General features: G+C 38.4%; 2 protein-coding genes and 2 pseudogenes across 2 annotated transcripts; 1 reads left to right on the top strand and 3 right to left on the bottom strand.

The window, feature by feature from the left end:
* Positions 1-10,818: 10,818 nt before the first annotated feature.
* On the bottom strand, positions 10,819-19,561 carry LOC116891957 (annotated as a pseudogene).
* Positions 19,562-19,772: 211 nt separating this feature from the next.
* On the top strand, positions 19,773-20,717 carry LOC116893725 (olfactory receptor 9Q2). Its single transcript, XM_032895438.1, has one exon. It carries the CDS (start codon positions 19,773-19,775, stop codon positions 20,715-20,717), a length of 945 nt encoding a protein of 314 aa, XP_032751329.1.
* Positions 20,718-22,490: 1,773 nt separating this feature from the next.
* LOC116891932 lies at positions 22,491-23,264 on the bottom strand (annotated as a pseudogene).
* Positions 23,265-47,618: 24,354 nt separating this feature from the next.
* LOC116893723 (olfactory receptor 1S1-like) lies at positions 47,619-48,608 on the bottom strand. Its single transcript, XM_032895437.1, is given in 1 exon segment — positions 47,619-48,608. A coding segment is annotated over 1 exon segment (990 nt).
* Between the last annotated feature and the right edge of the window lie 17,969 nt (positions 48,609-66,577).

The raw sequence follows: 66,577 nt of genomic DNA, 5'->3' as shown, positions 1-66,577 counted from the left end.
CTGACTTTTAGATTAATTCATAAACAACTTGACATTAAGCAAAGCCTCTTGTGATGAAGGAAACTATCTCAGAGATTTTGTCTACTTTGGGTTATGATAGATACCAAACACTTTGAAGAGTGAATAATTGGGTATGAGAATGGAAGTGAAAGTCAGAAAATGATTTGGTAAGGCAAAATTTTGTGTCTTATATAAGTCCTAGGATGTCAAACATGATGTGTAAGGAGTCAAAAAACATCCTCAATCCTCTATCATTCTATGAAATTCACATATACGGATACTCTGATGAAGTTGGGAAACCTTGTAAAAAAGCAGCAAATGACTGTTTCCATAAATATATCTCTGTGAGAATGTTGGGATTAAAGGGACAGACATTCAAGATTTTAATGAAAAATAAGCTGAATGCCTAGTCATTTTCATATGGAGCATCTTCTGAATCTGTGATCAATAAGAAATTTGTAGATAAAGTTAATAAAATTGTTCCTAAATAGTCATAGCATGAAAATCAACCAGAACAAATCACCTATTCCAATCATTAACAATCTTCTTATTTTGGGGCCTTAGATTGCATGTCTGGAAATAGGAAAGCTTGAAGGATTAGACCTATTATACTCCCTTTAGTTTTAATATTTTATGAGAACCCACAAAAATATAGCAGATCCAAAACATAAAAAGTGAGGGCAGGAAAAGCAATGATGAGATGAGAAGAACTCTTAATCAGTTTAAGTATTGTCAAAATAGTTCTTAAGTACATTTTAGAAGCACAGGTTATTTTAAGGCTTTGAAGTGGCATGTGACCAACTGAAAACTATTGAGCAACAAGAAGTACAATCCAGACATAAAAGCTGAAACTAGGGCCACTTCTAGTCATAGGCCATGAAATTTTTAAAGGACCATATATCCTGTTACAACTTTTGGAAAAAGGGCTTATTTGGAAGAGAAAGTATTTCCTTTTATCAATTCACACAGGGCCATATTCATGTCGTCAGCTGTAGCTAGGAAAGTGGTAGGTGTTCATGAGTCAGGTGAGCCTTACTCGTTATCAGGGACTCTGCTTATAATATTATGTAAAGTCACAAAACAACCTGGATAGGATGGTAAAAATTTTCTGCAAAGATGCCATCTATAAGCATAATACATCTTCTTCCATTTGAGCAACTGTAAGGGAAAAAAAATGCAGACAGAAGCAAATTTCTCAAAATTCCCAGATACAGGTTCAAATTAGCCTCGTGAAAAATATCAATGTGAAGAGAAGTCAGGAGTTTGTGTTCTGGAGCCAGACTTATGGATTCAAATATTGATATATTTCTATTTTTGAGACTATTAAGGAGACACTTTCACACTTCATGCATAACATCATTTTTCTCCATGAAATAATGGATGGCAATGTATTTACAGTGTAGTTGCATGGATTATATAAGCTAATGGAGTTAATTCAACAATCTACCTATCAGTTGTCTTCTTATTGATGTCTATTCAGAAGATTGAATGTGTGCATGTGTGTGCACACATACATATAAACATTTAAAAATGTTGAAATATCTCTTCTGAAATTGGTTATTTCATTTAACATACTGATCACTAGTTCTGCCAATTTCCATTTTAAAAATTTGTTCTCATGGGACATATTCTTAGGAATTTATCTAAAGTTCTTTTAGTTTTGTACAACCTAATATGATCAACACTTTTTGAGGTTTCCTTGGTCCTTCTTTTTGATTAGTTCTTTGAAGTTTTTTTTACTTTTTCATATTTTTATATTTTGTATATTTATATTTTATATATTTTTTAAAATTTTATTCCTCTTCCATCTACCCCATACCTAGGTTCATGGAATCTTTTATGTGGTGACTTGATTTTTACTATAAAGTCAAAAAAGTCAATATAATTTTTTAAAAAAATTATTTTCTGTCAGTAAGTGTTAGGTTGCATGTGTATATCTGCCATATCTGTGCTTGGTGCCTTTTGAGGTCAGAAAGGAGAGAATGAACTCTCTGGAACTGAGTTATAGATGGTTGTGAGCCTCTATAAGGATACTGGAAATTTAATTTGTGCTCTGTGGAGGTACAATCAGTGCTCTTAATAGATGAACCATCTCTGTAACTCTATTTTTATTACTAATGTAACTTGTTGGGAGGAATTATGTGATACAGTATTCATGTAGAAATAAGGGACAGCTAGATAGACAAAAAAAAATTTATCCCACCTATATATGGGTTCTGTAAATTGACTCATATTACTAGGATTGCATGAGAATGAGAAGCATCTCATTGGCCTTTATGTGCATATTTTGAGGTATGATGTTTTATATGCAATATATTGTAGCATTCTGTAGAATTTATATGTAATATATTGTAAAAATTCAGTGTCCCTAAATAAATAGATAAAGTTTGTTCAACTTATTAAACTCTTCTGAAACTAGGGCTCAATCCCTTAAACAGTGGATGTTAACTAGAGATTGAGGCATTAAGGAGTGTATCAATATTGCTTATGAAGTAGAGTTTTAGGGACCCAGCTATGGTATGGTCTTTTATAGAGGGGCAGTTGTATGATTTATAATTCGTAGGGAACCATCTGGAAAGAAACTATTTCTACAGATAACATCTCAAGACCTTTCTCAGTAGAAGCTATTACTAATGAGGAGACAGTCTCAATGAAACTAAGGAGCCAAATCTAGAGTTGAATCAAATATAATCATAATCATATATAAAAATCATAATAATTTATAATAACCATATGTAAAATAGTGAAAAACATGAGGGCTGTATTTTTATTACATTAATTACTGTTTTGCTGTTTGGCATTTGAACAATTTCGAGCCTCTTTTAATCTAAGGAATACTAGTTCTGTAATCTATTAATGAAAGGAAGGACTATGCTTAAATAATTTGGCAGATGCTGGGTTAAAGTTAGTTGCTTTCTAATTATATGACTTTATAATGCAGCAATAGGGTATGCTTTTCTATCTGAAGAATAAATAAAATGAAGTTGCCTCTAAGCACATGGAACTAGTAGACATATGTTTTGAAACATCTACCTGGATAACTAAGAACACTCTGGAGTTCTCTGTCAGTGCTTCTTAAGCTTTCCTTCCTAATCTAGTCATTGGGGTAGTTAAAATTGTGCTGGTGCCTGGCTCCTACACTTGGACATTCAAGTTAGTTATTACACACTAAAACTTTTCTCTTAAAAATTTAACAGTTGGCTTGTAGATTCCTTTTTATTTTATTTTCTTTTTATTTTTTTTTGAGATGTTTCCTTTGCCATTTTAATTGAAGCTCTGCTAATCACACTTTTTAAACCCTTAAGAGCACCAAATTTTTAGTAATAGCAATTTGCAGGTGAGAGGGAAAGCAATATCGGAACTTTTTTCTCCAGGTGGTATTTGGCTTCTTTGGTTCTATGTATTATACCTTAGGTAAATTCTACTTTATGGCTAATGTCCACTTATAAGTGTACATACCATACATGTCCTTCATGCTCTTTGGGGTTTAGGGTTTCCTCATTTAGAATGATATTTTCTAGTTCCATCAATTTTACCTAAAAGTTCATATAAGCCCTTGTTTTTAATGGCTGAGTAATATTCTATTGTATAAATGAGCCACATTTTCTTTATATACTTTAAATTGAGGGAAATCTATGTATGTTTCCAGTTTCTGGCTATACAAATAAAGCTGCTATGAACATAGTTGTGTAGTTTCCCTTTAGGATGGTGGAGCATCTTTTGAGTATATGCCCAGGAGTTGTATAACTGGGTCTTGAGGTAGAACTATTCCCAGTTTTCTGAGAAACCATAGAATTGATTTTGAGATTAGTTACAAAAGTTTGCCGTGGGGTTGGGATTTAGCTCAGTGGTGGAGCAAAGAGCACAAGGTCCTGGGTTGGTCCCCAATCCGAAAAAAAAGAAAAAAAAACAAAACAAAAAAAAAAAAAAAAAAAAGTTTGCCGTGCCAACAACAATCAGATGTAGCACATCCTTGCCAGCATATACTGCCCCTTGAGGTTTGCTCTTAGCCATTCTGTTGGGTTGAAAGTACAAACTCATTTTGTCATTTTGATTTGCACTACTTCACTAAGGACTAAATATGTTGAACATTTTAGGTGTTTCTCAGCTATTATAGAATACTCTGTTGAGAATTCTCTGTTTGGTTCTATATCCCATGTTACAATTGTGTTATGTGGGTTGTAGGTCTCTAACTACTTGAAGTCTTCTCCTTTTTTCTCCATCTGTATTAAATTGGGTATTTCTTGTTTATATTTCAATTGTTATTCCTTTCCTGGTTTCAGGCCAACATCCCCCTAACCCTCCCTCTTCCCTTCTATATGGGTGTTCCTCCCCATTCTCTCCCATTACTGCCTTCCCCTAACAATCCCGTTCACTGGGGTTCAGTCTTGCAGGACCAAGGGCTTCCCCTTCCACTGGTGCTCTTACTAGGCTATTCATTGTTACCTATGCGGTTGGAGCCCAGGGCCAGTCAATGTATGGTCTTTGGGTAGTGGCTTAGTCCCTGGAAGCTCTGGATGGTTGGCATTGTTGTTCATATGGTGTCTCAAGCCCCCTCAAGCTCTTCTTGAGAGCTTCTTGAGAACTTCTTGAGAAGTTCTCTTTCTATGTTGGATCTTTGTGTGGTTTAGGTATAAGAGTAATTGTTGCTTCATAGAAGGAATTTGGTAATATTCTATCTGTTTCAATTTTGTGGAATAGTTTGCACAGTATTGGTATGAGGACTTCCATGAAGGTTTGATAGAATTCTGCAGTGAACCCCATCTGGATCTGGGCTCTTTATGCTTGTGAGGCTTTTAATGACTGCTTCTATTTCTTTAGGAGTTATGGGGTTGTTTAAATGGTTTATCTGTTCCTGATTTATCTTCTGTACCTGGTATCTGTCTAGGAAATTGTCCATTTCCTACAGATTTTTCAAGTTTTGTTGAGTATAGGCTTTTGTAGTAGGATCTGATGATATTTTGAATTTCCTCTGATTCTGTCCTCTGGCTATTCTGGCTAAGGGTTTATCTATCTTGTTGATTTTCTCAAAGAACCAGCTTTTGGTTCTGTTGATTCTTTGTATAGTCCTTTTTGTTTCTACTAGGTTGATTTCAGCTCTGGATTTGGTTATTTCCTCCCTTTTACTCCTCCTCAGTGTATTTGCTTCTTTTTGTTCTAGAGCTTTTAGGTGTGCTTTCAAGCTGCTGATATATGCTTTCTCCTGTTTCTTTCTGCAGGCACTCAGAGCTATGAGTTTCCCTCTTAGCACAGCTTTCATTGTGTCCCATAAGTTTGGGTATGTTGTACCTTCATTTTCATTAAATTCTAAGAAGTCTTTAATTTCTTTCTTTATTTCTTCCTTGACCATGTTATCATTCATTAGAGCATTGTTCAACTTCCATGTATATGTGGGCATTCTTTCCTTATTATTATTGAAAACCAGTTTTAGCCCGTGATGGTCTAATAGGACGCATGCGATTGTTTCTATCTTTCTGTATCTGTTGAGGCTTGTTTTATGACCGACTATATGATCAATTTTGGAGAAAGTACCATGAGGTGGTGAGAAGAAGGTATATCCTTTTGTTTTAGGATAGAATGTTCTATAAATATCTGTTAAGTCCATTTGGTTCATGACTTCTCTTAGTCTGTCTATGTCTCTGTTTAATTTCTGTTTCCATGATCTGTCCATTGATGTGAGTGAGGTGTTGAAATCCCCTACTATTATTGTGTGAGGTGCAATGTCTGCTTTGAGCTTTAGTAAGGTTTCTTTTATATATGCAGGTGCCCTTGTATTTGGAGCATAGATATTTTGGATTGAGAGTTTATCTTGATGGATTTTTTTCTTTGATGAATATGAAGTGTCTTTCCTTATCTTTTTTGATGAGTTTTGGTTGAAAAATCTATTTTGTTCGATATTAGAATGGCTATTGCAGCTTGCTTCTTTAGACCATTTGCTTGGAAAGTTGTTCTCCAGCCTTTCACTCTGAGGCAGTGTCTGTCTTTTTCTCAGACGTGTGGTTTCCTGTAGGCATCAAAATGTTGCTTCCTCATTGCGTATCCAGTTTGTTAATCTGTGTCTTTTCATTGGGGAATTGAGTACATTGATGTTGAGAGATATTAAGGAATAGTGATTGTTGCTTCCTGTTATATTTGTGTTTGGATGTGATATTATGTTTGTGTGCTTGTCTTCTCTTTGTTTTTTTTTTCAAAACTATTAGTTTCTTGCTGTTCCTAGGGTGTAGCTTCCTCCTTGTATTGGGCTTTACCATTTATTATCCTTTGTAGTACTGGATTTGTAGAAAGATATTGTGTAAATTTGGTTTTGTCATGCAATATCTTGGTTTCTCCATCTATGTTAATTGAGAGTTTTGCTGGATACAGTAACCTGGGCTGGCATTTGTGTTCTCTTAGAGTCTGTATGACATCTGTCCAGGATCTTCTGGCTTTCATAGTCTCTGGTGAGAAGTCTAGTGTTATTCTGTTAGGTCTGCCTTTATATGTTACTTGACCTTTTTCCCTTACTGCTTTTAATATTCTTTGTTTGTTTTGTGCATGTGGTGTTTGACTATTATGTGACAGGAGGAGTTTTTTTTCTGTTCCAATCTGTTTGGAGTTCTGGATGTTGCTTGTATGTTTATGGGCATCTCTTTCTTTAGGTTAGGGTAATTTTCTTCTGTGATTATTTTGAAGATGTTTACTGGTCCTTTGAGTTGGGAGTCTTCAATGTCTTCTATTTCTATTATCCTTAGGTTTGATCTTCTCATTGTGTCCTGGATTTCCTGTATGTTTTGGGCCAGTAGCTTTTCCCATTTTACATTATCTTTAACAGTTGTGTCAATGATTTATATGGAATCTTCTACTCCTGAGATTCTCTCTTCTATCTCTTGTATGCTTTTGGTGATACTTGTATATGCGGCTCTTGTCTCTTCCTTTGGTTTTGTATATCCAGGGTTGTCTCCCTTTGTGCTTTCTTTATTGCTTCTATTTCCATTTTCAATTCCTTTATCTGTTTGATTGTGTTTTCCTGTAATTCTTTCAGGGATTTTTGTGTTTTCTCTCTATAGGTCTCTATTTGTTTATTTGTGTTTTCCTGCATTTCTCTAAGGGATTTCTTTAAGTCTTTCTTGAAGTCCTCCATCATCATGATCAAATGTGATTTTAAATCTTCATCTTGCTTTTCAGGTGTGTTTGGAAATTCAGTCTTTGCTTTGGTGGGAGAATTGGGTTCTGAAGTTGCCATGTAGTCATAGTTTCTATTGCTTGGTTTCCTGTGCTTGCCTCTTGCCATCAGGTTGTCTCTGGTATTACCTTTTTCTGCTATTTCTGACAGTGGCTAGACCGTCCTTTAGTCTTGTGTGTCAGGAGTGCCTTAGACCTGTTTTCCTGTTTTCTTTCAGCCAGTTATGGCAACAGAGTGTTCTACTTTCAGGTGTGTAGTTATTCCTGTCTACTGGTCTTCAGGTGTTCCTGTGGGCATTTGTCCCGAGTCCACTAGGCAGGTCACTTGGAGCAGAAAAGTTGGTCTTACCTCTGGTCTCGGGCCTGGAGTCGCTCCTCAGAGCTGGGTTTCAGCTCTCTGTGAGGGCAGCAACCAGAAGGGCCTGCCCTGCCTTCTCTCGGGTCCCTGTGCACAGGGGGCCCATATGGCACTAGGTGTTTTCCTCTAGAGTCAGGAATGTGGGCAGAGAGTAGTCTCTTCTGGTTTCCCAGGTGTGTCTGCCCCTCTGAAGGTCTAGCTCTCCCTCCCACGGGATTTAGGTGCAGGGAGCTATTTGACCAGGTCCCTTCACATGCAGGAGCAGTCTGTACTGTTGCTTGGACTGCAGAGTTCCTGCAGCTTGAGTGTACCTATCTTCCTTTTCCCAGAGGCCTTATACAGTTTCCTCTTGGACCAGGGATGTGGGCAATGGTGGTCAGTACTGGCAGTCTCTCCTGCCCTGCAGTCTCAGGATTGCCCACCTGTCTGGGCAATGAGCTCTCTCACCCACGGGGTTTGGGAGCAGGAAGCTGTGGGCCAGGATCAACTAGGTTCCAGCCCCAGCTAGAAACTGGAAGTGTCCAGTCTCAGAGGAATTTTGCCTTTGTGTGTCCTTAGTCCACCAGGCAGGTCATTTGGAGCAAAAAAGTTGGTCTTACCTCAGGTCTTGGACCTGAATTTGCTCCTCAGAGCTGGGTTTTAGCTCTCCGTGAGGGCAGCAACCAGATGGCCTGCTCTGCCTTCTCTCAGGACCTTATTAGATGTTTTTTTTTTTTTAATTAGCTCTCTGTCAGATGTAGGATTGGTGAAGATCTAATATTCTGTTTGTTATAGTTTTATCCTGTTGATAGTGTTCTTTGCCTAACAGAAGCTCATGGGGTCATGGGGTCCCATTCTTCAATTGTTGATCTTAGTGAATGAGTTAGGTGTATTCTGTTCAGCAATTTATCTACTGTACCAATGAGTTCAAGGCTATTCCCATTTTCTGTTCTATTAGTTTTAGTGTATCTAATTATACACTGAGGTCTTTGATCCATTAGGACTTGAGTTTTGTGTAGGGTGAATAATATGTATTTATGTGCATTCTTCTACATGCAGGCACCCAGTTAGACAAACACCATTTATTAAAATGCTCTTTGCTCTTTGTATGATTTTTGGATTATCTGTCAAATAAATTATCCATAGGTATGTACATTTATTTCTATGTCTTCACTTTGGTTCTATTGACCAATATTCTGTTTCTACAATACCATTCATTTTTATTACTGTTGCTCCATATTAATCTTGAAGCCAGTGATGGTGATACCTCCAGAAGTTCTTTTATTGTATTCAATTATTTTAGCACTCCTGGGTTGCTTGTTTTGACATGTGAATTTGAGAATTGTTCTTTCAAGGTCTGCAAAGAATTGTTTTAGGATTGTGATGGAAATTGCATTGAATCTGTATATTGCTTTTAATACAATGACCATGTGTTAATCTACTGATCCATGTGCACAAGAGATATTTCCATCTTCTGATATCTTCTTCAATGTCTTTCTTCAGAGACTTGAAGTTCTTGTCATACAAGACTTTCACTTGCTTGGTTATGTTTAGACCAAGGTATTTTATATTATTTTTGGGTATTGTGAAGGGTTTTGTCTCCACAACTTCTTTTCCAGTCTATCATTTGTATGAAGGAGAACCATTGAATATTTTGAGTTAATTTTGCAATTAACCACTTTTCTGAATGTATTTATCTTCTCTAAGAGTTCTGAAATAAATTATTTTGGGTCACTTTAGTATATTTTCTTATAATTTGTAAATAGCAATGTCTTGGCTTATCCTTTTCCAATTTGTATCCCTTAATCATCTTTAGTTTTCCAATTGCTCTAGCTTGAACTTCAAGTATGACATTGTAGAGATAGGGAGAGAGTGGACAGCCTTATCTTATCCCTGCTCTCATTGGCATGACTTTAAAATTCTCTCCATTTAATTTGATTTTGGCTACTGGCTTGCTGTATACTGCCTTCATTGTTCCTTATACGCCTTGTAGCTCTGTCTTCAAGACTTTTAAAATGAAGGGGTGTTGGATTGTTCAAAGAATTTTACATTATCTAATAAAATGATCATGTCAATGTCATATTTTCTTTCATTCTTTTTATACAGTAGAATTCATTGATAGCTTTTTGAATATTGAACCACCCCTGTATCCCTGTGATGAAGCTTACTTGACCATATTGGATTATGTTTTTGACGTGTTCTTGGTTTGGATAGCGAATATTTTATTGAATTTTTTGCATCAATATTCATAATGGAGATTGGCCTGAAAATTTCTTTCTTTGTTGAGTCTTTGGGTGATATAGATATCAGGGTGATTGTGGCCTCATAGAAGGAGTTAAGCAATGTTTTTTTCTGTTTATATTTTGTGAAATAGTTTGAGGAGTATTGGAATTACCTCTCCTTTGAATGTCTGGTAGGATTCTGCACTACAACCATCTGGCCCTGTTTTGTGGGGGAGGGGACTTTTATTGACTGATTTTTATTTCCTTAAGGTTTATAGGAATATTTATTTCACTTGATCTTGATTAAACTTTGGTAAGCAGTATCTGTGTTGAAAACATCCATTTCATTTAGATTTTCCAATTTTGTAGAAAACAGGATTTTGACAAAAAACCTAGTGAATCTTTTCAATTTCCTCCATGTCCATTTTTATTCCTTCTTTTTTCATTCCTGATTTTGTGTGTAGGTACCATGTCCATGCCTACAATTTAGTTTGGCTAAGGGACTGTGTGTCTTCTTGATTATTTTCAAAGAACTAGCTCTTGGTTTTGTAGAATTTTGTATTGTTCTATTTATTTGTAATTGATTCATTTCAGCCTTGTGTTTGATTATGTCATACTCTTGCATATTTTTGCCTCTTTTTTCTAAAGATTTTATGATGACTTTTAAATTGGTAGTTTGTGAACCCTTCAATTTCTTCATGTAGGGACTTAGTGTTATAAACTTTCTTCTTAGCATTGCATTTATTGTGTCCCATAATTTGTGTATTGTATCTCCAATTTCTTTCTTTATTTATTTTTATTTTATTTTGGCTTTTGAGGCTTTTATTTTTGCATGTAAACCACTGGGGGAGTCTTGATGGTGTGGGCACCCTAGAGATTATGCTGTAGTTTTGAGGACTTCAGACACTGGCTGGGAAGTCAGGTGACAGAAATCACATGATTACAAAGCTGGGGGCTCCAGCAGGGCTCCAGGTTGTCAGGGATGTACATCTAAGTAAGCCGTGACATGGAAGGGGCAAGCACTGGACCAGCCCTGAGCTGCCTGGATGACATCAGAGACAGAGGATCTCATAGCTCCAGGGATCTCCAATCCATGCCTTACTTGGCCAGAGGGTTCCTGAAGGACCTGCCAGCAAACTTGGCTTTGCTGCCCAGCTCCTCCTCAATTCTAAGGATCTGATTGTAGTTGGCCAGGCGCTCAGATTTAGAGGCAGCACCAGTCTTGATCTGCCCAGTGCAGAGCCCCACCACCAAGTCAGCAATGAAAGTGTCCTCAGTTTCCAGACAGATGGGACACCATGACACCCCAGCCATTGGACTGGGCCAGCTTACACGCCTGCAGAGACTTGGTCACAGAGCTAACCTGGTTCACTTTGATTAGGAGACAGTTGCAGGACTTCTTATCTGCAGACTTGGCGATCCTCTTAGGGTTGATCACTGTGAGGTCATCCCCCACCACCTGGATGCCTGCAGTAGCTGTGAACTTCTGCCAAGTATCCCAGTCGTCCTGGTCAAAGGGATCTTCAATGGACACCACTGGGTAGTCCTTGATGAAGGACTTGTAAAGGTCAGCCAGCTGGTCGGGTGTGATGTTCCGGCTGGAGTCATCTGGAGACTTGAAGTCCAGGTCATACTTGCCAACCCTATAGAACTCGGAAGCAGCCACATCCTTGTTGATGACAACCTGGTCAGTGGAGCCGGCCTTTGCAATGGGAGACTTGAGCAGCTCCAGTGCTTCTTTGTTCTCCAGGATGTTAGGTGTGAATCCACCCTCATCACCCACATTGGTGGCTTCTTTCCCGTACTTCTCCTTGATGATGTTCTTCAGATTGTGGTAAACCTCTGCTCCAATGCGCATGGCTTCCCAGAAAGAGGATGCCACCACAGGCAGGATCATGAATGCTTTCATGGACAGCTTGTAGCCAGCGTGAGAACCGCCGTTGATCACATTGAAAGCTGGGTCTGGCCGGATGACTTCAGGGTTGCCGGCCAAGTCTGCAAAATGACGGTAAAGGGGCACCCCCTTCTCCACAGCACCAGCCTTGCAGACATCCAGGGACACTCCCAGGATGGTGTTTGCACCAAATTAATACTTATTCTCTATGCCATCCATCTTGAACATCAGCTGGTCAATCTTCTCCTGCTCTACAACATTCAGTTTCTTGCTAACCAGAGTAGGTGCAATAGTATGGATGTGCTTAACAGCCTTTGAGACACCCTTCCCCTTGAAGTGGGTCTTATCATTGTCTTGGAGTTCTAAGGCCTCGTAGATGACAGTGGATACACCGCTGGGCACCGCAGCATGGAAGAGATCTTTTGCAGTGTAGAGATCCACTTCAGTGGTGGGATTCCCACAGGAGTCAAAGATCTCTCTGGCATGGACCTTGAGAATGGATATGGTGAAGTTCTGGCAGTAGGATCGCTGTGGAGAAGGAAAGAGGGTCCTGTAGACATCAAAGGGAGTCTTAAGGACAGATGTGAGCGGAATTCTAGAAAGTATTTTCTTTCTTATCTTTTCCCCTGACCCAGTTATCATTGAGTAACAATTTGTTCAGTTTGCATGAATTTGTAGACTGTCTGTTGTTTCTGTTTGGTTAAAGTCCAGCTTTAATCTGTGGTGGCCTGATACAACACAAGGAGGAATTGTTTCCAATTTTTTATACCTTTGGAGTATAAAGTGCTTTGTGACCAAGTATATGGTCCATTTTGGAGAGGTTCCATGGGTTGCTGAGAAGATTTTGTATTTGGGTGGAAAGTTCTACAGATATCTGTTCAGTCTATTTGATTAATAACCTCTATTATTTTAATAATTTCTATATTTTGTTTCTGTTTCAATGATTTATCAATTGGTGAGAGTCGGCTATTGAAGTCTCCCACTATTAATGTGTGGGATTCAATATGTGATTTAAGTTTTAGTAAAGTTTCTTTTATGAATGTGAATACCCTTGCATTTGAGATATAAACGTTCAAAATTGAGATCCCATCGTGGTGGATATTTTTCTTGGATGAGTATAAAGTGTCCTTCTTCATTTCTTTTGATTACTTTTAGCTGAAAGTTTATTTTGTTAGTTATTAGAATGGTGACTCCTGCTTGTTTCTTGGTCCATTTGTTTGGAAAATCTTTTCCATCTCTTTATTCTGACAGTATCTATTTTTTGTTGCTGTGGTGTTTCTTGTATGCAGCAAAATGAAGGACCCTGTTTACACATCCACTCTATGTCTATTTTTTTAATTGAGGAATTAAAATCGTTGACATTGACAGACATTAATGAGAGATGATTGTTATTTCCTGTTATCTTGATGTTGGTAGTGACATGGTCTGTATGTGTTTCTTTTCTTTTTCTGGTATGGAATCATCTATTTGTGTGTATGTGTGTGTGTGTGTGTGTGTGTGTGTGTGTGTGTGTTTTCTTGGGTATTCTTATCAACCTTGTGGATTATTTCTTCTAGTATCATCTGTAGTGCTGGATAAGTGGAAAGATATTGTTGAAAATTATTTTTGTAATGGAATATCTTGTTTTCTCCATCTATGGTGAATAAAAGTTTTGCTGAGTATGGTAGTCTGGGCTGGCATTTTTGAAATCTTGTGTAATTCTACTATCTCTACCTTTATATGTTACTTGGTCTTTATCCCTTGTGGCTTTTGATATTCTTTCTTTGTTCTGTATATTTAGTATTTTGATTATTATGTGGCAGGAAGTTTTCCTTTTCTGGCCCATGCTATTTGGAGTTTTGTAAGCTTCTTGTATGTTTATAGGCATCACTTTCTTCAAGTTAGGGAAATTTCATCGATATTTTGTTGAGGAAATTTTCTGGTCCTTTGAGTTGTGAACCTTCTTTTTGTCATGTTCCTACTATCCTTTCATTTGGTCTTTCAATAATATCCCAATTTCCTTGATGTTTTGTGTTAAAATCTTTTCATCTTTAGCATTTTCTTTTAGAGATGTATCAATATCTTCTATGCCTGAGATTCTCTCTTTTATCCCTGTGTTCCATTGGTGATACTTATTTTTGTAGCTCCAGCTCTGTTTTCTAAGTTTTCCATTTCCAGGTTGGCCTCCATTTGTGTTTTCTTTATTGCTTCCATTTATATTTTCAGGTTCATTTTTTTCACCTTTTTGATTCTATTTTCTTGTATTTCTTTATATTTATTCATTTCCTCTTTAAGAGACTCTACCTGTTTGATTGTGCTTTCCTAATTTCTTTAAGTGATTTACTGATTTCTTTCTTGAAGTCTAGATCATCTTCATAATATTAGTTTTAAGGTCATTTTCTTGTTATTTATCTATGTAAGCATACTGAGGAACTGCTCTAGTAGGGTAGATGGTTTCTGATGGTGTCATATTGCCCTGGCTTTTGTTGATTGTCTTCTTACGATGTCCTTTAGCATTTGGTTGTCCCTGGTGTCACAAGCATGGTATTCTCTGATGGTTTTAGGTTTCTGGGGCTGCAGGTAGAACTGGTAGTTCTTGTGCCAGCAGGCTTCTGGGTTTATGGATAGACTTAGTTGTCTCTGCTAGGCGTAGGATGGAATGGAGGATGCAGATAGAACAGGAGGTCCCCCCATGGTTTCAGAGCTCTGTTTGACATTGCTATACTGTGCTCCCATATGGTTTGATCTGACACCAAGAAGTTCTTGCTGACAGAAGCCTGATATGGATGTCTCCTGAGAGGCTCTTCCAGAGCCTTACCAATACATATGAGGATAGTTGCAGCTAACCATTGGACTGAGCATGTGAGCCCTATTGAGATATTAAAGAAATGACTAAAGGATCTGAATGGGTTTGCAACACCATAGGAAGAACAACAATATCAACCAACCAGATACTCCAGAGTTCCCAGTGACTAAACCACCCACCAAAGAGTACACCCAGAGGGACCCATGGCTTCAGCTGCATATGTAGCAGAGGATGTCATTGTCTGTCATCAGTAGGAGGAGAAGCCCTTGGTCCTGTGAAAACTTGATTCCCCAGTGTAGGGGAATGCCAGAGTGGGGAGGTGGGAGTGGATGGGTGGGAAGGGGAACATACTCAGAGAAGCAGGGGGATGGGGAATGGGAGAGGGGGAAACCAGAACAGGGGATAACATTTGAAATATAAATACATAAAATATTCAATAAAAAAGAATGATGGAAAATATTGTAATGATGAACCTGTTTGATCCTGTTTGGAAGATTGACAATAAAAGGATACTCCATGGCAGCTCTGCATAAACTACATGGTCCTTAAGAATCCCAAAGAGTTTGCCAGGGCCAACCAGATAAGATCACCAAGCCCTAAACTTCTACTGGCTGGGTCCCTGAAAAGCCCAGCAGCCATGAGGTCTGTTCTGTTACCTCTATACTCCATCTTCTGCTCCACACCTATAACCAAAATTCCAGACACCTGAAACAATTAGTACCCACCAGATGAGAACTCTTCTTAAATTCCCTGCCTGTAGGCACCTCTGGGCAAAGCAAGAAGTAGCAAGCTCTGCAATATCCCATCTCCATTCCACTCCATCATTCACAGACCTCTGCCTGTATCCCTTGATGCCTGCTGCAGTTTCTGGATGGCTTATTCTCCAGTCTCTGGTCCACTCTTTCTCCCTATATTTCTTTTAGACAGGAACAATCTTGGGTTAAAATTTTGAGAAAGGTGGGTGGCCCCTTCCTCCAACTGGGGGCCTTGTTTAACATCTGGATATGGTCTCTATGGGTTCTCCCTTCCCTTTTCTGGGAGCCTCTGTCTTCAGATTAAAAAGTGTATTTATAAAACAGAGAGGAGAGGTGAGGGTGATATGTTCTGTGAAATTCATTAATTTATAAAACTGAATTATTTTTATTTGTTAAAAGCAAAAAACTAAGCAAGTGAGGAGTCAAAAGAAGTATTATGGAGCTCAAAAGTTAGGGGGCAGTGAACTAACTAATTTCTATCTAAAAAATATAGGAAAGTCCTAACATAAAACATCCTAACCTCTGTTCTTTATGAAAAAGGATGGCATCTCTGGAACTTGAAACTTTTAGTTTCTGGCACTATGCACAGACAGTCAAATATGGGTAGACAGCCAATAAAACCTTTTGAGGCTTTGTCTTCAGATATATTTTTGGAGGTTACTTGCATAAGAATAACTTGAGATAATTGCAAGAATATATATATATATATATATATATATATATATCATAGGAATCACACTCACATACAAACACACACACACACACACACACACACACACACACACACAGTTAGAATCTATGGAATTTGCAAAGTTAGTACTCACCCCTTCAGATAGTTCCCAAAGAAATGCATGGTATGTACTCACTAATGAGTTGGTATTAGCCAAAATGTATAGAGTACCCATAATTTACCTCACAGATCCAAAGAGGGTAAAAGAGAAGAAAGGCTCAATTGAGGATGCTTAAATTCCACTTAGAATTGGGAACAAAATAATCATGGGAGATAGAGGGAGGGAGTGACCTTGGTGGGAGAGCAGAGGTAATGTGGAAGGTGGGTAGGATCAGGCACAGACAGGGACAGGAGTAAGTACCAGAGTGCCAGGAGAATGAATGGAAATAGGGAAATGCCAAGGTTCAGGGCTGAGGCCTGGGATTCTCTAAGAGGGACCAGAGAGCTGGGATGAGGGAGGTCCATAGGAGTTAATGCATGTTACCTTATCAGAAGATATGGCTATGGAACCGGAAGAGACCACCTCCAGTAGCCAGAGACAGGATTCCCAATTGAGGGATGAGGACAATAATCCATCTACAAAACTTTTGATCTAAAATTTCTCCTATCATAAAGAAATGTGGGGACAAAGATTGAGAAAAGAGTGAAGGAATGGCCAACCAGTGACTCACCCAGTTTGAGACCAATCCCATTGGAGGCACTAATCTCTCACAGTATTAATGATGCTATGTTGTGCTTGCAGATAGGAGTCTAACATAGCAGACCTCTGAGAGGCTCTATACAATTACTGACTAAGACAGAAGGAGATACCCACAGACAAACATTGAACGAAGGTCGAGAACCTTTGTGGAAGAATTAAGGTAAACACTGAAGGCCCTAAAGGCGATGATAAATCCATAGGGAGATCAACATGTCTTCTAACTTTAACAGGGATCAACTAACCTGGACCCTGGGAACTCCCAGAGACTAAGCCACCAACCAAATCACATACACACATTGATCTGAGGCCCTAGACACACATGTAGTAGAGGGCTGCCATGTCTAGTCTCAATGGGACAGGATAAGTCTAATCCAGAAGAGACTTGATACACCAGGGTATGGGGGGGGGTACCTGTGGAGGCATCTTCTCAGAGGCAAAGGGGAGGGGAGCAAGAAGTCTGTGAGAGGGGAGCAGAAAGGGGGCAGCATTTTGTATGTATGTATGTAGATAGATAGATAGATAGATAGATAGATAGATAGATAGATAGATAGATAGATAGATTGATTGATAGATAGACAAATAAATAGCAGTGTTTCTCATTTTATAGAACCAGAGATGTGCTGAAGTTACCCTTAGGATTTTCTTTTTTTATGGTAGAAAGTTAATTCACTGCCTTCTGACCTCTGAGCTGTAAAATATTTCTTGGGACTTCTAATGTGCTCCATTCTCTTTGGTACAAAGTAGTTAGAAGACAAGTCTATTAACTAGCTCCGGTACACTCCACTGAGAGATAGCATGACATATTGTAGGGATTTGAGAGTTTGAAATTAGAGAGCAAATTTTGAAAATGCTAGAGACCTCATTAGGAAGACTCCAAATCATCTTCCCTGGAGAGTCACCCCAGGAGCTAATTAGACTGTAGCTCTTTGATAGTGATCATAAGATGCATATTATGCATCTTATATTCAGAATGGTTCAAATCAGAAACTTAGGGACACATGCTATGACAAGGCCTAAGACTTGCTATCGAGGCTGGTGTCTGAGGCAATTGCAGGAACCTAGGGTCAATGATAGATTATTTGAACATGCTGAGAGGAAAGAGTGATGTTCCTTGCAGTAAGATTAAGACATAAAAGAACTGACTGCATCCCATCTCAACCACAGTGCAATTAATATTAGAAAATGCTGCACCTTAGAAAAGGGAAACAAAGGCAAGGGAACTAAAGTTGAAAAGAAAGCATGTCTTGCTCAAGGCTCTGCTTTTGAACTGGATATCGAAATTACCTGTAGGCCACAGGTTGAAACACCACAACAAGAAGAAAGGTACTAGCAGAATCAGGTAAAAGCAGTTCACAATTTGTACATCTAATTTATTCTTTGTTTTACATGGTGGGGGATCAACTCAGCTCAACACTGGCCTGGCTTTAGTAGAATTTGTCGTTTTAATCACCAAAGTTATTCCTTATAGCACTGTTGTAGATCTTTTTCAAGGACTCCCTAATGCATTCATTCAGACTTCCCCATTAGTATTCATTAATATTTATAAATACTATGTTGCACACGATTTTGTTTTATTTTCCTTTCAAATATGTACACTCATTATTAAACTACCTTTACTAGAGGCTTTGAGAATTATCAATCAATCCTCATGGGGTTCTGTTAAAAACCTGGAAAAGTTTATGTTTACTATCTTGGTTACAAAGTTAATGCCAATGTGTGTATGCATGCATTTATCTATACAGAATCTTTATTTTCAGCCATCTTGAATTAGTACAGCAACTCTATTTTACAAATTCATACAGGTGAACTAAAAACAGAAATATTTCTACCAGCACAGATCATTGATGATTAATAATAGATTTTTTTCCTTTGGATCATACTGTTTTATTTGTAGAATATAAAATGCTCATTTGGATAAGCATGGTGAAAGAAATTCTTTAGTTACTCAATGTAATTTTATTAATGGGCATACCACAAGCAAGAAGAATTTCAAGGAATAAAAGATACCACATACCCTTAAGAAGATATAATGTGGTGCATATTCTAATACTGTTGATGAACAAATATAAACATACTAAATTAATGGGATAAGCTCTCATTATGTTATTTATACAAAAGTGTTGGGCACACAAGTTCTGAGAGCTTAGATACAAAGTTATATGTAAGTATATATTTGGGAGTATTTGGAAGTTAGGTATTAAATCATGTCTTTGGTAATTCACCTACATGAAAAGAAATGAATCGAGAAGATTTCTCAATATCCTGTTGACAGCAAAACTTTTCTAAGGCTTTATGGTGGTGTGTGCTACAAAAATGTTGTTTTACAAACACTTGAAACTCATGGGTTGGCAGGGTCTAGTAATCACAAAGACTCTCTTTTTCTTCATGATAATATATTTACAATAACTACCCTTCACTCACTCTAAACCCTCACATATAATGCTTATTTATGTCTTTGCAATTCACAGCCTTTTGTGTCTAATACTAAAGGCAAACATACAAAATTTCAAGTACATAAGTTTTATTTTTATTTTCGCTGTAGTGTTTTTCTTTGGAAGAAAAATAGGTATACATTATTTTTCTAGAAGAACATATACTTAGGGATCACATTTCTGAGTATTTAACATTTTACTTTCACTTGAAAAATGAATTCAATTAGCAATGGCATTTTATTATGAAAAAATGTTGTATATACACCAGTCGTTGAGAGTTAAAATGAGCTAAGTGGAAACTAAGAAAAAAATGCTCATCCACAAATTTAAACAAGGAACTCTCAGCCTATATGGAGATTTTAGCTTTCCAATGTCCTATATCTGTTTTAATTAGCATATCATTTCATAAATACATGGGTAGATTAGCCTCTTCTGACAAGAGAAATTAAGGTTCAGATTAAGTGTTCCTTATAACATCATGTAGCTAATTGAAGAGCAGTTGTACCAGATCTGGGTTGTCAGTTCAAGGACCACTTACTCTCCATGCCTACTGTAATAGAAATATGCATCACATTTTACCTTAGAGTGAGATCTACATTTCTCTAAGTTTTCCTTAGTCTTCAAACTTTATTGTAGTAAAAGACTACATATCAAAGGCTTAATTTACACTCTATTACTCAAAATGACTTATTCTTCTATTGTGAGGTTCTCTTCTTTCCATCTTGTCTTAGCTCTCACAGGTAAACTCCTAGATGGATGGCTGGGAAGAATTATACCTTCGTGACTGAGTTCTTTCTGACTGCATTCACTGAAAATCCTGACTGGGGGTTCCCTCTCTTTCTTTTATTTTTGAGTTTCTACCTCTTCACACTGCTGGGGAATACAGGAATGATCATTCTGATCCAGAAGAACCGCAGACTTCAAACACCAATGTATTTCTTCCTCAGCCACCTTTCCTTTGTGGACATCTGCTACTCCTCTGTCATCATCCCTCAGATGCTTGCTGTGCTGTGGGAACATGGCACAACCATTTCTCAAGTTCGCTGTGCAGTTCAGTTCTTCCTCTTTACCTTCTTTGCTTCCATTGACTGCTACCTCTTGGCAATCATGGCCTATGACCGCTATGTGGCTGTGTGCCAACCACTGCTTTATGTCACTATCATGACGGAGAAAGCCCGTGTAGGATTGGTAACTGGGGCATATGTGGCTGGTTTTTCCAGTGGCTTTATTCGTACTGTCACAGCCTTCACTCTCTCTTTCTGTGGAAGCAATGAGATCAATTTCATATTCTGTGACCTCCCGCCACTGTTAAAACTCGTATGTGGGAACAGTTATGTCCAGGAGGTGGTGATAATTGTCTTTGCCATTTTTGTCATGCCTGCTTGTATTGTGGTTATCTCTGTATCCTATCTGTTTATCATTGTGGCTATCATGCAGATCCGCTCAGCTGGAGGCCGAGCTAAAACTTTCTCTACCTGCACCTCCCACCTCACTGCTGTCGCTCTCTTCTTTGGTACCCTTATCTTCATGTATTTGAGAGATAATACAGACCAATTCTCAGAGAGGGACCGAGTTGTGTCTGTGTTCTATACAGTGGTGACCCCATTATTGAATCCACTCATCTATAGCCTGAGGAATAAAGAGGTAAAGGAGGCCATTAATAAATCTCTGAGAAGATCAAAGATTTCCAGGGGAACCTAGATACTCTTTTATCAAGCAATATCTTTCTTTTGTTTCTACAATTGTTTTATTTTTTTGGAAGGCTTTCCTAGACTCAAAGTTGGATTCAAATATCCAATTTTTACTTTCTGAGTTCTAATTCAATGTACTTCTTCATCATCTTTTGAAAGATAAGAATAGTTTATGTATCTGATATTGACACATATTTAGAACTGGACAGTAGATGACATGAGAAAAGAATATTTTCTTATCACTGTACTGAACAAATAAATCATTTGCAAATAAAAACTATTCAATGCTAATTTATTATATGAATGAATTATTCCTAAGTTTCAATGTTGACCTTTGTTTTCCAAATTCATCTGCATTTAGTTTCCTAACATGAGTAGATTAATTCATTTGATAGAGGAATATTTTGGTAGTTCAACTATGTGAGTGGGCCCACACTATAGCTATCACTTTCACTAGTATTTACTAAACTCAATTTTCTTCTTGGCACAAGTACATGATGGCTAGGCAAAAATATTTGGAAAACAAGCACAAAACTATCTGGAAATAGAGGTGCTCTGTCTCTGAGGTTTATTATTAAGAATTTAAAAATTCTCTGCTTCTGGATTCTGAATGATCACGGGGAAATTAAAGGAATAGTAGTAATTTAATTAATTTATAAACATTATAAATTTACAGGAATTACAAAGGAATTTTTGGAATTATAGGAATTTTTGTTTTAAAATTTTAGCTGTTTTTGTGGTTTGTGAGGTGTGCTGTTCTATATGTAATATATGCATAATATATATATATATATATATTCTCTGTCTACACACACACACACACACCACATGACACTTAAGTAATTTATCCACGTCAGGGTAGGGTCCCCTGTGAATCAGATGTTGAGCTCTTAATTACTCTTTCTTCTAGCTATGGTCTATTGCCTCATCTCAATCACACAGCCTGGTATTTATTATGAATTTACTTACATTTTTCCCCTTTTGTCTGGAGAGGAATGCACTATTTTTTATTTTTAAAACTTGTATTATCAAAGATGATTTAAAAAGTCAATAAAATCAATGAAAAACAGAAATTGTGTAAGTATCACAAGTGAGATAGTTTTATTTCAGTTAAAAATTCTAGGGGAGGGACCAGATGAAAGGAAGGTGAACTTGATCTAAAATTTCAAAATAATAAACAGAACAAAAGATATTAAACTTAGAATGTATTTTTGAGACAAGCACAAACTTATAATGTGCCCACAGTAAAACCAAGGTATGAAATTTCTAGACACTGCTTTAGATGAAAGAGTTTATGAACTCAGTTAAATATTTATTGAACAAATGCAGAGTAAATGAATCAGACTGTTTTAACCTGAAGATACAATAACCAACTCAGAGGCTCAAAGACTTTCATATAAGAACAACAATAGACGCATTTGGCATTTGGGCATAGGAACAAATGCGCAACAAAAGAACCACATGGCCATCCCTCAGCTCAGGAACTTCTGTAAGCTCACACTCCACTCCATGCCTTTCCCTTCTTCTGAAAGGAGACATCAGAACTTAAAATTGAGTTTCACACAAAGACATATGCTGCTTTCTCACTGTACACTGTCCTCCTCATACAGTGGAGGCTTGCACATACTGTAAAACAATGTGGCATTGATAAGGTTTCCACCAGGAAATATTCTACCACCCCTCATCTTTTGTTGATTCTACATCACTGATTCCTTGTTCTGGAGTGGGAAGAAAGATTACATTCTACAGAAAGCAAGTGACATTGTGGGTTGGACAGTTTTCCTTAAATCCCAAGCACATCCTTCAATAGGAGTATGGAGTATGCCATAACACACTCTTTGCTACTTGTGTTAGGAGTCCAGTCATTGACGGAATTTAGCTGATAATACTGATGGCTCCAGTCAGTGATTAATGGAATGAAAACTTCTCCAAGAATATTGAATACAATCCCTGAAGAGAAAACTATAAAATGCACATCATCATTGGCGATTGGCAGAACTGCAGCAGACTCTGATAAGAGAATGAATCTGTTCAAAGAAACATTTGGGTTACTAAGGCTGATTCCTGGAGAAAAAAACTTTCTTGTGGTGGAGTCAGCCTGCCATCATTGTTTCAACACACTTTAATCCTGACAAAGTCACATTAAGTGTGGCAAAGTCTGTGATATCATCTATGATTATGGAGTTATAACCCTGGGAGACCAGGCCAAGGGCCTGTCTCTTTGGTGAATCTCTAAGAACTTCCATAATTGGCTGTACAGACTAACCACTGGTGGGAGTTGATGGTGAAATAGATCCTGGGGATATCTCTTTGCAAAATATGCTTTCCTACTGACCAAATTTATCCAAGTTCATAATTTACTGGCTTTACTGCAGGTGGTACATTCTTCCAAAGATATCTTGCATTATTCATATCATTTTTGAGTAAATAGAAAGTTAGAACCTGATCATACACTGGCAGTCTCAAGCCAGTAAATTCCTCCTGGAGTCTCAAGCTTGTGGTTGTCTCATTGATCCAGCAGCTTTCTGAAACTATCTGCTATCACTAACACGACCATCTTCCCCACTGTTCTCACCATCACTGCCAGACAGACCCAGCACTTACTTTTTATAGCCCACAAAAGCTCATATTTCAGCATGTATAGCTCTCTCTTTCTCTCTCTCTCTCTCTCTCTCTCTCTGTCTCTGTGTATGAAAAAGAGAGAAAGTTATATGTGTGAATAAAATAAACAGCAACTTCCAATTGTTAAGAACTTTATCATTGCTAAGGACATATATCATGTAGATTAGGAAAGCGTTTGGTGGGTATCCTTCAGAAAAAATGAGGGGGAAATTACACTTCTAATAGATAACAGAGTACATGCATCCATTGTTTTCTGTTTTTATACAGATAACACTGTGGATTGAGGTAAAGTGACCTCACATACCCTGAGTGCATCATCTTCTATAGTAGGTGTACATGCCTGAGCCAGGCATGGTTGTACATATGTACATATGCAATAATGAATGCATGTGTCTCATTTAGCCATGAAATATTTTGGAACTGATAAAGAGTGGGAAAGCTCTTAGTAAGTTCAGCCTTGTTAGTAGGTTATTATGATTATCCATGTTCTTAATCATAATCAGTAGTATGGATAAAGAGATCAGTGTGTTTCTTTATTTGGGAATTATCTAAGACAGATGCATTCTGGCCCAGATGCATTTTGGTTGTTGATGCTTCCAACAGAAGTGGAACATTCACCAATAATTATTTAACAATTCTTGAGAGAACGCATCATTATCACATAGAGGGTACTATCTCAAAAGCTTTACATGAATCATTCATTTTACTCCCCTGAGAAATCATAATTAAAATCAATTGTATTTATTCCCCTTAGCAAAGGAAAAGAAGACTCTCAAAGCAAAGAAGAAAATAAGGCCCAGAAAGGTGATGTGATTTGTAAAAGTTGAGTAGCAAGAAAGTGGCAGAGGAAACAGGCTGTGATCTCAGCTCTTCAGAGATTTTGAACCTCCATTTATTTTGAACCTACATGCACTACACAATTTTTTCCTCCAATGTTTCACAGTTTTTTAGTTTTCTTTAGTGGCAATTATATTCCAATTGCACTCTCAATCTCAATGCTTCATAGAAGTTTGTTAAGGTACCTTCAGGTGCCTCATAAATGTGCCAAAATGTAACGTTACAGAATTTATCTAGTCCCTCTTATATATCCATATACAAGATCTAAGGGATCTTCTTTGATAAAGCAAGACTGCCTTTGATGAGCTACTGACTTCCAAATTTCTTCCCAACTACTCTTGATCAAAGTTGTCTCCATAAACAGCTAATAAACATTGTGCTAATAGGTACTCACCAACCTAGTCTAGTATTTAGATTTAGTTTTAAATCCAGTGGTTTTTTTCTCTAATATTTTAAATAACCACTTAAAGCATTTAGCATTTTCCACCAAATGTTAATGATTGTTATTTCTCATTAATTAACAAAATTTAAAATGTTGAATTATGTATGTTTCAGGAATTATTTTTGTTCTACCATAGTTGTGTTTATTAAAGGATATGTGTGAAATCCTTTCTGAATTGCTCTGATTTAATAACTGCTTAACTGAAGTTTATTTCACAGGCCATAATATGCAAAAAATTTAAACAGCTTAATTCAAAAATTGACACATAGATATACTTAGGAAACTATTATGATAATTTGGTTGAATATATAATTCATTGTATGTCTGTCTGTATGTGTGTATGTATGTGTGTTTGAGTGTTTGAGTGAGAGAATAAAATACGATATATATGTAAATGTAATTTCTCTCCTCAAAGTGTCTTTATACTCTTTATATTTTCTCTCATATGCTCTTTATTTTTTTCCATCTTTATTAACTTGGGTATTTCTTATTTACATTAGATTGTTAATCCCGTTCCCGGTTTCCTGGCCAACATCTCTCTAAACCCTCTCCCTCTTCTTCTATATGAGTGTTCCCCTCCTCATCCTTCCCGAATTACTGCCCTCCCCACAACAATCACATTCACTGGGGGTTCAGTCTTGGCAGGAGCAAGGGCTTCCCCTTTCACTGGTGCTCTTACTAGGCTATTCATTGCTACTTATGAAGTTGGAGCCCAGGGTCAGTCCATTTATAATCTTGGGTAGGGCCTTAGTCCCTGGAAGCTCTGGTTGGTTGGTATTGTTGTTCATATGGGGTCTCGAGCCCCTTCAAGTTCTTTTTCTGATTCCTTCAACGGGGGTCCCGTTCTCAGTTCAGTGGTTTGTTGCTGGCATTCGCCTATGTATTTGCTGTATTCTGACTGTCTCTCAGGAGAGATCTACATCCTGTTCCTGACAGCCTGCACTTCTTTGCTTCATTCATCTTATCTAGTTTGGTGGCTGTATATGTATGGGCCACATGTGGGGCAGGCTCTGAATGGGTGTTCCTTCTGCCTCTGTTCTAAATTTTGCTCCCTGTTCTCTCCCAAGGGTATTCTTGTTCCCCTTTTAAAGGAGGAGTGAAGCATTCACATTTTGATCATCTGTCTTGAGTTTCATGTATTCTGTGCATGTAGGGTAATTCAAGCATTTGGGCTAACATCCACTTATTAATGAGTGCATGCCATGTGTGTTTTTCTGTGATTAGGTTACCTCACTCAGGATGATATTTTCCACTTCCATCCATTTGCCTATGAATTTCATAAAGTGATTGTTTTTGATAGTTGAGTAGTATTCCATTGTGTAGATTACCACATTTTTTGTATCCATTCCTCTGTTGAAGGGCATCTGGGTTCTTTCCAGCTTTTGGCTATTATAAATAAGGCTGCTATCAACATAGTGTCGCATGTGTCTTTGTTATATGTTGGGGCATCTTTTGTGTATATGCCCAAGAGAGGTATAGCTATGTCCTCAGGTAGTGCAATATCAAGACCGATTTCCAGAATGGTTGTACAAGTCTGCAATCCCAACAACAATGGAGGAGTGTTCCTATTTCTCCACATCCTCGCCAGCATCTGTTGTCCCCTGAGTTTTTGATCTTAGCCATTCTGACTGGTGTGAGGTGGAATCTCAAGGTTGTTTTGATTTGTATTTACCTTATGACTAAAGATGTTGAACATTTCTTTAGATGTTTCTCAGCTACTTGGCATTCCTCAGCTGTGAATTCTTTGTTTAGCTCTGAACCCCATTTTTTAATAGGGATATTTGTCTCCCTGCAGTCTAACTTCTTGAGCTCTTTGTATATTTTGGATATAAGCCCTCTATCAGTTGTAGGATTGGTAAAGATCTTTTCCCAATCTGTTGGTTGCTGTTTTGTCCTAACAACAGTGTCCTTTGCCTTACAGAACCTTTGCAGTTTTATGAGATCCCATTTGTTGATTCTTGATCTTAGAGCATAAGCCATTGGTGTTTTGTTTAGGAAATTTTCTCCAGTGACAATGTGTTCGAGATTCTTCCCCATTTTTCCTCTATTAGTTTGAGTGTATCTGGTTTGATGTGGAGATCCTTGATCCACTTGGACTTAAGCTTTGTACAGGGTGATAAGAATGGATCGATCTTCCTTCTTCTACATGCTGACCTCCAGTTGAACAAGCACCATTTGCTGAAAATGCTATCTTTTTCCATTGGATGGTTTTGGCTCCTTTGTCAAAAATCAAGTGACCATAGGTATGTGGGTTCATTTCTGGATCTTCAGTTCTATTCCACTGGTCTATCTGTGTGTATTTGTACCAATACCATGTAGTTTTATCACTATTGCTCTGTAATACTGTCTGAGTTCAGGGATACTGATTCCCCTGGATGTCCTTTTATTGTTGAGGATAGTATTAGCTATCCAGGGTTTTTGTTATTCCAGATGAATTTGCCAATTTTTCTGTCTAACTCTCTGAAGAACTGGATTGGTATTTTGATGTGGATTGCACTGAATCTGTAAATAGCTTTTGGTAAAATGGTCATTTTTACTACAAAATCCTGCCAATCCATGAACATGGGAGATCTTTCGGTCTTCTGAGATCTTCAATTTCTTTCTTCAGTGGCTTGAAGTTCTTATTATATAGATCTTTCACTTGCTTGGTTAAAGTTACAATGAGGTATTTTATATTATTTGAGGCTATTTTGAGGGGTGTCATATTCCTAATTTCTTTCTGGGCTTGTTTCTCTCTTGTGTAGAGGAAGGCTACTGATATATTTGAGTTAATAACATACCCAGCCACTTTGCTGAAGGTGTTTATCAGCTTTAGTAGTTCTCTGGTGGAACTTTGGGATCACTTAAACACAATATCATATCATCTGGAAATAGTGATATTTTGACTTCTTCCTTTCCAATCCTGTATCCCTTTCATCTCCTTTTGTTGTCTGATTGCTCTGGCTAGAACTTCAAGAACTGTATTGCATAAGTGGAGAGAGATTGGGCAGCCTTGTCTGGTCCCTGATTTTAATGGGATTGCTTCAATTTTCTCCCCATTTAGTTTAATGTTAACTACTGGTTTGCTGTATATGGCTTTTACTATGTTTAGGCATGTGCCTTGAATTCCTATTCTTTCTAGGATTTTTGTCATGAAGGGGCAGTGAATTTTGTCAAATGCTTTCTCAGCATCTAATGAAATAATCATGTGGTTTTTATCTTTCAGTTTGTTTATATAGTGGATTATAATGATGGTTTTCCATATATTAAACCATCCCTGCATGCCTGGGATGAAGCTTTCTTGATCATGATGGATGATTGTTTTGATGTGCTCTTGGATTCGGTTTGCCAGAATTTTATTGAGTATTTTTGTGTTGATATTCATAAGGGAAATTGGTCTGAAGTTCTCCTTCTTTGTTGGGTCTTTGTGTGGTTTAGGTATAAGAGTAATTCTGGCTTCATAGAAGGAATTCGGTAGTGCTCCATCTGTTTCAATTTTGTGGAATAGTTTGGATAGTATTGGTATGAGGTCTTCTATGAAAGTCTGATAGAATTCTGCACTTAACCCATCTGGACCTGTCCTTTTTTTTGGTTGGGAGACTTTTAATGACTGCTTCTATTTCTTTAGGAGTTATGGGGTTGTTTAAATGGTTTATCTGTTCCTGACTTAACTTTGGTACCTGGTATCTGTCTAGGAAATTGTCCATTTCCTCCAGATTTTCAACATTTGTTAGTATAGGATTTTGTAGTAGTACCTGATGATACTTTGAATTTCCTCTGATTCTGTATTTATGTCTCCCTTTTCATTTCTAATTTTTTTTTAATTTCTACACATTCTCTGTGTCCTCTGGTAAGTGTTGCTAAGGGTTTTTCTATCTTGTTGATTTTCTCAAAGTACCATCTTTTGTTTCTGTTTATTCTTTGTATAGTCCTTTTTGTTTCCTACTTGGTTGATTTAAGATCTGAGTTTAATTATTTCCTGCCTTCTACTCCTCCTGGGGTATTTGCTTCTTTTTGTTCAAGAGCTTTTAGGTATGATGTCAAGCTGCTGATATATGCTGTCTCCTGTTTCGTTCTGCAGGCACTTAGAGCTATGAGCTTTCCTCTTAGCACAGCTTTCATTGTGTCCCATAAGTTTGGGTATGTTGTACCTTCATTTTTTTTAAAAGTCTAAGAAGTCTTTAACTTCTTTCTTTATTTCTTCCTTGACCAAGTTATCATTGAGTAGACCATTGCTCAACTTCCATGCATATGTGGGCATTCTTTCCTTATTGTTATTGAAGACCAGCTTTAGCCTGTGATGGTCTGATAGGATGGATGGATTATTTCTATCTTTCTGTATCTGTTGAGGCCTGTTTTATGACCGATTATATGATCAATTTTGGAGAAAGTACCATGAGGTGGTGAGAAGAAGGTATATCCTTTTGTTTTATGATAGAATGTTCTATAAATATGTGTTAAGTCTATTTGGTTCATGACTTCTCTTAGTCTGTCTATGTCTCTGTTTAATTTCTGTTTCCATGATCTATCCATTGATGAGAGTGGGGTGTTGAAATCCCCTACTATTATTGTTTGAGGTGCAATGTGTGCTTTGAGCTACAGTAAGTTTTCTTCTATGTGTGTAGTTGCCCTTGCATTTGGAGCATAGATATTTAGGATTGAGAGTTCATCTTTGTGGATTTTTCCTTTGATGAATATTAAGTGTTCTTCCTTATCTTTTTTGATGACTTTTGGTTGAAAATTGGTATTATTCGATATTAGAATGGCTGCTGCAGCTTGCTTCTTCAGATCATTTGCTTAGAAAGTTTTTTTCCAGCCTTTTACTCTGAGGTAGTGTCTGTCTTTCTCCTTGAGATGTGTTTCCAGTAGGCAGCAGAATGCTCGGTACTCATTGTGTATCCAGTTTGTTAATCTGTATCTTTTTATTGGGGAATTGAGTCCATTGACGCTGAGAGATATTAAGGAATAGTGTTTTTGTGTCGCGCGCCCGGATCACCCCACTACTTGTCCTCCAGTGAAAGGCGGAGAATGAATCACCTCATTAGCATATTAACGGTCAACTAACACCTGGTGCATAAACCGCACATGTGCAGTACCGCTGTTCACCACTAGAGGGAGCCCTAGCAAGGGGACAGGCCTGCACATGCGCAATAAGTCGTTTATATCCAGGCAAAGCTGGATGTCGGCGCCATCTTTGTTTCGCCGCGCCGCTCTCTACATCTCCCCCTTTTTTGTTTAATAAAATGACTGGTCTAGATCTGGGTGTCACGTCAATCTTGTCATTGCTCCTGTCTTAGGTCGTTCTTATCCAAACTCGGCCTTACCCGTCATAGAGTTACCCCTATCGCCACCGGCCCCGTCTTCTTAGGTTGGTCCGAGTTTGAGGAAAGTTGCCGTCCCTGGATACAATGACTCCACATGACTGTGACAAAAATGATCTAGGGCGAACTTGATCTTCAAAGAGGCCAGCCATATGTTGGGAGAAGCACCTTTAATGGTGGTCATAGCCTGGTCTGGCATGTTCTCTTTTAAACGGCCAATAAGCCAGAGACCTACTCCGCAACCCAGGAGGACAATAGCTCCCCGGGACAAACATGCCCGCCCACTCCTTAAAAAGGGAGAAAGCATTGGTAATCTATGACGTAAAGTCTTCAACTGTGATGGGGTCCAGCCTAGTGCTGTTGAGGACAGCAATCTGCATCAGCAATTGTCTTGATAGTTGCTCTGCTTTCATGGACCATTTTCCTTTCAGATAATTCGAGATTTCTTTGCTCTGTTGAGAATGCTGAGAAAAGTTAGCTCGCAAAGGAAATAATGCATAAACCTCTAAGGGCAGAAACGCAAGACAGCTGTGTCATATGATACAGTGCTTCAATTTGTTCTTGAACTAAATCTATCCTTTGATTGGCTAATAGAAGGCCAGATGCCAAATGGGTATTAAATTCTTCTTGTATCTCTAGCGCCATTGCAGTTCTTTCTACAATCTGATTGACAGTCTCAGCCGTCTGTATTTGATTGGTCATAGCGATTGCAGCTGTGGTAGCTGCGGCAGCAGACAGCACAATGGCTGAAATTATGGCTGCCATAATTCCAAAATCTCTTTTGGCTCTCAGCAAATTAAGAATAGGAAAGCTATCTGGGTTTGCCTCCACTGGGATTGGCACAAAGGAGGGAATCTTAACCATCACTGTGGTGTCATTGGTGCCATCCCAGCATTCAGCTAAATAGCAGACTACATCAGAGCTATTACAATTTAAAGCACCACTGCTTACATTAGTGCTTATCAGAAAAAAGGTGATCTAGCACATACTGAAGTACTAGTGGCAGTATTATTTACCAAGAGGTTATTATATTGAATATTGATCAACCTGGTATCACCTTTTTCTGGTAGCTGAAGCATTATACAGCACGAAGTTCTCTCCCATCAACCTAGCAAAGGGGGTCAGGGATGTATATGCCCCTTGCTCATTGGACAGCACCCATTGAAACCAAGGCCAGAGATTATGCTTGCCAGTCTTATTCTCAAAACAGTAGAATTGCTATGAACTGACATGGGTACTGGCCAGGATCTGGCAATAGCCCACAGGGTGAGCGAATTAACCTGTATTACCATTCCCAGTAATAATAGTAGGGTTCGTAGTCTCATCTTCAGGAAGAGCAGAAGGCAATTTTCGAGTCAAACGCTCAGGTACCCAAATTGGATTTTCTTGATTCTGTGGAAAAACATAAATCGCTCCCCTAGATCTCGAAATCACGGGATCTGGGCCACGCTATTCATCAGTTAAGACATCCTTCCACTTTACTTCTGTATTAGTTATAGGTATAGTAGTAGCATGGCGATCCGCAGCAGAGCGGCCATGTGCATCCAGAATTAAGAAATTTAGAGTAAAAAGAGCTAAAGAAAGTTGTTCTTTTGGTGTTCGGCTGCTGGCAATTCCCCCTTTTTGTTTTTGTATAAGCTCTTTTAAGGTACGACGTACTCTTTTTATAATTCCTTGACCTTGGGGATTGTATGGTAAGCCTGTAGTATGACCGACCTGTATTGTCTGGCAAAATGCCTGAAAGGACTTTGCAGTGTAGGCAGGCCCGTTGTCTGTCTTGAGACTATCAGGCTTTCCCCAGGCTGCCCATGCCTCTAAGCAATGGCTAATGGCATTACAAGCCTTTTCACCAGTCATCAGAGTAGCGTGTATAATACCGGAACAGGTATCAACAGAAACATGAGTATATTTTAAATTTCCAAATTGAGATATGTGTGTGACATCCATCTGCCAAAGTTTTAGCTGGATCAGACCACGAGGGTTAATACCCACATGAGGAGGGTGGTGAAATTGAACACAATTTTGGCAACTTAACACCACATCACGAGCTATAGCTCTAGAGATTTTAAATTTTTGTTGAAGAGTAAAGGTAGGTACATGAAACTTTTGATGAAATTCTCTAGCGAGATCAACTGGAGCGGCATGAAAAATAAACTCTCTACAAGTACTAGCATCCACCAGGGTGTTATTACTGGTCATGGGACCAGGCAATTTAGTATGGGCTCGAATATGTTGTATAAAAAATTTATTTTTTCTGGCCCAAATCAAATTTTGTAATTCTAAAAGAATTTGACATACAGTAGTAGTCGACCGAATTGGCCCTGCAATTTCAAGTGAGCGCACCGCATTAACTACATAAAAAATCATGAAATCTTTTGAAAACTTCCAATACAATTTTACATTCTGTAATTTGGGGGGTGCCTGAACTGTATTGAATTAATACTGGTTCTTGAGAATCAACCATATAGGCACCTACACCTGTTTTGGAGCCATCTGTATAAATATCTAACGCTCCAGACAAAGGCTCTGAGGCAGTGATCTTAGGAAAGATCACTGGATGTTCAGTAAAAAAAATTAGGATAATGATTGTCAAACTCTTCATCAAAACTACAGCGTAATATGGCCCAATCATCTATCAAGGCACACAATGTTTCTATTTGAGCTGTTGTATATGGTATAATAATTTTCTTGGGTAAAATACCAAAATGCTGAATACAAGATTTAACGCCTAACACAGCAAGCTGTGCAGAAGGATAATATTCAAGGGTCTCATTTGGAGAAATATGGGGATAAATCCAAAGAAGTGGACCTTGTTGCCATAATACTCCTGTAGGCTGACGAAAGGTTCTCAGTATACATAAAAGCAGATCTTCCTTTTCCTTGTACCTTCTTAGCATTGCCTTTTCTAATCTTTCTTCTACTTTCCTCAAGGATAATCGTGCTTCCTTGGTTAAAACAGGGGGTGAAGTAAGCTGAGAATCCCCTTTCAGGATCTCATAAAGTGGTTGTAAATCTACATTGCGCATTTTAATATCGGGTCGAATCCAATTTATGCTTCCTAGTAATTTTTGAAAATCATTTAATGTTTTTAAATGGTCTTTTCATAATTCAATTTTTTTTGAGGGAAATACTATGAGGGAGTGATTTTGTTCCTAAATATTCTCCCATTTGGCCCATTTGAACCTTTTTCAGGTGCTATGAACAATTGATTGTTTTTCAAACATCTTAACCACTTTATAGGCTGCTTCTAGGTTACCCAATCTTCATATCTCTCCTCTCACACTGAGCAGCCTCTTCCTCGAGATCAGCCTCATCATCCCAAAATCCAGTCTCCAAAACACCGAGTCTATCCTTCATGCTACAAGGTTTGACTGCCAATTCCTACATATGAACACATGATGGTGCGGTCTCCAATACCTCAACAAAGAGACATTGCCTTAAAATCTTAGAAGCCTGGTTTCTAGGATCATCCCAATTTAGACCTGTTTCCGTAGATTGGCTCATGCCACATGTTGTCTAGAATGACTCCATCCAAATTTACCAGTTTTATGTCAACTTTCTGTTACCAATGTTACATTTTTTTTAAACCATATCCAATAACTTAAAAGCCAATAGTCCATAACCAAGGCATGTAGAGAATATTCATACATTTAAAACCAATCAGAAACAAAATCGAAGTGGCTACACATGTCTTTAATATTTAAATCAATCACCATTTTTACTTTTTCTAGCTGTAGTTTTAAGAGAAACACCTTGTCACCTGTTGAGTCCAATAATCACAGTCAAAGATTTTTCTAAGAGAGACAGCCATCAGTTCCTTTACCTTAGAACCTGGTGTCTTTAGGATGGGCTAGTGTAAACATTTAGCCAGCCCCCTGAGCTTGCCCAGCCTATTTAGGCTTCTAGCTACAGATGCAGGCTCAAAAAGCCAATTGAAACATTTTATTTATTTGTTCCTTTCTTTGAAAGGAGTAAAAGCTACATCAATGGGTGAATCAACCAGCATTTAAAATTTTAACCTTTTTTTTTAAACATGAAACACAAACATTCAAGCAAGGAGAAGCCAAAACCAGACATAAATTGACATACATGGACAGCTTGGTGCACCAAGGACAGACAATAGACACAGAGGAAAAGAACTAGATGGTGTTCCACCAAAGTGACCCAGACATCCTGCCTAAAGAACCCAGAACCAGAAATAAGCATTTCTCCAATAGGAGCCAGCAAGGAGGCAAGACGTCTCCCACCTCCTTCTGTTCCCAGGAGAGCTCCAAAAAGTTTAAGCTCATTTCCTTCTTCTGCCAAAGCATCTGTGGAAAGTTCGGGAGGACTGTTTTCTCAACCCCATTCTTTCTCTTGTCCAGGGTGTAAACTGTCTCTAGTCAGGGTCCAAAGACTAAAAGTATCTACGAGAATCGACTTTGCTTCTCTAGATTTTAACATAACTCTAAAAGAACACATACACAAAAACATTTTACCATTATTACCTTGACCACTACCACTACCACAAATCTTTATCTTTGCACATGCTTTCAATTTCTGTGATCCTTCTGAATTCTGCTTACTGCGGCCTTTAAAATCTGTATCCACCACCTGAGTTCCCATTCGAGGGGTCAATACGAGTCTGGTGGTGGAACTGAGGTCGAGTCCTACGCTTCCCTTTGTTGCTCTGCGGGAGGCCCGGGACCCGATGGTTCTACCTTTACTTTCACTTTCTCTAAGCTGTTGATGATGCTTTCTAGATTGTCTGACATTTCTAAGGTCAAGGCTTTTAAAGAAGAATATATCTTATTTGTTTCCTGGTCCTGATTATCCTCTTTTTTTATCTCTGCCTTCTTTCTGTTCCTTTTATCTCCTTTTCTTTTCTTTTTTTCTTTCGAGACCTTTTCTCCCTCCGACATACTTTGTTGCTCTGCAAGGACCCTCTGACCTGTCCTAACGGCTCTAACGGCTTCCTCACATCGTTTATCCTCTAAGCAGGCTGGGACCATTCCCCAAAGAGGTTTTGGTCCGGGCTTAAGCTTGCCGTCCGTGGCTTCTCTATCCCACACAAACAAGAAAAGAAACAAAATTACCACCCATGCCCACAAAGGATCCATAACTTCGGTTTCTTCACAGTGGCTCTCCACCTAGGCCCATATCTTTCTTCCTCATATATGGCTGCCTCTTCCTCTAATTCCTCCTCCTCGGACTCTGACAACTCTTGCTCAGAGTCACTGCCAGCCAGTTCTAAGGCTTCTAATTTTTTTAATGGATACAAAGTATCCTCTCCGGATGACTTGTACTTCGTCCTCCGGGGCATACCTATTTTTTCCTCCTGCAGCGTTTCTTCTGCCTTTTGTATCTCTTTCACTTTTGTTTTAGTAACCTTTTTCTTTTTGCGCGCTCCTAGCTCCGTTTCTGACATGCTCTCTTAAATCCAAAAAGGGCATGCCTCTCGAACCTAATTTCTCCTCCGCTCCGTTTCTGACATGCTCTCTTCCAAAAGGCATGCCTCTCAAGCTTACCTTTTAATTTACCTTCTCGCAGTTCTGAATCCTCTTCAGCACACTGAAGGTCCCCTCGGCACCTGCGATGTTGGTTCCCGGTCTCGGCACCACTTGTCGCGCCCAATGTCCCGCCAGCAAGAACGACGCATGGCAACAGGATTCTTCTGCGAACTAGCCTTTACTGTGTTACAGCTCTTCTTAGTGTTACAGCTCTTCTTAGTGTTACAGCTCTCTTGAACAGGGACCCCGAGCAGCAAAATCGCTCGGCTTATATAGACAACAGTATGCTAATTATCTCTCAGGGATTGGTGGGGCTTGGATCACCCCACTACTTGTCCTCCAGTGAAAGGCGGAGAATGAATCACCTCATTAGCATATTAACGGTCAACTGACACCTGGTGCATAAACCGCACATGTGCAGTACCGCTGTTCACCACTAGAGGGAGCCCTAGCAAGGGGACAGGCCTGCACATGCGCAGTAAGTCGTTTATATCCAGGCAAAGCTGGATGTCGGCGCCATCTTTGTTTCACCGCGCCGCTCTCTACATTTTTGCTTCCTGTTATATTTGTATTTGGATGTGAGATTATGTTTGTGTGCTTGTCTTCTCTTTGTTTTGTTGCAAGACGATTAGTTTCTTGTTTTTCTAGGGTGTAGCTTGCCTCCTCATGTTGGGCTTTATCATTTATTATCCTTTGTAGGGCTGGATTTGTAGAAAGATATTGTACAAATTTGGTTTTGTCATGGAATATCTTAGTTTCTCCATCTATGGTAATTGATAGTTTTGCTGGATACAGTAACCTGGGCTGGCATTTGTATTCTCTTAGAGTCTGTATGACATCTGTCCAGAATCTTTTGGCTTTCCTAGTATCTTGTGAAAAGTCTGGTGTAATTCTGATCTGTCTGAATTTATATGTTACTTGACCTTTTTCCCTTACGGCTTTTAATATTCTTTCTTTGTTTTGTGCATTTTGTGTTTTGACTGTTATGAGATGGTAATAGTTTCTTTTCTGGTCCAATCTATTTGGAGTTCTGTAGGCTTCTTGTATGTTTATGGACATCTCTTTCCTTAGGTTAGGGATGTTTTCTTCTATGATCTTTTTGAAGATATTACTGTTCCTTTGAGGTGGGAGTCTTCAATCTCTTCTATACCTGTTATCCTTAGGTTTGATCTTCTCACTGTGTCATGGATTTCCTGTATGTTTTGGGCTAGTAGCTTTTTCTGTTTTACATTATATTTAACAGTTGTGTCGATAATTTCTATGGAATCTTCTGCTCCTGAGATTCTCTTTTCTATCTCTTGTATTCTGTTGGTGATGTTTGTTTCTATGGCTCCTTGTCTCTTCCTTTGGTTTTCTATATCAAAGGTTGTCTCCCTTTGTGCTTTCTTTATTGCTTCTATTTCCATTTTTAATTTTTCACCCATTTGATTGCATTTTCCTGTAATTCTTTCAGGCATTTTGTGATTCCTCTCTACAGGCTTTTACTTGTTTATTCATGTTTTCCTGCATTTCTCTAAGGGAGTTCTTTATGTCTTTCTTGAAGTCCTCCATCATCACGATCAAATGTGATTTAAAATCTAAACCTTGCTTTTCTGGTGTGTTTGGATATTCAGTGTTTGCTTTGGTGGGAGAATTGGTCTCCGATTATGTCATGTAGTCTTGTTTTCTGTTGCTTGGGTTCCTTCGCTTGCTTCTAGCCAACAGGTTGTCTCTGGTGTAACCTTGTTCTGCTATTTCTGACAGTGGCTAGACAATCCTATAGGCATGTGTTTCAGGAGTGCTGTAGACCTGTTTTCCTGTTTTCTTTCAGCCAGTTATGGGAACAGAGTATTCTGCTTTCAGGTGTGTTGTCTTTCCTGTCTACTGGTCTTCAGATGTTCCTGTTGAAATGTTTCCTGAGCCCCCCAGGCAAGTCACTTGGAGGAGAAAAGTTGGTCTTACCTCTGGTCTCAGGCCTGAAGGCACTCCTTGGGGGCTGGGTTTCAGCTCTCCATGAAGGCAGCAACCAGAAGGGCCTGCCCTGCCTTTTCTCGGGTCCCTGTGCACAGGGGTCCCAGATGTCTTTAGGCGTTTTCTTCTAGAGTCAGAAATGTGGGCAGAGTGTAGTCTCTTCTGGCTTCCCAGGCATGTATTCCCCTCTGAATGTTTAGCTCTCCCTCCCATGGTTTTGGGTGCAGGGAGCTGTTTGACCAGGTCCCTTCAGATCCAGGTGGTGTCTGGACCACAGGGGACCTGAAGCTTGAGTGTTCCTATCTTCCTGTTCCCAGAGGCCCTATACAGTTTCCTCTTGGGCCAGGGATGTGGGCAAGTGTGGGCAGTACTGGTGGTCTCTCCTGCCCTGCAGCCTCAGGAGTGCCCACCTGTCTGGGTGATCTGCTCTCTCTCCCACGGGGTTTGGGAGCAGGAAGCTGTGGGCCGGGATCAGTGAGGTTCGGGCTCCAGCTAGAAACCAGAAGTGTCCTGTCCCAAGAGTCCAGGCAGATCACTTGGAGCAGAAAAGTTTGTCTTACCTCTGGTCTCAGGCCTGAAGTTGCTCCTTGGGGGCTGCGTTTCAGCTTTCTGTAAAGGCAGCAACTGGAAGGGCCTGCCCTGCCTTTTCTCAGGTCCCTGGACACAGGGGTCCCATATGGCACTGGACGTTTTCATCTAGAGTTAGAAATGTGGGCAGAGTGTAGTCTCTTCTGGCTTCCCAGGCATGTCTGCCCCTCTGAAGTCATATGCTCTTTCTTACAACTTCTTCACATCCCAAAGAAGTACTATTCAGATTTTTGCCACATTTTATTAGTGCATTTCTTACAAGTTCATATAAATTTGCAGAATAAACCATGAATGATGCATGGTTTCTTTCATTTTATAAGTATTTTAAAGATAATAAAAATTTTGCCATATACTACCAGGTCACTTCTTATGGTTGACCATTGCTATGTTGCCATGGATATAACATATTGTTTGCTCATGCATCTCTTTGTGGGTATTGGCATTGTTTCTACCTGTATAAATAAAGCTATAACAGACATCTATGGGGAGCCTGAAAATCTTTTGATTTGTTAAATAACACCTATAGTGAAATGGCTGGATTTTAATATAATTATATAATTTATATTTATGAAATTGTTGGATTGCATACTACACTAGTATCATTTAAATTTACCCCAAAATGGTAGCAGTTCATGAGTGTCCCAATTAGTCCTATTTTTATTGTCCCTGTTCTCTCTCTCTCTCTCTCTCTCTCTCTCTCTCTCTCTCTCTCTTTTTCCTCCCTCTCTCTCTCTCTCCCTTCCTTCTAATCCCCTCTCTTCCCTCTCTCAGTGCCTCTGGCTCTCTTACCCCAAATTGTTTGATTCTGCATAACTTTACATATACCTGTTGTGCTTCATCACTGCCTAGGAAGGAAGGAAGGATCTGACTAACTCTCATTGGAACCAGCATTTGGCCCAAAACACCTCTTTCTATCTTTAAACTCACTTGGAAAAAGCAATAGAAAAGGTAACACAATTACATCATAAACAAACAATGATTCATTGGAGAAATCAGTCAAGGATGGGAAAAGAAAAAAATGATGATAAAGAATTTTAAAAAGAGTCAAGGAAAGAAACTATTTGCAACATATATAGTAGATGAGAGACAAAAAATTGAAGATTATGACATACTTTCTATCCCTACATTGTGAAAATGAGCTCAATACGTTTTCATTTTGCTTCTTGTCAGAGAGTATTCCTAGAATCAGGAGTAAAAAACACTTCAAAACACAATTATTTTTCCTATAAATCTGATGTATATTCTCCCCCATTTCAGTTAAGAGCCTGGTTACAGATGGTTCAGTTTCTATTTTTTATTGAATATTTTATGTATTTACATTTCAAATGTTATGCCCTTTCCTACTATCTTCCATCTCCCTTCCCGCCTGCTTCAATGAAGATGTTCCCATTCCCTCTCACCCATTCCCACCAACCCACTCCCTCCTCATCAGCCTTGCATTCCCCTACACTTGGGAAATGAGCCTTCACAGGACCAAGGGCTTCTTCTCTTACTGATGCCAGACAATGCCATTCTCTGCTACATATGCTGCAGAAGCCATGGGTGTCTCCATGTGTATGTACTCTTTGGTTGGTGGTTTAGGTACCAGGAGCTCTGGGGAGTCTGGTTGATTGATAAGGGATTTGGGGTTGCAAATCCCTTCAGCTCCTTCAGTCCTTTCTCTAACTCCTCCACCTGGGTCCCTGTACTCAGTCTGATGGTTAGCTGCAAGCATTCTCATCTGTACCAGTAAGGTTCTGGCAGAGTGTCTCAGAAGACATTTTTTATCAACACAAAAGCATGCCTAGATTTTTCTTTTCTGATTTCTTAAAATTTTTATTTAATTTCTTTTTTTAATAATCTAGATTTTATGCCTCTCCCATTCTACCCTCTAACTGTTCTACATCTCATATCTCCTACTCATGTTCCTGCGTCCACAAGGATGACTCCACCCCTGTCCCCTACACCACCAGACCTCTAAACTTCCTGGGGCTTCCAGTCTCTAGAGGGATAGGTGCATCTTCTCTGACTGAACCCTGACCTGGGAGTCCTCTGCTGTGTTGGAGGCCTTATTTCAGCTGGTGTACACTGCCTGGTTGGTGACCCAGTTTCTAAGAGATCCCCCAGGTCCAGGTTAGTTAAGACTGCTGATCCTCCTACATGATCACCCTTCTCCTCAGCTTCTTCCAGTTTTTCCCTAATTCAACCACACTGGTCAGCAGCTTCTATTCAATAGTGTACATATCTGCATCTGACTCTTTCAACTGCTTGTTGGGTCTTTCAAAAGGCAGTCATGATATGTTCCTTTTTGCTAGCATTCCATAGCCTCAGTAATAGTGTCAAACCTTGGGGCCTCCCATTGAGCTGGATGTCATTTTGGGCCTGTCACAGGGCCTCCTTTTCCCCAGGCTCCTACCAGTTTTTTCCCTGTGGTTCTTTCACACAGGAACAATTACGGGTCAGAGTTCTTAATGTGCCATGGCAACTCTATCCCTCAATTGATGCCCTGTCTTTCTGCTGGAGGTGGGCTCTACAAGTTCCCACTCCCCACTGTATCAGGGTCCTGTTTCCACCCACCAATACCTGATCATATTCCCCTTGTCTCTGCTGTGTCCCCTTTCTCACCCTGATCCCTCCTCCTGCCCCCATGATTCCTTTTTATTTCCTCTAAATTGGGATTGAGGTGTCCTCACTTGGGACCTTTGTCTTGTTGAACTTGTTGAGTTGTGTATCTTGGGTAGTCTGTACTTTTCAGGGTGGGTAGTATCCAGTTATTAATGAGTATATACCATGCATGTCTTTTTGGGTCTGAGTTACCACATTCAGCAAGATATTTTCTAGTTCTATACATTTGCCTACAAAAGTCAGGATGTTCTTATTCTTTTTTTCCACAATGTTTATTTGCATTTTTATTGGATATTTTTTAACTACATTTCAAATGTTATTCCCTTTCCCTGTCCGTAATCCCCCTATCCTGCCCCCTCCCCTGTTTCTATAAGGATGTTTCCCCTCTACAGCCACTCCCTTTCCCACCTCTCCACCCTGACATTTCCCTATATTTGGGGGTCCAGTCTTGGTAGGGAAAAGGGCTTCTTTTCCCATTGGTGCACAACAAGACCATCTTCTGCTACATATGCAGCTGGAGCCATGAGTCTGTCCACAGGTAGTGGTTTAGTCCCTGGGAGCTCTGGTTGGTCGGTATTATTCTGGTGGGGTTACAAGCCCCTTCAGATCCTTCAATCCTTTCTCTAATTCCTCCAATAGGGACCCTATTTGAAGTTCAATGGTTGGCTGCTCATATTCGCCTCTGTATTTGTTATATCCTTTTTCTTATTAGCTCTGAAATATTCTACTGTGTAAATGAACCAATTTTCTGTGTACATTCTTCTGTCATGAGACATCTGGGTTGTTTCCAGCTTTGGCTATCACAAATAAAATTACTATCACAAATAAAATTACTATGAACATAATGGAACACATGCTCTTGTGGCATGGTGGGGCATCTTTTGGGTATATTTTCAAGAGTGGTATAGCTGGGACCTCAGGTAGACCTATTTCCAATTTTCTGAGGAGACTCCAAATTGATTTCCAGAGTGGCTGTGCCAGTTTGCAATCTCACCAGTAATGGAGGAGTGTTCTTTCTCCATAGCCTTGCCAATATGAGTTGTCACCTGAGGTTTTGAACTTAGACTATCTTATTGTGTAAGGTAGAATATCAGGGTCATTTTGATTTGCATTTCACTGATCAGTTAACTACTTTGAACATTTCTTTATGTGCTCTTAGCCATTCTAAATTCCTCTGTTGTGAATTTTATTTTAGGTTCTATACCCCATTTTGGATTAGGTTGTTTGTTTTTTTGGTGGTTAGCTTCTTGATTTTTTTCTCTATATGTTGGATATTAGCTCTTTATCAGGTGTGTAGTTAGTGAAGATTTTATCCCAATCTGTAGGTTGCCAATTTGTCCTATTGATTATGTCCTTTTCCTTACAGAACCTTTTCAATTTCATGAGTTACCATTTATCAATTATTGATCTTAGAGCCTTTAGCCATTGTAGTTCTGTTTAGGAAATCACCCTGATTGTCAATGAGTTCAAGGCTCTTTCTCTTCTATTAGATTCAATGCATCTAGTTTTATGTTGAGGTTCTTGGTCCACCTGGACTTGAGGTTCATGTAACGTAGCAAAAATGGATCTATTTTCACTTTTCTACATACAGGCTACCAGTTCGACTAGCACCATTTTTTGAAGATGCTTTCTTTCTTCCAATGTATAATTTTGGCCTCTTTGTGAAAGATGAAGTGTTCATAGATGTGTAGTTTTTTTCTGGGTCTTCAGTTCTATTCCAGTAATCAATGTGTCTGTCTCTGTACCAACACCATGCAGTTTTTAACACTATTACTCTGTAGTATAGCTTGAGATCAGGGATGGTGATTCCCTCAAGCAATTAATTTATTGTTAAGAGTTGTTTTTGCTATTCTGGTATCTTTACCTTTCCAGATGAAATTGAGAATGGTTGTTTCCATGTTTTTTTTTTTTTGAAAAATTTTGTTGGGAGTTTGATGAAAATTGCACTGACTTTTGACAGGATGGCCTTATTTATTTATTTATTTATTTATTTATTTACTTACTTACTTACTTACACACTCCAGATTTTATTCCCATCCAGGTCCACCCTCTGACTATTCCAGATCCCATATATCATCACGCCACCAGATGTCTAAACTCCCTGGGGCCTACAGTCTCTTTAAGGTTAGGTGCATATTCTCTTACTGGACCCATACTTGACAGTCCTCTGCTGTATATGTCTTGGGGTCCTCATATCAGCTGGTGTATTCTGATGATGGCCATTTTTACTATGTTAATTTTGCAAATCCATGAGCATGGGAGATCTCTCAATTTTCTGAGGTCTTCAATTTCTTTCTTGAGAGACTTGAAGTTATGTCATAGAGATCTTTCACTTGTTTGGTTAGAGTTACTCCAAGATATTTTATATTGTTTGTGGCTATTATGAAAGGAGTTGTTTCTCTAAATTCATTCTCAGATGGTTTATCATTTGTATACAGGAAGACTACTGATTTATTTGAGTTAATTTTATATAAGGCCACTTTGCTGAAGTTGTTTGTCAGCTGGAAAAGTTCTCTCAACAAATTTTTGTGGTCGTTTATGTATACTATTATATCGTCTGCAAATAGTGATACCATTTTTCTTTTTTGCCAATTTGTCTCCCCTTGATCTCTTTTTGTTGTCTTATTGTTCTAGCTAGCATTTTGGGTACTATATTGAATAGATATGGGGAGAGCGGGCATCTATGTCTGGTCCCTGACTTTAATGGGATTGCTTCAAATTTCTCTCCATTTAATTTGATATTGGCTGCTGGTTTGCAGTAAATTGCTTTTATTATATTTAGGTATGTGCCATGAATTCCTGATCTCTTTAATACATTTAACATGAAGGAGTGTTGAATTTTGTCAAATGATTTTTCTGCATTTAAGAAAGTTAATCATGTGATTTTTTTATTTGAGTTTGTTTAGATGGTAGATTATGTTAATTTTTTTGTATCTTGAACCATCCATGCATCCCTGGGGTGAAGCCTACTTGATCGTGGTGAATGTTGGTTTAGATATGTTTTTGGATTTGGTTTGCAAGAATAATTTTTAGTATTTTTTCATTGATATTCACAAGCAAAAATGATCTGAATTTCTCTTTTATGCTTGCACTTTTGTGTGATTTAGGTGTCAAAGTAATTTTAGCTTCATACCCATGCTCCGTTAGATCACTTGACAGTTATGTTCATATGAACCTCACTGGTATTATTCAAAGACTATTAAGAACATAAAATTTGGATGGATATGGGTTTGAGTATAGGAGTATTGGGATGAGATAATTGTAGGTAGGGATTATGATACATTGTATGCATGTATGGGTTCCTTTGTCGTTCTGTGCATTAATTCTTTTCTTAACTTTCTGAGACAGTCTCACTGGGAAGCTCAAGGAAATCTCGAACTCAAAGCTTGCTTCACTCAGTTTCTCAAGACTCTTTATTCTGTTTGTAAATGTTGAGGTTTTTGGGCCTTTGTCACGTTTTTCTCTATAGTCATTCTGTGGCTAATTTCACTTACACTCATGGCATGAAAAATAAGATAGTTGAGTATAAAAAGCACCAAAAGAAATGTTCAACATCCTCAGTCACCAGGGAAATGCAAATCAAAACAACTCAGAGATTCCACCACATACCAGTCAGAATGGCTAAGATAAAAAAACTCAGAGGACAGCAGATGTTGGTGAGAATGTGGAGAAAGAGGAACATTTCTCCATTGTTAGTGGGATTGCAAACTGGTACAACCACTGTGGAAATCAGTCTGGAGGTTCTTCAGAAAATTGGACATTCCACTACCTGATGACACATCTATACCTCTCCTGGGCATATACCCAAAAGATGCTCCAACATACAACAAAGCCACATACTCCACTATGTTCATAGCAGCCTTATTTCCAGAAACTGGAAAGAGCTCAGACGCCCTTCAACAGAGAAATAGATTCAGAAAAGGAGGTACATCTACACAATGGAATAGTACTCACCAATCAAAAACAATGACTTTGGAAAATTCATGGGCAAATGTATTGAAAATATCATCCTGAGTGAGGTAGCCCAATCACAGAAAACCACACATGGTATGCACTCATTGATAAGTGGATATTAGCCCCAAAGCTCGAATTACTCAAGATGCAATCCACAGACCACATGAAGCTCAAGAAGAAGGATGACCAAAATGTGGATGCTTCACTGCTTCTTAAAGGGGGGAACAAAAATATCCATAGAAGGGGATATGCAGGCAAAGTTTAGAGCAGAGACTGAAGGAATGGCCATTCAGTATCGCTTCTGTCTCCGACCCGCAGAAAAGAGCGATGACACAGCGTTCTTCTCAAAGCAGTTTATTTAGGAACCTTACAGCATGCAAGCAGAAATCTTTCTTTTCTTTTCTTCTCTCCCCCTCCCAGCTCCCGAGCACACTCCCTTATATCCTCCCTCAACCCCACCTCCTCAGTCCAGACTGCATAATCTCAGTTCATAGGTCCACGTCACATGGCCTTGTGTCATGGTGTGCCTGCGCAGCTCTCACAATGGACATGGCTAGTTTCAGATGTGTGAGGAAGTCAGGTGCTAGTCATGAGACTTAGATGCAATCCCGGGCGCCATTTGGGACTGCCACCATACCCTCTCCCCACAATTCAGAACCTGCCCTACATGTGGCCCATATATATGCAGCCACCAAAAGTAGATACGATTGATGAAGCTAAGCAGTGCATGCTGACAGGAACCAGATATAGATCTCTCCTGAGAAACACATCCAGAGCATGTCAAATACAGAGGCGAATGTCAGCAGCAAACCACTGAACTGAGGAAGGGATCCCTGTTAGAGGAATTAGAGAAAGGATTAAAAGAGATGGAGAGGCTTGCAACCCCATAAGAACAACAATGCCAATCAACCAGAATTTCCACGGACTAAACCACTACCCATAGACTATACATGGAGTGACTCAGGGCTCCAACTGCATATGTAGCAGAGGATAGCATTGTTGGGCACCAGTTGAAGGGGGAGCCCTTGGACCTTTAGTGCAGGGGAATGTCATGGGGTGATGGGGAGTAGATGGGGGGACATCTTTAAGAAAGGAGGGGCAGGGGATAGAGGGCTTATGGACAAGAAGACAGGAAAGGGAGTAGCATTTGAAATGAAAATAAAAAATATATCCAATAAAAAAAAAAGAAAATGAAAAAAAAAAAGAAAAGAAAATTCTTTGCTACAGCCAAAGCGTTCTCAGTTCAGTGGTTTGCTGCTAAACATGGATCATTTCTTCCCTCTCTTCTGTGTTATATCTACTTCTGCTTTCCTCTCTCATTCTGTTCTTGCCCATCCACATCCTGTTCTTTGGGTATTACAAATCTTTTCTTATGTAACCACCTGCAAATCACTCATTCCTTTCTTTGAATTCTTTTACCATATTTTATCCTGCTTTACTTCTTGTTTTATTCATTTTGCTGCTTCAAAAACACAGATAGGCAATTTCTTCTGTACTGAAGTACCTTACCTAAAATGTCACCCTATCTATTATCTAGTACCTACTCTACATTTTACTTGATTTCAGACTGTACTATCTCATTTTATACTTATCATTTTATTTATTTGTTCACATGTTTATGATTTGCTTCATGAATTTTGACATAAAAGCTAAGAACACATTTGCTTACTTTGTGTTGATTCTTACTAAGGTATAGAAAATGTTTAGTAAAAGTGAGTATTGCTGATATTTCACAAATTATAGATAGATAACAAAAGTTATTAGTGATATATTTACAAAATATACATTGTTTTTTCTCATCAGGGGTAGCAGAATACACTAGGAATGTAGGATCAAGTGTAAGCTTCACAGACTCTTTATATATACCTCTTTATTAATGATTTTAGTAATGAATCAAATATTGCCTTTGCTTACTGATATTAAAAATATATAAAGTACGTACTTTTTCTGATTGTTTAGGAAACACGATGAGGCTATATGTTATTCCTTCCTTTAGTCTTTTGGAAGAAATCTAGAGACTTGTAAACAGAAAGTTGTTTATAGATGTTTGTTGAAAATGGCAAGCTGAAGAATGATTCAGGATAATATAAACAATTAGACACAAATCCTTGTCTTTTTACCATGAGAACTCATGAAGGTAATTACGGGAACTTGTACGTTCTTAGGGAAACTTGAAACATTTATATATATAACTCTACTACTGGTCTTCTTAGAACTCACTGCAAATGATGTATATTTTTAAAAAAAATGTATAGAATCTATAAGCCAGAGAATATAGAATAGTAGGTCATGCCCACATAGATATAAACCAATTTAAGCCATATTTCCTAGGCAATCAGGAATATTTTCAAATACATATATCTAGATTTTTGAGGAGGATGAATTGTTCATCCAAGAGATTTTTGGAAGATAATGGTTAAATCTTGTTTGAAATCATTTATATCCCAATAAATGTTTAATAGTTAAAATTTTGATTAAAGCCCAACGCTATGAGAAACCTAGTTGATGAGAAACCTATTTTTGCTGAGAGAATCTACATTACAAAATAAATAGTCTAAAGCAGGTCTAAATCATGGATCAAGAAATAATGAAACTATTCTGATCTATAATGTCTTTGATTTGATTTGGTTAACACACATTCTCTCTTTTTTTTACATTTATTTACTTATTTTTAGTTTTCAAATTTTCATACAAAAGAGTTTAATTGTATTTGTTTTTCTTCCCCAACTCTTCACAGATTTTCTACCTTCTCTGTTCAACCAACTCTATTCAATATCTTCTCTTAACCAATATCTCCATTCTGGAACTAAGAAATTATTAAAAAGACAAACCTGCAGGTATGAAACTTGTAATATAAGTCAACATATGCAAATCAAAAGCAATTTTAATTAAGGGTTACAGTAGTACATAGTGTAATCAACTTTATGATTTTTTTGGTGTCTTACCAAGGGGATAATACATCTCATTTCCAATATCAGAACAATGTGTAAAAGTACATCTCTGATGTGGAAGTTAGAGATGATTGGACATATACAAAATAGTTCGCTAAAAACTCAATCATCAAAACTATTCTACAAACTCTGGACTGAATGAATAATCTAGCTGTGCAGATCAATTTCAGATAATCATGACATCAAAAGGAAGAAATGACTTTTATTGATGAGCTTCCTAAAGGCACCTTTCATGTCCTTATTCCTCAGGCTATAGATGAAAGGGTTCAACATTGGTGTCACCACTGTGAAGAGTACTGCACCAATCTTGTCTGTGTCCTCAGGGTGAGTGGATAAAGGAAAAAAATAAACCCCTATAATGGTACCATAGAAGAGGAATACAACTGTCAGGTGAGAACCACACGTAGAGAAGGCTTTCCACTTTCCTTCCATGGATGAAATTCTCAGTACATCCCTGATGATGCAGACGTAGGAAAAAAGGATCAGGGCAAAGGGAAAGGTGATGACTGATAGCCCCACAATAAATTTTACAATATTGTTGATCATTGCATCTGAGCAGGAAAGTTTGAGCAGAGGGGCCAAGTCACAGAAGAAGTGTTGGATGGTGTTGTCGTTGCAAAAAATCAATTGATTGGCCAGAAGAGTATGTGTCAGGGCAACAATATTGCTTAGTGCCCATGGACAGACAGTTAGCAAAAGACAAAACGTGGAGTGCATGATGCTTGTATAAATCAGAGGGTGGCAGATAGCCACATATCGATCATAAGCCATGACCCCCAAAAGAAAATTGTCAATGACAACAAACACAATGGAAAAGTACATCTGTGTAAAGCAACCCTCATAGGAGATGTATTGACTCTTGGTTTGAATATTCATCAGCATTTTGGGGACTGAGGTAGAAGATGAAGAAATATCAGCAAAAGATAGGTTGGCAAGAAAAAGATACATGGGAGTGTGAAGATTTATATCCAAGCCAATGGCCAGAATGATGAGACTGTTTCCAAGCACAGTGACCAGGTACATACTCAAGAAAATCACAAAGATGAATTTCTGCTTCTCAGCCTGGTTGGAGAGACCCAGGAGGATGAATTCAGAGATGGTGGTTTGGTTTCCTTGACTCATATTTCTTCTAATCTGAAGGAAAAAAAATCAAAATCTCTTCATACCCTACAAAATGAAACAAAACAAAAACCCCTGAATAATATTATTTTTCTGCAGTGAGTTAGTAGGTGGCATCTCTGATGCTAAGGAGAAATCTCTTTTATGCTTAAGTAGAAGGGCTACTTCCTAAAGCATTATCTTTGCAGTGCAGTGCATAAGAACTTTATGTATACAGAGATAATAAATTCTTTTCAGTGACATTATTTTGACCATAATTTTTATAGATGTCTCTAAGAGTTATTTAATTCTCTAGACTAAGAACACAGATATGTGACCCATATTATGAAGATGCATTATATCATAGAATTATTTATTAAAATGCACAAAGAAAGTCTAAGGAAGTAGATAAGTTATTAAGTCCTTGATGTGAAAACTTGAGGATATAAGTTTAATTTCTAGCATTCATACAAAAAACCAGTCATGTCTTCCCTCTTTCCTATTTCCTTTTTTCCTGTTCCTCCTTTTCCCTCCTTCTCACTTAATTTCTCCTTCTTCTCCTCTTTCTCTTTCTCTCTCTCTCTCTCTCTCACTCACACACACACACACACACACACTCACACACACACACACACGACAGAGAGAGAGAGAGAGATAGTGAAGAGAAGAGAAGAGAAGAGAAGAGATAGAATATGGGAGAATCTGTGTGGCTTATTGATTAACCAGACTTGCAGAATCAGTAAACTCTAGATCACAGTAAGAAACTTTGGTTCAAAAAATAGTTATGCAGGTAGCTCCTGAAGAATGATGCCCAAAGTTGACACTAGGCTTCCACAAACACAGATTCAAAATGCATACATCTCCATGCGGTTGTGTACCCTTTCCTTATTAACACAAATACAAAAGGAAGAAAATGGTCCCAAAATGTTCTTCACTTTACTCCTTTAAACCAGAGATGATGGCAATTTGAGGAGCCTTTGAAGCGAAGTGTTTGCAAAAGCATAAGTAACTGAGGTCTAAGGATCCTTATTAGAGGGTACAGTTGTATGGGTGCTCTGTTCTACAAAAGTTAGAGGAGGAAGAATTCAAAAGTTATAATTGAAGATTGACTGAAAGAAAAAGAAATGCAGCACTCTTAAGTTATCCAAGAAACTCAAGTACACATATGAACCTGAAGACCTGGGTTTGCCTCTCACTTCTGAAGATTGAAAGATAATAAGCCCACTGTTGAACATTTGGGGAAAGCTGAATAGTAGTAGTAAAAGCTTCTATTTTCACTCATTGCAGCATAGATCTAATGTGAACTTTTTATGGGATAAGGAGACTTCAGCATGTGGCTGTACTCAGGTCACCTCCCTAGGTCTCCAATCAAGAGGCATACTAGTGGGATAAGGATGCTACTGTTATAACATAATGGGTTGGTTATCTTATTAAAGGCACAATGGGAAAAGATATTACATTTGTCAAGAAACTGTATTACTGGCCAGTTTCCGAAGTGGCATTTCCAAAGATGTCCTGAATGTTCTTAGGACTATTCAACAAAAAGAACCCACTGCTAGTGCTTTCTAGCAACAGGATTGGTATTGTTTCCCCTTCTGTTTCATTATATATCTTAAACTCTATAAAATGGTAATGAAAACTGAGCAATAAACATCAATTAAAATGACAATAATGCATGCATTTTGGGGGAGATGAGGTTAAAGCATGAGAGCAGAGTCCTACTGCCTACTGCCTAGACCCTGATACCTACTACAGAGTCCCAACTGACTCCTCAAGCTAAAGCCTCTGTCTACTCACTTCTTAGACCATGAATACTCACTGTACACTCCATGACTACACAATACACAGCTTCTGACTACTTGTGGCACAACTATTAACTACCCATCATACATCTCCTAATTATACCCTGGCATAAACCATTACTACTCATTGTATGATTCCTAGCCACTTTCCCTTAGTATATGTAGGATCTGAGATCAGGAAAGATGACACACTTTGAACTAAAGTGACAGTGAAATCTTAAAATGGGACTTTAAAAATCTGAAAATAGGTCTATAGCACTAAAAAGTTTTGTACTACAAATGGTCCCAAATTTATTTTTACCTTGCAACTTGTCACGTAGAGACAGGGGAAATTAGACTAGGTGATTTTTCTTGAGCTGTTTGTCTCTGTCTTCCTTCTCTCCTATTAGAACTTGAGTACTGAACCCTGCCATTTCTCCCTTTGTCTCTTCCCTTATCTCCCTTTCTTGGTCTACAAATCACTGTCTTCAAACAGTCTATTTGATGGGGAGGGGACAGTCAGTTATCAGCACTGGGATTCTGGAAACCTGAATGTAAGATGAAAGGAGACTATATGAATATTTCCTAATTCTGAGAATCTCAGCTTGTAAATCTGAGGGGAAAACATACAAAATGGAGACTCAGTGAGAAAACTCAAATAGGTAAAAAATTGGCAGAGATCTGGACCTAACATAGATAATACTGAAGATACTGTAGTTATAGACCTTGGAGTGGTTTTGGTTTTCCAAGAAAGGGAAATTATATGATTGTGAATGTCTAATTTTAACCTAAGCTTTCTAATCTACCTCTGCCACCCATCAGCAATCTTCCTCATCTATTCTGAACCCCTGAGATAGCTGACTAGATGGGTAAAATCCAAGTTAAATTCTAAAATGCTCACCTCTGAATGGTGGTTAAAAAATTTACATCCAAAAGTTTTGTGTTGTTGTTGTATCTTCGACTATTAAATTTGAGACTGAAAATTGTCCTCATGGGCTTACCTAATAGTGCTTTCATGATGCTGAACTCACATGGGACACTTAGTGCTTTCAAAGTCCTCAGGGAAAACATGTGTTTTCCGCAAGACGAACAGTAGACACCACACTTTGCATAGGTGAATGGGTAATAGACATGCAACCAGTCTTTGTTGGTTTCTCTTCAAATATTTTCTATGCTGAGAAGTTATTCTTTTTTTAAATTAATTTTTATTGGATATTTTTAATTTACATTTCAAATTATATTCCCTTTCCTTGTTTTCCATCCATAAAACCTCTATGCCATCCCCTCCCACTTCTCCAAATGTGTTCCTCTCCCCAACCACCTCCCCTATCCACCTTCCTGCTCTGTTATTCCTCTACACTGAGGGGTCCAGTCTTGGCAGGAACAAGGGCTTGTCCTCCCATTGGTGCCAAACAAGTCTATCCTCTGCTACATATGCAGCTGTAGTCTTGGGTCTGTCCATGTATACTCTGCATAGTGGTTTAGGCCCTTGGAGCTCTGGTTGGGTGGCATTGTTCTTATGGGATTGCAAGCCTCTTCAGATCCTTCAATCCTTTCTCTAACTCCTCCAATAGGGACCCCATTCTCAGTTTAATGGTCAGCTGTGAGAATTTGCCTCTGTATTTGTCATGCTCTGGCAGAGCTTCTCAGGAGACCGCTATATCAGGCTCCTGTCATCATACAATTCTTGGCATCAGCAATATTGTCTAGGTTTAGTGGATATATATATATGCTGGATCCCAATGTGGGGCAGGTTCTGAATAGCCATTCCTTCATTCTCTGCTTCAAATTCTGTCTCTATATCTACTCCTATGAATATTCCCATTTTAAAGAAGGACTGAAGCATCCTCGCTTTGGTCATCCTTCTTCTTGAGCTTCATCTGGTCTGTGGATTGTGTCTTGGGTAATCTGAGATTTTGGGCTAATATCCATTTGCCAGTGAGTGCATACCATGTAGATATTTTTGTGATCGGGCTATCTCACTCAGGATGATATTTTCTAGTTTCTTCCATTTTCCTATGAAATTTATGAAGTCATTGTTATTAATAGCCGAATACTACTCCATGTGTAGATGTACCATATTTTCTGTATCCATTCCTCTGTTGAAGGACAACTGGGTTCTTTCCAGCTTCTGGCTACTATAAATAAGGCTTCTATAAACATAGTGTAGCATGTCTCCTTGTTCTATGGTAGAGCATCTTTTGGGTGTATGCCCAGTAGTGATATAGCTGAGTCCTGAAGTAGTACAATGTCCAATTTTCTGAGGAACCTCCAGACTGAATTATGGAGTGGTCGTTCCAGCTTGTAATCCCACCAACAATGGAGGAGTTTTTCTCTTTCTCCACATTTAAGCCAGCATCTGTTGTCATCTGAGTTTTTGATCTTATCCATTCTGATAGGTGTGAGGTGGAATTTCAGGGTTGTTTTGATTTGCATTACCCTGATAACTAAGGATGTTGAACATTTCTTTAGGTACTTCTCAGCCAGTCGATATTCATCAGCTGAGGATTGTTGTTGTTGTTTTTGTTGTTTAGCTCTGCACCCTCGTTTTTAATAGAGTCATTTGATTCTCTGGAGTCTAACTTCCTGAGTCGTCTATTGGATGTAGGAGGGGTGAAGATCTTTTCCCAATCTGTTGGTTGTTATTTTGTCCTAATGACAGTGTCCTTTGCCTTACAGAAAATTTGCAGTCTTATTCTTAGTCTTAGAGCATGAGCCATTGGTGTTAGGTTCATGGGCACTGGGGAGAATTTCATGAACAGTTTTTATCACTATTGCTCTGTAACACAGCTTGAGATCAGGGATGGTGATTCCCCAAGAATTTCTTTTATTGTTGAGGATAGTTTTCATTATCCTGGGTTTTTTGTTATTCCAAATGAATTTGCAAAACATTCCTTCTAACTCTACAAAGAATAAAGTTGGAATTTTGATGCAGATTTCATTGAATCTGGACATTGCTTTTGGCAAGGTGACCATTTTTTACAGTATTAATCCTATCAATCCATTAGCATTGGAGATTTTTTCAAATTCTGAGATCTTCTTCAATTTCTTTCTTCAGAGACTTGAAGTTCTTGTCATACAGATCATTCACTTGCTTGGTTAGAGTCACACTGAAGTATTTTACGTTATTTGTAATTATTGTGAATGGTGTCACTACCCTAATTTCATTCCCAGCCTGTTTATCCTTTGAGGAGAGAAAAGCTACTTATTTCTTTGAGTTAATTTTTATTCCCATCCACTTTGCTTAAGTTGTTTATCAGGCTTAGTAGTTCTTCAGTTGCACTTTTGGTGTCATTTAATTATATTATCATATCATCTGCAAATAGTGATATTTTGACTTCTGTCCTTCCAGTTTGTACCCCTCTGACTTCCTTTAATTTTATGATTGCTATGCCTAGGATTTCGAGTACTGTATTGAATACGTAGGAAGAGAGTGGGTAGCCTTGTCTAGTCCCTGAGTTTAGTGGAATTGCTCCAAGTTCCTCTCTATATAGTTTGATGTTAGCTACTAGTTTGCTGTACATTGCTATTATTATGTTATATATGGACCTTGAATGCTGGTTTTCTCCAAGATTTTAAACAAGAAGGGGTGTTGAATTTTATCAAATGTGTTCTCAGTATCTAAAAGTGATGATCATGTGGGTTTTTTTTAAATTCCCATTGAGTTTGTTTATATACTGGATTACGTTGATGGATTTCCATATATTGAACCATCCCTGCATCCCTGGGCTGAAGCCTATTTGATTGTGACATATGATCATTTTGATGTATCCTTGGATTCAGTTTGTGAGAATTTTATTAAGAACATTGTGATGATATTCATAAACAAAATTGGTCTGTAGTTCTCTTTCTTTGTTGAGTCTTTGTGTGGCTTATGTATAAGCATAATTGTGGCTTCATAGAAGGAATTTGATTGGGTTCTTTCTGTTTCTATTTTGTGGAATAGTTTGGACAGCAGTGACATTAGGTCTTCTATGAAGGTGTGATAGAATTCTGCACTATAAACCCATCTGGTCCTGGGCTTTTTTTGGTTGGGAAACTTTTAATAACTGCTTATGTTTCTTTAGGAGTTATGTGACTGTTTGGATGGTTTATCTGATCTTTATTTATCTTTGATACTTGGAATTTGTCTAGAAAATTGTCTCTTTCCTCCAGATTTTTCAGTTTTGTTGAATATAGGATTTTAAAGTATTATCTGTTCAGTTATTGACTTTCCTCAGAAACCCTTTTTATGTCTCCCTTTTAATTTTTTGATCTTGTTAATTTGGATATTCTTTTGTACTGTCTGGTTAGTCTGGCTAAGGGTTAATCTATTTTGTTGATTTTTTCAAAGAACCAGTTCCTGGTTTTGTTGATTTTTTGTATAGTTCTTTTTGATTGATTGCAGCTCCGAGTTTGATTATTTCCTGCAGTTTACTTCTCTTGGGTGTATTTTATTTGTTTTTGGTCTAGAGCTTTTAAGTTTGAAGTCAAACTGCTAGTGTATTCTCTCTACAGTTTCTTTTTGGATGCACTCATAGCTATGAATTTTCCTCTTAACCATGCTTTCCTTGTGTCCCATAAGTTTGGGTATATTGTGCCTTCATTTTCATTAAATTCTAAAAAGTCTTTAGTTTCTTTCTTTATTTCTCACTTGGTAAATTTATTATTGAGTAGAGTATTGTACAACTTCCATGTGCATGAGGGCTTTCTGTCATTTTTGTTGTTCTTGAAGACCAGCCTTAGTCTGTAGTGATCTGACAGGATACATGAGATTATTTCAATATTCTTATATCTGTTGAGGCCAGTTTTGTGACCAATTATATGGGCAATTTTGGAGAAGGTACCATGTTGTTCTGAGAACCGGGTATATTCTTTTGTTTTAGGATGAAATGTTCTATAGATATCTGTTAAATCCATTTGGTTCTTAACTTCTGTTGGTGTCTCTGTGTCTGTGTTTAGTTTCGTTTTCTATGATCTATCCATTTGTGAAAGTGTGGTTTTGAAGCCTCTCATTCTTATTGAGTTATGTGCAATATGTGCTTTGTGCTTTAGTAAGGTTTCTTGCATTTGGAACATAGATGTTCAGGATTGAGAGTTCATCTTTGTGGATGTTTCCTTTGATGAATATAAAGTGTCTTTCTTTATCTCTTTTTATAATTTTTGGTTGAAATTCAGGTTTTATTCCATATTAGAATAGATACTCCAGCTTGTTTCTTGAGGTCATTTGCTAAGAAAATTGTTTTTCAATCTTTTACTTTGAGGTAGTGTCTGTCTTTATTACTAAAGTGTGTTTCCTATGTGCAGGAAAATGTTGGGTCCTCTTTACATATCTAGTCTGTTATTCTATGTCTTTTTATTGGGGAATTGAGTACATTGATGTTAAGAAATATTGAGGAGTAGTGGTTGTTGTTTCCTGTTATTTTGTTTGTTTGTTTGTTTTTAGAGAGAGAATTATGTTTGTGCAGCTCTCTTCTTTAGGGTTTGTTGCATTTGGTATTTTGAGTATTATGTGATAGGAGAAATTTCTTTTCTAGTTTGGAGTTCTGTAAGCTTCTTGTTTGTTTATGGGCATCTCTTTACGTTAGGGAAGTTTTCCTCTATAAATTTGTTGAAGATATTTACTGATCCTTTAATTTGGGAATCTTCACTCTCTTCTATACCTATTATCTTTAGGCTTTATCTTCTCATTATGTCCTGGATTTCCTTGATGTTTTGGGTAAGGAGCTTTTTCTATTTACATTTTCTTTGATGGTTGTATCAATGATTTCTATGATATCTTCTACACCTGAGATTCTCTCTTCTAGCTCATATTCTGTTGGTGATGTTTGCATCTATGAATCCTGACCTTTTTCTTAGGTTTTCTGTCTCCAGGGTTGTCTCTTTTGTGATTTCTTTATTGTTTCTACTTCCACTTTTACATTCTGGATGGTTTTCTTCAATTCCTTCACCTGTTTTGTTATGTTTTCCTGTAATTTTTAATGGATTTTTGTGTTTCTTCTTTATGGGTTTCTAATTGTTTATTTGTGTTGTCCTGTATTCTTAAAGGGCATTATTTATGTCCTTCTTAAAGTCATCTATCATCACCATGAGAATGTGATGTTTAAATACAAATCTTGCTTTTCTGATGTGTGGGGATATTTGGTATTTGATTTGATGGAAAACTGGGCTCTGATGATATCAAGTAGTCTTAGTTTCTATTGCTTCAGTTCCTACGCTTGCCTCTCCAGAGAGCTGTGGCACTGGGTCAGCTCCAGTCTTAGCAGTAACTGGAAGAATCCTAATCCTGGGTTATTGTGTCCTGAGGGTTACAGATAGGTCACTTGGAGCAGAAGTGTTGATCTTATCTCTGCTCTCCAGTGTGTCAGAGATCCTGGAGCCTGGCTTTCAGCTCTGGGCACAGGCAGAGTCTAGAAGAATCCTGTTCCTGAATGTTCCTATGTTCATGTGTTCAGAGGGCTCTAGGGGGACTCCTCTTGGGCCAGGAATGTGAGCAGAAATGGTGGTCTCCCCTGAGTTCTCAGGATTTTCTGCACGTTTGAGAGTCTAACTCTCTCTCCCATGGGATTTGGGTACAGAGAACTGTGAATCTGCATCAGTTCCATGCACAGGCAGAAACTCAAAGGATCCTTTAGCTGACTGCTCCTGTTTTACTGTGTCCTAAGTGCTCTAAGAAGGTTACTCAGGGCAGTAGTGGTGTTCTTACCTCTGCTCTCACATGTGTCAGAGCTCCTAAGACTGTCTCTGGATACAGACAGAGAACAGAAGTATCCTCTTCCTTACTGCTCCTAGGTTCCTGTGTCCAGAGGGCCCTAGGAGGGTTCCACTTGGGTGAGGAATGTAAGGAGAAGTGTTAATTTCCCCTGAGCTGTCAGAATTGTCTGTACTTCTGAGAGTCCAGATCTCTTCCCCATGGGATTTGGGTACAGAGAGCTGTGGTACTGAGTCAGCTACAGTTGTAGCAAATTGATCTATTCTTGTCTTCTTGTACAAATCTCAAGCCCAAGTAGATCAAGGACCTTCACATAAAAGAAGATACACTGAATCCAATAAAAGAGAAAGTAGGAAAGATTCACAAACACATTGGCACAGGGAAAATTTCCTGAAAAAATGCCACCAATGTTTCCTGTACTAAGACCAAAAATTGACAAATGAGACTTCATAAAATTGCAAAGTATGTAAGACAAAGGACACTTTCAACAGAACAATACAGTAACCGACAGATTGGGGAAAGACCTTTACCAATTTTACATCTGATAGAAGGTTAATATCCAATATATACAAAGAACTCAAAAAGTTTGACTCCAGAGAATTGAATAACCCTATTAAAAATGGGGTTCAGAGATAAATAATTTTCAAGTGAGGAATATCAAATAGCAGTGAAGCACCTAAAGAAATTTTTAACACTCATAGCCATCAGGAAAATGCAATTCAAAACAGCCCTATTATCCCTCACACTTCTCAGAATGGCTAAGATAAAAAATTCAGGTAACAGCAGATACACGCAAAGATGTTGAGATGGAGGAATACACATTCATTGCTGGTGGGATTAAAAGCTGTACCGCTACTCTGAAAATCAGTCTTGTACTTTCTCAGAAAATTTGACATAATACTACTTGAGGACTCTCTATACTTCTCCTGGGCATATAACCAAAGGTCCTCTAACATACAGCGAGGACACATGTTCCACTATGTTCATAGAAGCTAGAACAATGCAGATGTCCCTAAACAGAGAAATGGATACAGAAAATGTGGTATATTTATACAATGCAGTACTAGTCAGTCAATAAAAACAATTTCATGAAATTTGCCAGCAAATGGATGGAACTTGAAATTATTATCCTGAGTCAGGTAATCCAGACACAAAAGAACACATATCGTATGTACTCATTGATAAGTGGATATTAGCTAAAAAGATGCTCACATACCTACGATACAAATCACAGGTCATAGGAAACATAAGAAGATGTAAGAGTACACCAAACTATGGATGCTACAGTCCTATTCAGAAGGAGGAAAAATAATCTCTGGTGGCAGAGGTAGTGGTAGAGAGGGATCCTGCTGGGAGAAAGGAGGGGGAGCATAAAGAGAGGCCAGTTCAGAAAAGGGTAGAGATAGCAGAGATGTACAGATGGTCAGGAATTTAAAAGGAGGTATGTAACAGTGGGGGAGGTGGAAATTGTGGTAGCCACTAGAAAGTCCCAGATGCCAGGGACCCAAGCGTTTCCTAGGACCCCACAGAGAGGACATTAGCTCAAAGGCAAGACAGAACTTGTAGAGACCACTTCCAGAGGATAGGCACCACTCCTGTTTGAGGTTTGGAGACACTCTCCCACCTCAAAAATAATAATTCCGAATTCCTCCTGTAAAAAAGAAAATGCAGGGACAAAGAATGAAGCAGAATCTGAAGTCTAGGCCATCCAGAGACTGTTCCACTAAGGGATCAATCCCATCTGCATACACCAAACCCAGACACTATTGCTAATGCCAAGAAGAACTTGCTGACAGGAGCCTAGTATAGCTGTCCCCTGGGAGGGTCTGTCAGAACTTGCCTAATACAGATGTGGATGCACACAGTCAAATGTTGGACTGAGCACAGGGACCCAGATGGGGAAGTTAGGGCATGGAATGAAGGAGCTGAAGGGGTTTGCAACCTCATAAGAATAACAATATCAATCAACTGGACCCCCTAAAGCTCCCACGGAATAAAGGACCAACCACAGAGTACACGTGAGGGATCCCATGGCTCCAGCTGGATATGTAGCAGAGGAATGCATTACCTGGCATCAATGTGAAGGGAGACTCTTTGTCCTGTGAAGGCCCAATGACCCAGTGTAGGAAAATGCTAGGGTGTTGAGGCTGCAGTGTGTGTGTGCAGTTGGGGGAGCTCACTCATAGAAGCAGGATTGTGGGGAGGGAATAGAGAGGTTGTAGAGGGGAAACTGGGAAGGAGATTAACATTTGAAGTGCAAATAAATAAAATAACATAAACATATGAAAAAGATAGTAGTACAATATCTCTATTTCTCTCCTATGTCCAGGAAACTATATTTGGAAATAGAGAACAGAATTTCTGTTGGGAGTGTTTTGTTTATACTACAAATTTTATAGTCAAATATATTACATACAGTCCTCATTTTTCAGCTTGCCCTAAGCTCTGATTTTTTCTTTTCCACAATTCTATTTTCTCCATTTCCATTAATTATTTCTGGTTTCATAATAACTTAGCACCATTTTTTACTTGCCTGGGTTATCTTTACTATGTGGAACTTTCTACTGAGGGATGCAAATTATTTGTTGCTGGACTGTAATTCTGGCAATTACTTGTCAAAGATCATATAACAATTTTGACTTACTGTGGTTTAGGATCTAAAAAACAGAAAGCTTCAGTGACATAAATGGACCTTTGCATAAATAAGAGGGGCTCACACAAATCCTACTACAGCACACTGGCTTATAAATATGTTGATTTTGGTTATGGAGATTTACTGTACTGAAGTTGATTCAATAAGTATAAATAATGTTATTCCATCAACCTATCATTTACCATATGTGTTAAAAGAATGAATCCAATTTCATTTGATACAGAATTTCATATTCCTTTTTCTTAAAATGAGTCCTTCATACCGATGCAAATTTCCCAGCAAGGTCTTATGGAGAGAGATTAGGTTTTATGAATCATTAAAGGATGCTTCTAGATTCCTGCAGACAGGTTGGATTGTCAACATCTGCCCTGCTGACTATGTATATGAACTTGTATGAAGTTTGAAATTATCTTCTTAACATTTCTTTTGTTCATAAATCTCTAGAACTAGAATTAGCCAAAATAATATCTTATATAAAACTCTTAAGGCAAAAGTGTAGCAGAAGCCATTTTTCTTAATATGTCACACTTTAGGTCATCACAGGTAATGGAGAGAATTGAAGTGTCGTAGAGGGCATAAATAGTCCCTGCTCTCCTAACCTTCATCCTACACAATCTAGGGCTGTCTAAGTGATACCACATATCCAGAATTAGTGAAAGTAGAAAGGTTAGAAAATCCTAGGTACACATGGACCTATACAGAAGACATATTAAATAAAAAAAAAAACTCATACAAATCATCTGATGGGAATTTGTTTCCTTTATTTATGATCATGTTACTGAAATGACAAGACCAAACCAAAGGAGGCATAACAACAGACACAAAAGGTATCTAGAGAATAAGATAGACCCACTTTAAAAACCTGTATTCCAGAAAATTATAAAATCTAAAACAAATGGATAATTTTCTCAGTCCATACCTTTTAGCAATGTTAAATCAAGATCAGATAAATAAAATAAAGTTATATGCCACAAGAAAATAGAAATAGTCAATAAAATGAACCAAGCCAAAAAAAAAAAATCTCAGAACTTCACTGAAACCGACAGAAGAGAAAGTAGGTAACAGCTTTGAACACACTGGCACAGAAGAAAATGTTCTTAAGAGAACAGCAATAGTGCAGGTAGTAAGATCAACAAGTAATAAATGTGACCTTATAGAAGTGTAAAGCTTCCATAAGGCAAAGGACATCATCAACAGACCAAAATGGCAGGCTATAGAATGTGAAAAGATTTTTCATCAACTCCATATCCAAGAGAAGGCTAGTATCCAAAATACATAAAAACTGAATCATCCAGATATCAACAAACTCAATAACCCAATAAAAATGGGTGCATATCTAAATGGGGAATTCTTCCCCCCACTCCTGTGGGTGTTTTTTTTGTTTGTTTGTTTGTTTGTTTTTGTTTTAATTTTAGTTTTTTCTTTTTTTATTATATGAACTTATATCCTTACTTACATTTCATATGTTATTCCCTTTCCCATTTTCCAGTTCATAAACCCCTATCAACTCCCCCTCCCCCATATGGTTATTCCCCCATCCATCCCCCTTACTGCTCCCTACCCATATTCCCCTGCACAGGGGATCCAACCTTGGCATGACAAATGGCTTCCCCTTCCACTGGTGCCACAACCAGGCTATTCTCTCCTACATATGCAGTTGGAGCCCTGGGTAAGTCCTTTCAGTAGTAGTTTAGTCCCTGTAAGATCTGGTTTGTTGGCAGTGTTGTACTTATGGGGTTGCAAGCTCCTTCAATTCTTTCAAACCTTCCTCTAATTTTCCCCAAGGGGATCCTGTTCTCAGTTCAGTGGTTTGCTGCTATCATTGACCTCTGTATTGGTCATGCTCTGGATGTGTCTTTCAGAAGAGGTCTATATCCGGTCCCTTTCAGCATGCATTTTTTAGCTTCATCAATAGTATCTAGTTTTGGTGGCTGTATATATATGGGCCACATGTGGGGCAGGCTCTGAATGGCCATTCCTTCAGTCGCTGCTCTAAACTTTGCTTCCATATCCCCTCTTATGGATATTTATTCCCCTTTTTAAAAGGAGAGGGAGCACCTGCATTTTGATCATCATTCTTCTTGAGCTTACTGTAGTTTGTGGATTGCATCTTGGGTAGTTCCAGCTTTTGAGCTAATACCCACTTATCAAGGAGTGCATATCAATGTGTTTTTCTGTGACTAGGTTACCTCACTCAGGATGATATTTTCTAGTTCATTCCATTTGCCTCTGAAATTCATGAAGTCATTGTTTTTGATAGCTGAGTAGTACTGCATTGTGTAGATGTACCACACTTTTTGAATCCATTACTCTGTTGAAGGGCATCTGGACTTGAATGGCAGATCCCCCATAGTCCAGACACTGCCCGGATCTGAAGGGAATGGGTCTACAGTTCTCTGCACCCAAATCCCGTGGGAGGGAGAGCTAAACCTTCAGAGGGGCAGACACATCTGGGAAGCCAGAAGACACTATACTCTGCCCACATTTCTGACTCCAGAGGAAAACACCTAATGCCACCTGGGACACTGGTGCATGGGGGCTCTGGGAAAAGGTGGCACAGGCCCTCCTGGTTGCCGCCCTCACCGAGAGTTCAAAAGCAGCCCCACACCAGCAACTTCAGCCTCGAGACCACAGGTAAGACCAAGTTTTTTGCTTCAAGCGACCTGCCTGGTGGACTCAGGACACAGGACCACAGAACAGCTGAAGACCAGTAGAAAGGAAAGACTACATGCCTGAAAACAGAACACTCTGTTCCCATAACTGGCTGAAAGAAAAGAGGAAAGCAGGTCTACAGCACTCCTGACACACAGGCCTGTAGGACAGTCTAGCCACTGTCAGAAATAGCAGAACAAGGTAACACCAGAGACAGCCTGATGACGAGACACAAGCGCAGGAACCCAAGCAACAGAAACCAAGATTACATGGCATCATCGGAGCCCAATTCTCCCAACAAAGCAAACACTGAATATCCAAACATACCAGAAAAGCAAGATCTAGATTTAAAATAACATTTGATCATGACAATGGAGGACTTCAAGACAAGAAAGACATAAAGAACTCCCTTAGAGAAATGCAGGAAAACATAAATAAACAAGTAGAAGCCTGGAGAGAGGAATCACAAAAATCCCTGAAAGAAATCCAGGAAAACAAAATCAAACAAGTGAAGGAATTAAAAATGGAAATAGAAGCAATAAAGAAAGCACAAAGGGAAACAACCCTGGATATAGAAAAATAAAGGAAGAGGAAAGGAGCCACAGATACAAGCATCACCAACAGAATACAAGAGATAGGGGTTGGGGTTTTAGCTCAGTGGTAGAGCGCTTGCCTAGGAAGCACAAGGCCCTGGGTTTGGTCCCCAGCTCCGAAAAATAGAACCAAAAAAAAGAATACAAGAGATAGAAGACAGAATCTCAAAAGCAGAAAATTCCATAGAAATCATTGACACAACAGTCAAAGATAATGTAAAATGGAAAAAGCTAATGGTCCAAAACATACAGGAAATCCAGGACTCAATGAGAAGACCAACCTAAGGAAAATAGGTATAGAAGAGAGTGAAGACTCCCAGCGCAAAGGACCAGTAAATATCTTCAACAAAATCATAGAAGAAAACTTCCCTAATCTTAAGAAAGAGATGCCCATAAACATACAAGAAGCGTACAGAACTCCAAATACATTGGACCAGAAAAGAAAATGCTCCCATCACATAATAGTCAAAACACCAAATGCACAAAATAAAGAAAGAATATTAAAAGCAGCAAGGGACAAAGGTCAAGTAACATATAAAGGCATACCTATCAGAATCACATCAGACTTCTCACCAGAGACTATGAAAGCCAGAAGATGCTGGACAGATGTCATACAGACCCTAAGAGAACATAAATGCCAGCCAAGGTTACTGTACCCAGCAAAACTCTCAATTAACATAGATGGAGAAACCAAGGTATTCCATGATAAAACCAAATTTACACAATATCTTTCTACAAATCCATTGCTACAAAGGATAATGAATGGTAAAGCCCAACATAAGGAGGCAAGTTACACCCTTGGAAAAGCAAGAAACTAATCATCTTGGCAACAAAACAAAGAGAAGAAAAGCACACAAACATAATCTCACATCCAAATATGAATATAACAGGAAGCAATAATCACTATTCCTTAATATCTCTCAACATCAATGGTCTCAAATCTCCAAAAAAAGACATAGATCGACAAACTGGATATGCAATGAAGACCCTGCATTCTTCTGCCTACAGGAAACACACCTCAGTTACAAAGAAAGCCACCACCTCAGAGTGAAAGACTGGAAAACAAGTTTACAAGCAAATGGTCAGAAGAAGCAAGCTGGAGTAGCCATTCTAATATCAAATAAAATTGATTTTCAACTAAAAGTCATCAAAAAGATAAGGAAGGACACTTCATATTCATAAAAGGAAAAATCTACCAAGTCATCAAAAAGATAAGGAAGGACACTTCATATTCATAAAAGGAAAAATCCAGCAAGATGAACTCTCAATCCTAAGTATCTATGCTCCAAATACAAGGGCACCTACATACAAAAAAGAAACCTTACTAAAGCTCAAAGCACACATTGTACCTCACACAATAATAGTAGGAGATTTCAACACCCCACTCTCATCAGTGGACAGATCATGGAAATAGAAATTAAACAGAGACATAGACAGACTAAGAGAAATCATGAACCAAATGGACTTCACAGATATCTATAGAACATTCTTTCCTAAAACAAAAGGATATACCTTCTTCTCACCACCTCATGGTATGTTCTCCAAAATTGACCATATAATCGGTCATAAAACAGGCCTCGACAGATACAGAAAGATAGAAATAGTCCCATGCATCCTATCAGGCCACCTCGGGCTAACGCTCATCTTCAACAACAATAAGGAAAGCACGCCGACATAAACATGGAAGTTGAGCAATGTTCTACTCAATGATAACCTGTTCAAGGAAGAAATAAAGAAAGAAATTAAGGACTTCTTAGAATTTAATGAAAATGAAGGTACAACATACCCAAACTTATGGGACCCAATGAAAGCTGTGCCAAGAGGGAAACTCATAGCTCTGAGTGCCTGCAGAAAGAAACAGGAGAGAGCATATATCAGCAGCTTGACAGCACACTTGAAAGCTCTAGAACAAAATGAAGCATATACTCCCAGGATGAGTAGAAGGCAGGAAATAATCAAACTCAGAGCTGAAATCAATGAAGTAGAAACAAAAAGGACCATAGAATGAATCGACAGAACCAAAATTGGTTCTTTGAGAAAATCAACACGATAGTAAACCCTTAGCCAGACTAATGAGAGGACACAGAGAGTGTATCCAATTTAACAAAATCAGATACGAAAAGGAAGACATAACTACAGAATCAGAGGAAATTCGAAAAATCATCAGATCCTACTACAATAGCCTATATTCAAGAAAACTTGTAAATCTGCAGGAAACGGACAATTTCCTAGACAGATATCAGGCACCGAAGTTAAATCAGGAACAGATAAACCATTTAAACAAACCCATAACTCCTAAAGAAATAGAAGCAGTCATTAAAGGTCTCCCAACCAAAAAGAGCCCAGGTCCAGAAGGGTTCAGTGCACAATTCTATCAAACCTTCATAGAAGACCTCTTACCAATACTATCCAAATTATTCCACAAAATTGAAACAGATGGAACGCTACCGATTTCCTTCTATGAAGCCACAATTACTCTTATACCTAAACTACACAAAGACCCGACAAAGAAAGAGAACTTCAGACCAATTTCCCTTATGAATAATGACGCAAAAATATTCAATCAAATTCTGGGAAACCGAATCCAAGAGCACATTAAAATAATCATCCATCATGATCAAGTAGGCTTCATCCCAGGCATGCAGGGATGGTTTAATATATGGAAAACCATCACCGTGATCCATTATATAAACAAACTGAAAGAACAAAACCACATGATCATTTCATTAGATGCTGAGAAAGCATTTGACAAAATTCAACACCCCTTCATGATAAAAGTCCTGGAAAGAATAGGAATTCAAGGCCCATACCTAATCATAATAAAAGCCATATACAGCAAACCAGTTGCTAACATTAAACTAAATGGAGAGAAACTTGAAGCAATCCCACTAAAATCAGGGACTAAACAAGGCTGCCCACTCTCTTGCTATTTATTCAATATAGTTCCTGAAGTTCTAGCCAGAGAAATCAGACAACAAAAGGAAATCAAGGGATACAGATTGGTAAAGAAGAAGTCAAAATATCACTATTTGCAGATGATATGATAGTATATTTAAGAGATCCCAAAAGTTCCACCAGAGAACTACTAAACCTGATAAACACCTTCAGAAAGGGGTTGGGTACAAAATTAACTCAAATAAATCAGTAGCCTTCTTCTACACAAAAGAGAAACAAGCAGAGAAAGAAATTAGGGAAACGATACCCTTCATAAGGGTCCCAAATAATATAAAATACCTCTGTGTGACTTTAACCAAGCAAGTAAAAGATCTGTATGATAAGAACTTCAAGCCTCTGAATAAAGAAATTGAAGAAGACCTCAGAAGATGGAAATATCTCCCATGCTTGTGGATTGGCAGGATTAACATAGTAAAAATGGCCATTTTACCAAAAGCAATCTACAGATTCTCTGCAATCCCCATCAAAATACCAATCCAATTCTTCAGAGAGTTAGACAGAAATTTTGCAAATTCATCTGGAATAATGAAAAACCCAAGATAGCTAAAACTATCCTCAACAATAAAAGGACTTCTGCGGGAATCACTATCCCTGAATTCAAGCAGTATTACAGAGCAATTGTGATAAAAACTGCATGGTATTGGTACAGAGACAGACAGATAGACCAATGGAATAGAATTGAAGACCCAGAAATGAACCCACACACCTAT

The sequence above is a fragment of the Rattus rattus genome, chromosome 2 (genome assembly GCF_011064425.1).
Source record: "Rattus rattus isolate New Zealand chromosome 2, Rrattus_CSIRO_v1, whole genome shotgun sequence".
Taxonomy (NCBI): Eukaryota; Metazoa; Chordata; class Mammalia; order Rodentia; family Muridae; genus Rattus; species Rattus rattus.
Note: the sequence above shows the minus strand (reverse complement) of the source record. Positions and strands in the feature narration are given on the sequence as shown.

Bases quoted from the DNA above. Each gene is read 5' to 3' on its own strand.
- LOC116893725 (XM_032895438.1), top strand. From the start codon at position 19,773: ATGGCTGGGAAGAATTATACCTTCGTGACTGAGTTCTTTCTGACTGCA.